This window comes from Coturnix japonica, chromosome W (assembly GCF_054131305.1).
Source record: "Coturnix japonica strain WE chromosome W, WE-NBRP24, whole genome shotgun sequence".
NCBI classification, from domain to species: Eukaryota; Metazoa; Chordata; class Aves; order Galliformes; family Phasianidae; genus Coturnix; species Coturnix japonica.
The window spans coordinates 33,521,237-33,593,325 of record NC_140701.1 but is presented as its reverse complement, the minus strand read 5'-3'; the positions used below and the strand labels follow the sequence as shown (position 1 = coordinate 33,593,325).

At 47.0% G+C, this 72,089-nt stretch overlaps 1 protein-coding gene and 1 long non-coding RNA gene across 2 annotated transcripts; one reads left to right on the top strand and one right to left on the bottom strand.

Moving 5' to 3' along the window:
* The first annotated feature begins 32,373 nt into the window (after positions 1-32,373).
* On the top strand, positions 32,374-38,276 carry LOC146754726 (uncharacterized). Its single transcript, XR_014938937.1, has 2 exons — positions 32,374-32,405; positions 37,965-38,276. It is a non-coding gene; the product is annotated as an uncharacterized LOC146754726 (long non-coding RNA).
* An 11,064-nt stretch (positions 38,277-49,340) lies between these two features.
* Positions 49,341-50,801, bottom strand: LOC146754725 (endogenous retrovirus group K member 8 Gag polyprotein-like). The gene has a single exon (XM_085527819.1). It carries the CDS (start codon positions 50,799-50,801, stop codon positions 49,341-49,343), a length of 1,461 nt encoding a protein of 486 aa, XP_085383945.1.
* Between the last annotated feature and the right edge of the window lie 21,288 nt (positions 50,802-72,089).

Sequence of the window (72,089 nt, the reverse complement as noted above, 5' to 3'; positions counted from 1 at the left end):
TTTTTGTACTGGGGAGCTCAGAACTTGACACAGTATTCCAGATGAGGTCTCGCCAGGGCAGAGTAGAGTGGGAGGATCACCTCCCTCGATGTATCTCTTGAAGAAATGAACTGCATTGAAGAATACAGGGATGCCGTCCAGACTTGCAGACGTGGGATCAGGGAAGCCAAGGTGCAGGCAGAACTGAACTTGGCAAGGGACGTGAAAAACAATAAGAAAACCTTCTACAGGTACATGGGCCAGAAGAGACAGGCCAAATCGAGCGTACCTACTTTAGTAAATTTAAAAGGAGAATTGGCTTCAACAGATGAAGAGAAAGCTGAGCTGCTGAATGAGTTCTTCACCTCGGTCTTCACTGGTGGCCAGGATTCTAGTCTTGTTCACATCCCTAAGCCCTGCACCCCCATACCTCTATGTGGGGACCAAGGAGGAAAATCCCTCCCCACTGTAAGGCAGAGCAAGTCCAAGAGTGCCTCCTTAGACTGAATGAGTACAAGTCTATGGGGCCAGACGGTGTGCATCCCAGGGTTCTGAAGGAGCTGGCTGAGGTGGTTGCCGAGCCGTTCTCCATCATATTTGAGAAGTCAGGTGAGGTCCAGGATGACTGGAGGAAGGGTCACGACACTCCCATATACAAGAAGGGGAGAAGAGAGGACCCGGGGAACTACAGGCCGGTGAGTCTCAACTCTGTGCCTGGGAAGATGATGGAACAGATCCTCCTGAACAACATGCTAGATCAGATAAAGAATGGGCATGTGATCTGAGACAGCCAGCACGGCTTCACCAGGTCATGCTTAAACAACCTTGTGGCCTTCTATGATGGAGTGAAGGCGTTGATGGACGAAGGGAAGGCGACCGATGTCATTTACCTGGACCTGAGTAAGGCCTTTGACACGGTCCCCCATCACATTCTCATCTCCAAATTGGAAGGAAGTGGATTTGATGGGTGGACAACTGGATGGATAAGCAATTGGTTGAAAGGCCGCAGACAGACGCTGGTGGACAATGGCTCTATGTCCAGGTGGAGGCCAGTAATGAGCTGTGTCCCCCAAGGGTCTGTCTTGGGAATAGTGCTCTTTAAGATCTTTATTAATGACATCAATGAGGGAATTGAGTGCACCCTCAGCAAGTTTGCTGACTACACCAAGCTGAGTGGTGCGGTCGATACGGTGGAAGGAAGGGATGCCATTCAGAGGGACCTCAACAGGCTGGAAAGATGGGCTCAGGTGAACCTAACGAGCACCTTTCAACCTCATTGCAGCCTTTCAATACCTGAAGGGAACTTACATCCAGGAGGGGAGTAAACTCTTCGAACAGGCTGACAATAGCAGGACACAGGGAAATGGTTTTAAGTTGAAAGCGGGAAGATTTAGGTTGGATGTCAGGGGGAAGTTCTTCACTAGGAGAGTGGTTAGGCCCTGGAACAGGCTGCCCAGGGAGGTTGTTGATGCCCCGTCCTTGGAGGTGTTCAAGACCAGGATGGAAAGGGCCCTGAGCAACCTGATCTAGTAAATGTGCATGTTTGGTGGCCCTGCTAGGCAGGGGGGTGGGAACTACATGATCCTTGAGGTCCCTTCCAACCCGGGTCATTCTGTGATTCTGTGATTCTGTGATCTGTGACCTGCTGGCCATGCTCTTTTTAATGCAACCCAGAATGCCATTGGCCTTTTTGGCTACAGGGGCACACTTCTGACTCAGTGCCAACCTGTTGTCCACCAGGACGCTCAGGTCCCTCTCTGCAGAGCTCCTCTCCAGCAGGTCTTCCCCCAGCCTGTACTGGTGCATGCAATTATTTCTTCCTAGGTGCAAGACTCTACACTTGCTTTTGTTAAACCTCAACCGTTGAATGGACACCCATTTCCATTTCTTGCCTTCCGCAGGAGCAACTGATATCGTTACTGGTGCCTCCTGTGACTGATTAGAGTTGACTTGGTGATTTTCCTTTTCAACTTGAACCTTAGCTTGGAAACTCTCTCTCTCCAGAATAGTATTATACAGAGCACAGTAAGCATAAGCCAAACCACAAATAAGGTTTACCTCCTTAGATCTCTGTAAGCCGCACCATCTCTGACTCAAATACTCACTTAATTTCTTAGGGCGCCTCATATGTTCAGGAGTTAAATGCCACATCACTGAGGGTTCTAAGATTTTTCCTAAACCTTTCTATATACCCTGCCAGTCAGCATTCTCTGGTTTTGAAGGAGACTTCTGCATAGAACGAATGGAGAGAAGTACATTCTCTGATATTGATAACATGAACGTGAGTATGAATATGAGAATGAACACTAACTCAGCTTTCCAAAAACGTGTGGCAATCTGGGAAGACAGCCTGGAAACCGGATTGAACATCGTGGAGTTTGTAAACGAAAAGACGGATGTTCTGAATGCCTTCCTTACATCTGTCTTTAAAAGTCAGACCAGTTATCCTCAGGGTACTCCTCTCTCTGACCTGGTAGTCTCGGCTGGGGAGCGCACAAACCCCCTGTGATTCTGGAAGAAACGGTCAGAGACCTATGGCTCCAACTGGACTGCCACAAGTCCGTGGGGCTGGATGAAATCTACCCGAGAGTGCTGAGGGAACTGGCAGAGGTGATAGCCAATCTGCTTTCAATTATCTAACAGCGCTCCTTATTGACTGGTGAGTTCCCAGAAGTCTGGAGGCTCACCAATGTGACTCCCATCTACAAGAAAGGTCGTAAGGAGGATACAGGGAACTACAGGCCTGTTAGCCTGACCTAGGTTCCAGGGAAGGTTATGGAGCAGATTGTCTTGAGGGAGATCACGTGGTATCTGCGGGACTAATGGGGGATCAGGCCTAGCCAGGATGGGTTCATGAGGGCAGGTCCTGCATGACCAACCTTTTCTCTTTCCATTATCAAGTGAACCATCTGCTGGATGAGGGAAAGGCTGTTGATGTAGTCTGCATAGACTTCAGCAAAGCCTTTGACACTGTCTCCCACAATATTCTCCTGCAGAAGCTGGCAGCCCATGGCTTGGATGGGTACACTCTTGGCTGGGTAAGGAGCTGGCTGGAGGGCCAGGCTCAGAAAGTGGTGGTGAATGGAGCTCAGTCCAGCTGGTGACCGGTCACAAGTGGTGTTTCCCAGGGGTCGGTGCTGGGGCCTGTCCTCTTCAACATCTTTATTGATGACCTGGATGAGGGCACTGAGTGCACCCTCAGTAAGTTCGCAGATGACAACAAATTGGCCTGGAGTGTGGATATGCCTGGGGGTAGCTCGGCCCTACAGAGGGATCTGGACAGACTGGAGAGCTGGGCTGAAGCCAATGGGATGAGGTTCATCAAGACCAAATGCTGCGTTCTGCATTTCAGCTAAAACAACCACAAGCAACGCTACAGGATTGGGTAGGAAGACTGCTGAAGAGGAAATGGACCTGGGGGTATTGATTGATGCTTGGCTGAACGTGAGAGGACAGTGCCCAGGTGGCCAGGAAGTCCAATGACATCCTGGCTTGCGTCAGAAACAGTGTTGCCAGCAGGAGCAGAGAGGTGATTGTTCCCCTGTACTCAGCTCTGGTGAGGCAGAACCTCAAGTACTGTGTTCAGTTTTGGACCCCTCACTGCAAGAAAGGCATGGAGGCCCTGGAACGTGTTCAGAGGAGGGCAACAACGCTGGTGAGGGGTCTGGAGTACAGGCCGTATGAGGAGAGGCTGAAGGAGCTGGGAACGTTCAGCCTGGAGAAGAGGAGGCTCAGGGGAGACCTCATTTCTCTTTATAACTTCCTGAAGGGAGGCTGTGGTGAGCTGGGGTTCAGATTCTTCTCTCATGTTATTAGTGATAGGACCAGAGGGAATGGCTTCAAGCTACCGCAGGGGAAATTCAGGCAGGAAATTAGGAAGTATTACTTCTCAGAAAGGCTGGTCAGGCTCTGGAATGGACTTCCCAGGGAGGTGGTGGAGTCCCTGTCCCTGGAGGTGTTCAAGGAGCGACTGGATGTTATGTTGAGGGACATGGTTTCGTGGGAGCTATTGGTAATAGGAGAACGGTTGGACTGGATGATCTTTTAGGCCTTTTCTAACCTTGGTGATTCTATGATTCTAGGATTGAGGTTAAACAATTATTCAGGTATATCAGTGAGAGATCTGCCCCAAGGTGAGAAGGCTCTGCTTGGCAGGGGATGTGGGACAATCTGGGAAGCTGCTTGCAATTGTGGGCACCCCAGGGCTTTGGAACTTTGTCTCTGAGCAACTGCAGGATCCTGAGAAACTGGTAGAATATTGGGGGCAGGTCTGCTGTGGCTCTGGTAATCCCAAAGAAGCACAAATGACTGCAGTGTGCCAGGGCCTGGCCCACACCTACTGAGCTGTGTTCAACACTCTTCACCATCTTCAAGGGGAAGAGAGCTGGATCTGCTGACAGTGCTGCAGCCTCTGCAACCCATGGCACAGACCCTGCAGCAGCTCCAAGGTTTTCTGCTACACGTTCTGCAGTTACTCCATGCTCTGGACAGATCCCGCTGTCACTCCACCCCTCATAATGAGCTCTACAGTCACTCTTGATAAAGGTCCTGTAGCTGTTCCAAGTACTGTGATAAGAAAATGAAACAAATGCCTCCCATGTGAGGTGCACTGTGCCAGGAGGTACAGCCCTGTGGTCACTCCAACCCCTCCAATGAGCCCAGTGGCTGCTAAAATTTCAATCCCAGGTTGTGCGGTGATTCCAGCTCTGGCAATGAGCTCTGCAGTTGCTGCAATTCCTGCAACAGCCTGACAGTCACTTCAGTTCCTACATTGAATCCTATGGTTGTTAAAACCCTGCAACTAGTCCTGGAATTGCAAACAGATAAACATAGGGATTAGTTCATATATGTTTGCAACTGCATGTGTTGTATATGTGTGAAAATATACTAAATATATATGTATAAATACATTTGTCATAATTATTATCCTTTTCTTTTTCTCTTTGTCTCAACCCATAAAGCTTAAACCACAGCACTGCCCTGAGACGCTTACTGATCTCCTTGGGACTATTCAGTCTGATCCGGTCACGCACTGAAGAGCACCAGAAGATCTCAAGGTATTCTCAGGGAGCAGCTCCGGAGGTATATTCCTTACACCAGCTTTGGAAGAGGCCTCCAGATCTTTGGACCTGCTCTGAAGGGGCCCTCTTGTTATGGCAGTGCCAGCAAGGAGACCAGCTCTGACACAGCCGTCTTTATTGAGGGCTACTGACTGCAGCAATGGATTCCTGCTGTAGAGGCAACAGGACTGTCGTGAGATACAGAAGACCTTCAGGACTGCACAAATGACAGGGCTTGAGAACACTGTGGCAGTGTAAAGAGATCAGAAATGGAAAGAGCTCGTTGTTCTGCTGTCTGCCGCTGTACCTCCAAAATCCAGTCAAAGAAGGATAAAAGAAAAGCTAAGTAAAAGTCTATTTTGAAACACTTTTAGGTATCTTACAAGATATTCAGGGAATCTGCTTACAAGTTTACATGAGCTCCTGGAGTGAGAAAATGGAAAGTAGGTAGGAAAGAAGTGAAATTAATATTTATTTATAAGTTAAATACCATTTTTTTTAAATTTTTTTTTTTTTATGCATGTTGCTATATCTCACATAATCAAACAACCAAAGATGCATAAAACATAAAGAACCATCACTGGGAATCCTGTGAGAAAGTTGTGCATTTTATGGAAGCTGGAATAGTGTGTATTGCAACACCTTCCTGAGAGCCTCCTTGATCTCCCTGTTCCTCATGCTGTAGATAATAGGGTTCAGTGTTGGAGGAACCACTGCGTACAGAAGTGCCACTGCCAGATCCAGGAGTGGGGAGGAAATGGAGAGGGGCTTCAGGTTGGAAAAAAAGGCAGTGCTGAGAAATAGGAAGACCACAGCCAGGTGAGGAAGGCACGTGGAGAAGGTTTTGTGCCATCCCTGCTCAGAGGGCATCCTCAGCACAGCAAGGAAGATCTGCACATATGAAACAACTATGAAAACAAAGCACTCAAGGGCAAAACTGGCACTAAAAATGATATACACAACTTCCCTGAGATTTGATTCTGAGCAGGAGAGCTTGAGGATCTGGGGGATTTCACAGAAAAACTGGTTGACATTATTCCCTTGGCAGAGAGGCAGTGAAAATATGTTGGTAGTGTGCAGCAGGGAATTGAGAACCCCAGTGCCCCAGGCAGCTGCTGCCATGGTGGCACAAGCTCTGCTGTCCATCAAGGTCCAGGGGCTTGCAGATGGCAACGTAGCGGTCATAGGACATGATGGTGAGAAGGGAATACTCTGCTGACATGAAGAAGAGAAGGAAAAAGAGCTGTGCAGCACATCCTGCGTAGGAGATGGCCCTGGTGTCCCAGAGGGAGTTGGCCATGGCTTTGGGGAGAGTGGTGGAGATGCAGCCCAGGTCGAGGAGGGCCAGGTTGGGGAGGAAGAAGTACATGGGGGTGTGCAGGCGGCGGTCGCATGCTACTGCTGTGCTGATGAGGCCATTGCCTAGGAGGGCAGCCAGGTAGATGCCCAGGAATAGCCAGAAGTGCAGGAGCTGCAGCTGCCTTGTGTCTCCCAGCGGCAACATGAGGAACTCGCTGATGGAGCTGCTGTTGGGCATCTGCTGTTGTTGGGCTTGGAGTCCTGCTCAGAGTGCAGAAGGTAATGACAAATCCATACCATTCTCAGAGACACTCCTCCTGCTATAATATGAAATGTTTTCATTCTCCTACAACAGTGTACATTTAGCACCATTACTTGCATTTAATTTCATGTTGTTCAGCATTCCTTAAGCAGAAGCAGCTCATGGTGATCTGACCTTCCTCTTCTTTTCTTATCTCTTCTCCGTGGATATTTTCATCTGTTTCATGTCTTATAACTTTACCCCAAGTGCTCTTAGAGCCCCCTACCCCAGCTTCTGTGGCATTCAGTTTCAGATAGAAAATGCTGCCTGTTCGTATGATAAGTGAATTATTCATGCTTACAGAAAATGATGATAATTACAATTGGTTCCATCCTTTGAGAAAGGGGAGAATGAAAGCACATCATGTGTGAGTGTTCACAAAACAAGCAATTGATTGACAAAAAATTCTCAGAACTCTTATTGCCCCTTTTAGATTTCTGACTCTAATTCTCTTTGCCTCAGAACAGGAAATGGAAACTCCCTGCCATGGCTCAGCTCTTGCCAAGGGCCTTCAATAACATACTGTTGTGCAGTGGAGCTGCGATTCCCCTGCCCCAGGCAGCAGCTGTGGCAGCACAAGCCCTGCTGGGGGGCTCCTTCCCCCCCCACATCTCCCTGGAGCGCCCTGGGCAGCTCACCGGGCAGGCTGAGTGCTGAGCCTGGCAGGCGGCAGAGTCCCATATCCGGCACACAGCCCCAGGGGCACAGCAGGGACCCTACTCTGCAGGACAGCCCTGGTGAAGAGTGAGCAAAGCCTCAAAATGGTGGTAAGGTAACACTTTGCTATAGAAAGGGAAAGGGGAACTTAACAGAAACCAAGACAAAGGGTAACTGTAGATAGTTTACATTTAAAAGGGCAGGGAAAGGGGGAATTACAGACACTTAGTCAAAAGAAAACCAGAGAAGAGGGCAATAAAGATAAGAAGAAACTGTCCAGAGACCTCTGACAAGAAGAAGGATTAGATACCCCCGGGCAAGACGATGCTTACGTGGGAGAATGGTACCAGCAGATAACACCAAGAAGAAAACAGAAGAAGAATTTCACCCCAAAACAACGGCAAGGGTCGCGGGGAATGGGGTCAGGGGGAATGAGGGAATGGGGTTGCGGGGAACGGAGCCATAGGGAATGTAATGAATATGTAATCAAACTGAGGAGGAGACTATTGATTATGTATTAGCTTAACCTATATCTGTAACACACTTTTCTCCTTACGGTGTGCAAGTTTGGTGGAGCTATCCCCCTTGCACCCGGCGCTGCGCAACGCTGGAATAAACATACCTGCTTTATAACCCATCTCTGGATTATAGAGTTTGATTCCGCAAGTCAATTTGGCACCCCAGATGGGACCCTCTCTGTTCGGCTGCAGGACCAGCTGAGAAGGGGGACGCCTTTGGCGCGCCCCGAGATTTCTCGGAAGGACTCCCCTCCCTCATCTGATCACTGCAGGAGCAGACAAGAACCATCTCTCGGCGGACCAGGTATGTGAAATGGGGGACCCGTAAGTCGTGAGGAGACGTCCTACGCAGGGCACAGTGGAGTCGGCGTGCTCCCCCCAGGGATGTGAGCTCACGGGTTAGGTTAGGTTGCCGGCTGGGTTAGGACTCCCTAGGGAGTGCCTACAAAGGGGCCAGTAAGTCGTACGCATGGTAAAAGGGCTGTTGCTCACATTCAGGTGATTGCTAATTGGGCAGAGCTTGTCTGCTCTCTAGTACAGGGTGATTTGGGTAATCCTGGGATAATTAGTATCGTACAGCGCTGTCTATATAGGTGACCTAAGTCAACAACTAGCACCGGTGTTCTTAACATCTTTGGTTAAGCTTAACAAATGATATTTGAAAATGTAATTTTGTTTGAATTTGTTTGTCGTGTGAGTGTGGTGTGAGTGAGACGCAGCACAGCTGCGGGGCGAGTGTGGAGTCCCGACCTGCGGTTCCGTCCTCCCGCGAGGGAAACGGCCGGGGACGGACGAAGCGAAAGTTGTCTCCAATACTTGTTTGTCTTTGTTTTAATACTTGTTTATTTTGTATTATTAATTACTGGTTGTTGTAAAGTATGTGGTCATAAGTCATAACAATGCTGTTGTGTCAGAAGTGGTTTTACTTATAAAAGAATACGGTGGTTTATATTAAGTTACGATGGGAAAATCACAGAGCAAAGAGGTCCCTGCGCGCTCACTCCTGGGGTGTATACTGGCACACTGGCGAGATATTGCTGGGAAATCAAGAGAAACCCTGAGTCGGAAAAACTTGATTAAATATTGTAATCAATGGTGGTTGGTGTATAAGCTGGAGGATAGGGACAATGAACATATAGAGGGATGTCTGTGTGGAATGAGTATCAAGCCATTTATGTGATACTGTGTTCTGCCTGCGAAGAGGTGTAAGGAAGGTGGGTCAGTCAGTGCTGGCTCTGTAGCGAGAGGTGTATAACTGAACAATATGGATTGCTATGGGAAAGTTATAAGGTAGTAAGAGTGTTTTTGGAAACTGAAGAACTGTGTTTTTTGATTTGTGGGTTTTGAAGGGAATGGGACAAACTGTTTGGCTGGTATAAGAAAGTGTAGTTGTTAATGTCATACGGAAGTATTGTTGAGGGTACGTGGAAGTGTAAATGAGGGTACAAATAGTGGAATAGTGTACAGAGGAAAAAGGGTTAAAGAGAAAGTGAGTTTATCTGTGCTGGCATGAGAACAACCCCCCCGCACCGTTCCCCTGCAATCAGAACTCTCAGAGTGGGAGAGGGAGCCAGGGTCAGAGACTGCTGCTGTAAACAGCAAAGGGGAAGGTGGAGAGGACAGGGCACTGGAAGTGAGAATAGCCTTCATGTGCAGAGATCTGGGAAATCTGAAATCTGGGCAGCACTGGATGGCTCTGGAGAGGAGGTGAAATGTAATGATTAGAGTTTGGAAAGTGAGAAAGTTTGGGAAGGACAAAAGTTGAGGAAGGCAAAGATAAAAACAGGGATGTCAGGTCTGAAGAGAGGTGTACAATAAGAAGAAAACAAACAAACAACAACAACAACAACAAATAACAAAACAAACACCTGATTGAGAATCAGAGATGTTCAGGGAATTGAGAATAATAACAGCTGTTTCTGTTGTGGTGCTAGAGTAGGGCCATAGGACCCAGGGATCCCCCACGAGGAAAGCGGGGGGAGGGAGGCTTGAAGAGCCCAGGGAGGGCTCTGCCCCGCTGGAATGAAAGCAGTGTGCAAATGCAGTGGGACACTGGTAGAGAAATCCGACCAAGCTGAGTGAGAAGGAATTGCCTCTGATTGCAGAACTGAACAATGAGAACTTGGGAAGTTAACCCTAGCAGATACACCGATGAAACTGCAGCTAAGGAAGCAGGATAAATTAGTTCATTTTCTGATGGATATGGGAGCTTCTTACTACCCATAGATGGTTTTGTAACATTAGTAGGTGCTACTGCCCAACAAGAAAAGGCTTACTTTTGGAATTAATTAAATATAAGCTAAGAAAACAAGTAGGAATACAGAAATTCTTGTACCTGTCAGGTTACCCTGGCAAGAAATTTAATAAAACTGGAGCTAAGGGTCAAACAATATTGGCTGATTAAGAATTGTAAGTCTGACTATTAACACAAACTGGGAAAAACAATGTTATACCCCCAGGAGCCACAGCAATCTCAACTAAGACACACTTAGGGGTGTGGGCATCAGGGCCAAAATTAAGCCCTAAATACAAGTTAAAAGCAAGAGCTCACCCACTCAGGGTAAAGTGGTGCCCTTTGAGGATATGTGACTGTAGAAGGACAAAAGAAATAATAGATAATTTTTTGAGTTTGAATTACTAATTGAATGGGAATCCAAGTACAAAACTCCAATTTTGCCAATTTGCTAAATTTTCGGATAACAAGTGCTTTAGTTTGGTAGAAGACATGAGGACAAGTAATGGAATTGTTGAATGGATACACTCAGTGATGGAAAATCCATGCACTTTATCAACCAAGTTAAGGAATGAATAGGTGGAGTTTACCTTCTGGATTTGAGGGATGTCTCTTCTGCCTGGTTTGGCTAAAGGAAGCCTAAGGTTATTTGCCTTTGAATAGGAAAACCCTAACAGAGGGAGAAGAGACTCAGTTAACCTGGACAGTGTTACCCAGGGTTGTGAGAACAGCTGAATGATTTTTGAGAACTAGTCAACTCATGAGCCTGAGACCTGGGATCCTCCATCCTAGGGTGGAACTTTACTGGAGCATGTGGATGCCACAGCAACAAAAGGACTGTGTACAATAGACTGAGAGTTTGCTGAGTTTCTTGGTTTACAGAAAGCACAAATAACTCAGAAATTACAGCTGGACTTTGGACCTTAAGGACTGCCAAGAAAGAAGCCATCTGCTAAGCCCCTGAGCTGCAAACTGTCAAGGAACTCCATACGTTCCCAGGAATGACAGGAGGGTGCTGACCATGGATACACAGCTACGGACTGATGGTAAACCTCAAACAGCTTGAAGTGAGTAAGGGATGGTGCCTGAGGGCAGTGGCTGCACTAGTGCTCAATATTCAAGAAGCCTATAAATCTACACTGGGCCAAAGGACACCAGTTTTAATATCTCATACAGTGTTTACTGTATTGGAGGCAAAAGGGGGACATTAGTTCATTGGCTCTCACCCCAAAGATTCCTGAAATACCAGGCCATCCTGGTAGAGCAAGGTGATGTAGAAATAATTGTGACTAATATTGTCAACCCAGTATCTTTCCTTAGCGGAACTCCCGGAGAACCACTATTACATGACTGCTTTGAAACAACTGAAGCTGCACATTCCAGCCGGTCAGTCGAACCTGAAGGACGAACCCTTAGAAGATGCAGAAGACGCCTGGTTTACCAGCAACTGCAGTTTTATGAGACAAGGAGACTGTAAGGCAGGACATGCAGTAACTGCTACTGACCAGGTAATCGAAGCACAGCCACCAGCTGTGGGGACTTCCCCTCAGAAGGCTGAAATAACTGCCTTGACGAGAGCTTTAATCATATGGACAGATGCTATATATGTGCCACACGCTCATAGTACCATCTGAAAAGAGCAAGGATTGCTCACACACAAGAAAAACAGCCTGATTTAAATCTACCAATGGTTATTATATGTTGTAAAAGACATCAGAAATGTAACACTGTACAGGAAACAGAAAATAAGCTGATAGATCAGATGGCAGAACAGGCAGTTGAAGAAGGCTTCAATTCCAGACGGTAAACTTAAAATCTCTGAAGCCAAGTCAAAACCTGTAAAATATTCTAAAGAGAACAGGAGTCCAATTAATAATTTAGAAAGGAAGAGAGCAAGCTGACAGATGTGTGCATGCCCAAATGGACACATTATTATGCCCTTTAGTATTTTATGGAAATTGGTTATAAGGGAAGATAAGAGAATATATTGAGCAAACCAACACTACAAAGTACAGTCCCAGTACCAGGAACAGGGCACAAGTGGGCCTCATGGGAGAGGGCCTTCCAGGGCAACAACAGCAAATTGAGTTCACAGAACTCCCAAGAAAAGGGGGGTATCGCTGTATGAAAATTTCTGTAACCTTAGAAACAATTGAGGATGCTGCTGCAGATGCCTGATGGACAATCCAAAAGGAGATATCCTGTTTATCCAAAGATGCATTGCAACATGGAGTAGGCAGGGATAACACCGATTGGGGAATAGTTTTCTCTGGATCATGGGATAAACTTACTAGTTGCCAAATTTAGGATGACTAAAACAGCTTTTCTTAGCCTGCATCACCTTGCTACTCTTGGTGTGTTTTACTTGTGTTGTTATAAGATGTCTTTTGTGTCTGTACCAAGGTACTGGAAGGGAATACGAGGTTTGGAAGAGACATGAGCTGAGACAAAAAGGTAGAGAGCGGAGCCTATTTTGAGACCCATTAAGAATCTAGCAGGTAAAAGCCTGCTAGATTAAAGAAAAGCGGGGAATTGAAGAGTGAGCAAAGCCTCAAAATGGTGGTAAGGTAACACTTTGCTATAGAAAGGGAAAGGGGAACTTCACAGAAACCAAGACAAAGGGTAACTGTACATTTAAAAGTGCAGGGAAAGGGGGAATTGCAGACACTTAGTCAAAATAAAGCCAGAGAAGAGAGCAATAAAGATAAGAAGAAACTGTCCGGAGACCTCTGACTAGAAGGATTAGATCCCCCCCCCCCCCCGGGCAAGATGATGCCGACATGGGAGAACAATAACAGCAGATAACACCAAGAAGAAAACAGAAGAAGAATTTCACCCCAAAACATCGGCAAGGGTCGCGGGGAATGGGGTCAGGGGGAATGAGGGAATGGGGTCGCGGGGAACGGGGCCATAGGGAATGTAATGAATATGTAATCAAACTGAGGAGGAGACTATTGATTATGTATTAGCTTAACCTATATCTGTAACACACTTTTCTCTTTACGGTGTGCAAGTTTGGAGGAGCTATCCCCCTTGCACCCGGCGCTGCGCAACGCTGGAATAAACATACCTGCTTTATAACCCATCTCTGGATTATAGAGTTTGATTCCGCAAGTCACTGGGCACCCGCCTGCAGCCCCGGCTGCACAGCCTGCAGCTGTGCTGGGACATGCAGCTCCCCCCCTAACTCTTATGCTGCAGCACAGAAGCCCTCAGCTGGAGCAGAAGTCTTTTTTCCACTGTAAAGAACATGCATTATCTGTAGCCAATCTGCTACGGAATGTCCCAGATTTAGTTAACTATCAATTAAAAGCAGCTGCATTGCCTACTGCATGAGACTTAGCGTGTCGTGGTCTGTGAGCAATGCTCCTTCAGAGAGCTCGCAGTGCGCTCACACAGTACATATCTTGTAAGCTCACTCCAATTTCTCTCCTCTCTTTCTGTCACCTGCAGGTTGTGCTGTGCACAAGAGCTGCTCCTCAGCACAGCTGTCTCTGTGCAGCTCTGCCCAGTTTTATGAGCTCCCTGAGTCCCAGAAGCCCGGACAAGCAAGCAGCAGATGATGTCATTTTTATCCTTCTAAGTCATCTCTCCTGACATGTCCCTGGGTCCTCATGGCCAACAGCTCATGAAAGACAACAGCATCATGTCTCTGCTTTGAAATCCGCTCAGTTAACCACCACATGTCCAGTGGTCAGTGACTGATTGGAGACATGTAGCGAGTACTACCAGAGTTCGTTTGATGAATCACAAAGGGCACCCAGACAAGGACGGGGTGGTTTGGACTTTCTCTGTGCAGGACAGTGATCCAGCTGAGGCAGTGCAGGAGTCTCATCCCTTGTCAGAAATCCTGGAGCTGAAATGGGATACAGCTCCCCACAGAACCACAGGAGCTGGGATTCCTCTGGTTCAGTTCAGAAGTGCACAAGGAGTTGCCTGCATGTGAGCTCCTGCTCTGAGTCCTTGGTCCTTCATCTGGGAGGCAGCTGCTCACACACAGACACTGGGTAATGCCCAAGGTGCCTGGGCTGCTCCTGATGTGTGCCAGTGTTTGTAAACCGTGTGGGAAATCCCTGAGATAGACACCTCCTTCCTGGGCATCAGCTGAGGGCCAGAGAAGGGATAGCACCGGCTGTCTGGTGAATTCACATGCAGCTACAAGAGCAGCACAGGGCCTTCGGGAAAGCCATGCCATAAGTGCGTCTGTGCTGCTAAGTCAACTCCAAGACCCATGATGGGTCTAATGTCTGTGTGCCACCTTCTGCACACTGATACCATAGATGAGCTGCAGACCTGCGCTCCTGTTAGGACCACAGGGACACAGTTAAATGGCTTCCACAACTTCACTGTAGCGCAAGGGGGATACAGAGTCTTTAGGATGGATGGGCGAGGATTCAAGGAAGGGTGACTGCCCTCTGTGAGAGTGCACTTAGCTCTGCCTGGGGATGGAAGAGCAGCCAGGTCAGAGCTAATGGAAATGGTAAAGAGAGGATTCCCACAGTGTCTGTTCCTGGCTTCTTGATCATGGAGAGCAAGTGGAAGGTGCCCTCTGCAGACAGATGCGAGTCTCATGTTGTCAAACCTGAGTCCCCTTTGGGAGTCTTTTGCACTGCAGTAACAAAAGCAGGGACAGCACAGCAGGGCATGTGCCATCCAGCAGATCTGTGGAGAGCACAGATGGCAGATTCTTAACCAAGCCATGGAGGAACAAAATAGGAGAGGTGCTCTGCTGGATCTCATACTGTCCGGCAATGAAGGTCTGGCGGGAACTGTGAAGGTCAAAGGGGCATCAGGCCAAGTACAAGACGCAAATTTATCTCTTTTATTTATTTATTTATTTTTATATATATATATATATATATATTTTTATTTGAGTCCGTAAGCTTAAAAGATGTTCATTAATGTCAATAAAATTGACAGAAAAAATTGAAGACAATGAGCGAAATCAATGAAAATGTGTTTACCCTTCTCAACATGAGAAATTCTCATGAGTCTTGTCCCATTTTAAGTTGTAAATATGAATCTGTGAGGTGATTTGATGTCTTTTTTTTTTTTTTTTTTCTTTTTTAATTCTTTTTCTGAAACTACGATGTTTTTCAGAACTGTGTTTGCTGGGCATGAATGCCATACAGTTCAGGGACACAGACACTGGTGCTAGTGCCAATGCCCTGTGACTAAATCCTGGCGTCACCGCTGCTCTTCCCTGCTGCCTATTTGATGTCCCTCATCCTCCAGGTGTCTCCTGCTCTCCTAAATAAATGGCCGTGGCTAAGGTCATGTTTTCAGCAGGCAATTTAGACACACGCTCATGCCACAGCCTGCCAGATTTCCCCATCCCTTGCTCTTTGTTCAGTCAGATACCTCCCAATTATCTGTCTGATTTCTGACTTTTAGAGGGATGACTCAAATTTGCTCCATCTCGCCAAAGTCTGATGGACTGTGTTGTCAGCTCCTTCACCGTGATTCTATCTATCCTTTTTTATTTTTTATTTTTTATTTTTCTCTTTCTTTTTCTTTTTGTATGTGGATTTCTTCCTCTTTTTCTTTCCTCTTCCTTTTCCTTTTCCTTTTCCTTTTCTTTTTCCTTTTCCTTTGCCTTCTCCTTCTCTTTCTCTTTCATTTTTTTTCTTTTTCTCTGTTTTTTTTCATGCTTTAAAAAAATCATGAATTCTGTAAGATGTTCATTAATGTCAGTAAAAGTGAAAAAAGAGTTGAAGATAAAGATAGAAATCAATAAGAATGTGTTAGCCTGTCTCAATGTGTGAAATACGAGTCCTGTTCAATTTTAAGTTGATACCTCCCAAATCCCTGGCTGATCTATCCCAGGGAGATTACTGAAATTTGCTCCATTCCCCAAAGTCTGTTGTCAAATCCTTCACCGTGATTCTATCTATCCCATCCTATCTGTTTCTAACTCATTTCCTGTGCAAATATTCCCTATGAAAGATAAACATCAATAGAAGCAGCTCGGATATAGCATGCAGTTGATCACTGTATTTTACTGTTCATTCAATTGCATCAACTTTCCTTCTGTTTGTTGGCCATAAATAAAGAGAATTCTTTCTTTTTCTGTGTGCAGCTGGTTCTCTGTGGAAAGCCAGTGGGAGTTGGTACAAAGGAGGTTTAACACTGAGTGGGTGACGGCAGAGGAGAAGAGTGATGTGAGGAAAAGTGATGCAAGTCCCATGGGGCCAATGTGAGTAGAAGAGGGGTGGGGAGGTTGAGGAGGAACTTTGACCACACAGAAACAGAATAGAACTCATTGGGACATCTTGGATTGACATCAGTTGCAAAGTGCTTCTTTAACTTCTTGTATAAACCCAACTATAAATAAATAGACAATAAATGCATTTTGGATTCTTGCTCTTTAAGCTCTCTCCATTTTGCTGAACAAGTTCTGAAAACCTGAAGAAGAGAACAGGAAGGCACAAGGCACTGGAGACTCTTTAGGTTATAATGGGCCCCAGGGCGCATTTGATGCTGAGTTCATCAGCCTCCAGTGCAGAGAGATGTTTGCACAAAGTACTTAACAAGACAAAGTCAGAAGTAACAGTAAAGTTTCTTGGAGCATTAATGGGCCCACTGAGGAACATTAACAGGCAAGCTTCCCAAGGGACTTGTTAGAGAAGATAATTGGAAGCCATGACTCCAGTCAGGCAAAGGTACTGGAATGGTTGACTTGCGGAATCAAACTCTATAATCCAAAGAGGGGTTATAAAGCAGGTATGTTTATTCCAGCATTGCGCAGCCCCGGGTGCAAGGGGGATAGCTCCACCAAACTTGCACACCGTAAGGAGAAAAGTGTGTTACATATATAGGTCAAGCTAATACATAATCAATAGTCTCCTCCTCAGTTTGATTACATATTCATTACATTCCCTATGGCCCCATTCCTCACAACCCCATTCCCTCATTCCCCCTGACCCCATTCCCTGCGACCCTTGCCGTTGTTTTGGGGTGAAATTCTTCTTCTGTTTTCTTCTTGGTGTTATCTGCTGCTATCGTTCTCCCATGTCAGCATCATCTTGCCCGGGGGTATCTAATCCTTCTTCTTGTCAGAGGTCTCCGGACAGTTTCTTCTTATCTTTATTGCCCTCTTCTCTGGTTTTCTTTTGACAAAGTGTCTGTAATTCCCCTTTTCCCTGCCCTTTTAAATGTAAACTATCTACAGTTACCCTTTGTCTTGGTTTCTGTGAAGTTCCCCTTTCTATAGCAAAGTGTTACCTTACCACCATTTTGAGGCTTTGCTCACTCTTCATGGTGGCTCTGATGCTGAGAAACCCCTCCTTTGTCTTATGAAGCAGAAAGCCCTGATTCCCCGAACCTTAGCAGGGAGGACCTCATTTTGACTAAGGATCCTTCCTGGAGCAGTGAGTCGGAAGTCTGTATGATGTTTAATGAAAGACATGGGGACAGAAGATCCCAGGCTCTGCATGTGGTGCAAGGATGCTGTCAAGTTCATGTCCCGTGTGTGCCCTGTGTCTCATCACAGGATGTAGGATGTGAGAAGGGCCCAGTCTGAACAAGCAGTCAATCCCAATGAAACTCTGAACTTCAGATCTCTCAGTTCCAGTGCCCTCCTGTGCACACCCTCCCATAATTTGATGTCCTTTATTTTCTGCATTGCCCAGAAGTGCACCCACTGCTCCAGGTGATGCTGCAGCAGTGCAGTGCACACAGGGACAATCCATTCCCTCACCCAGATGGCAATAAATTGCTTGATGCGCTCCAGGGGACTGTTGGCTTTCCTGGCTGCCTGGGCACACTGCTGAATCATGTTCAATTTGATTCTGACCAGGACCTCCAATTCTTTTCAGTCAGACATCTCTCATGTGTCCCATATCCAGCCAGTGTGTATGTCCAGGGTTGCCCCTAGCCAGGTGCACAAGCAGACACTTTTTCTTGTTATGCTTTATGCACTTGGTGCTTTGTACCAACTGGTACCCAGTTCTCTGACTTGTCCACATCTCACTGCAAGTTCTCTCCACCCTCAGTGGAGGCAACAGCACCTCCTCATCTGGTCACATCAGCAAACTTGCTCAGAACATCTTCTAGTCCTGAATGCAAGTCATCCACAAAAACATGAAAGAGAAGTGGCCCTATAATGGAGCCCTGGGGACCCCTGATAGTGACCATCTGTTACCTCGATCTGGTAACCTGGAAAGTCAAGTCCCTTTGTGAATGTGTATCGACGGCCCCGACCAAGTCACAGCTGTTTGTTACACCAATATGGTCAGCGGTAAAATGGCGTTTATTGGAATGTGAGGGTCCCTTATATAGGTATCCAGTTTCATCTTTATCTTTTTTACATATGCATGACCCAGCAGGGGAGGGCCTATCACGTTACATCCCGAGGGTCCGATTTCGCCTAATACAACATTTCCCTCTCCCCATGCTTAACAAAACCATGCCCCGTTACAGCGCAAGCGCCGATCCTAATCCTAACATATAAAAGTGTTAGTACTTATATAATTTAAACTTTGTCACATATTAACTATAAAGTGAGGCATACAGGTTAAAAAGCATGCAGAGATAAGTGGTGCAATGTCTAACAATGTTAGCGGTGTTCTAAACAGTATGCCCAAGGCATCTTTGGTTATATTATACAGTTCATCCTTCTGCTCAAAGCTTCTCGTATATCTGCTGGAACTCCATTCTCTCATTCAAAGTCCTTGCACCTGTGCCTCTTGAGCCAGCAGCAGGAAATCTATTGCAGCTCTATTCTGTAAAACAGCATGCCTGAAAGAAAAGTACTCAGATTTCGATTAGTTTTCTGTTTTTCCCAGACCGCCCTTTTGGGTGATCACTGCATCAGGTTTTATTTTTCTCGACGGGACCCATAAAATTTTTCTGGATTCTCTATCCTTTACTGTGCCATAACCTCTTCGTTCATAATGATTGATTGCATAATGTGCTGTGCCAATACTTCCGCCTGCTGGGCTACCGGGATCATACCTCTGTGACCTTCCCCCTCCCCAAGGACACGTATCTTGTCCTTCAGGAGAGGTTGGCCCTTTCCACAATTGCTTGCCCCTGGGAATTCCCAGGGATTCCTGTTGAGTGAGATATTCCCCAATGCTCGAGCCATTCTTGAGTAGATCACGAGATGAAGCGCGAGCCATTGTCTGTCTTGATGTGTCGCAGCACACCAAGGACCATGATGGCAGTGGCCCAGTGTCGCTGAGCTGCAGGGGACTTAAATGTTAACATAATCATCATCACTCAATCAAAACCTTGACTGATAATGCGCTAAACATAAGGTTACATGTAAGGTCATAATTTTTTGAGTAGACATATACACACTCATTCCAGCATTCATTTTAGACAATTCTATAAATGGAAATTTCTAAGCTAATGTATTATTACTTATCGATAACTATGAGGTGGCAAACCACCAAAAGGAGAGAGAAGGAACACAATAGTGGTGGATGCCATAGGCAGTGCCTGCAGGGCGTCCCCTGCTTCAAAGTGCACTTTGTCTTTCTCACCCATCACAGACTCTCTCCTGTGCAGGGTTTTTTCACACGTACTCCATATATGCATGGCCAGTGCATGATACAGAGCCCAGGTGGAACACCTGCTCATAAAACATAACAAACCACTATATTAGATCTCTCTACAATACAAACTACTCAGAAAAGTTATTTACAGCTATAGTTACTTATTTCTACTGTTACTTGCTTCACCCTTAGCTCCCCCCCCCCTTTATCTTTTAATTGGTAAGCTTTTTCTTGTTGACCTACTCCTACTATAGATACAAAAATCATCTATGGGTAATAATTCTTGATGCAGTATAGAGTGAGATGCACCTGTAACTGTCAGAAAACAAAGATCTTAACACCGCTGTGTGCACACTGCGTTCAGCCCACTGGGGGCAAAACTCATCCTGGGATCTTCAGGTCCTGCTCTAGTAAAGCTGCCACCGTTCCATCCAACTCCACCACCACAATTCCCCCTCCATACAATTTCCAAGCTCCATAAATAAATTTGTCCAAGTACCCTACCCTAGTTCCCTAAATGTGTATATTATTGGGAGAAAATGAAGACATTCTTGCTCCGACTAGCAAGAGATACTTCTAATGTTTTGCTTTTGACCCCATTCAGAAGTAACGATTTGTTTACTTTCACAAGCGGAGGAGGATGAGGGGGGGGGGCCAGGGAGGAGGGGCAGCGCGGGGGTTTGCATTCTCTTGCTGGCACTTAAAATTCTCTGGCTAGAGCAGATCACATTCAATATTTTAACTCACTGTTCTTTTGTAACCTTTTTGCTGTTTTTTGTTTTTCACAATTCCACTACTCGTACCCTCAATTACACTTCCATGTAACATTAATAATTCCACTTCCATATAGCATTCATGTTTACACATCCCTATAACATTAACAGTTCCATATACCATTTGCATTTATACTTTCATATACAAACACTTCTAGGTTTTTCAAAAGCAATAAACTTCTTGGAGAAGCACAAACGTCAAAAAATTACTTTCTCACTTCCCCAAGAGGTGCACACACAAAACTTTCCAAATTCCAAGATACGTTACAAGTTACTTAAACCACCAATCTTCAAGCCATAACCAAATTATGTAGTTTTAACACATCCAAGGACTGATATCAATCACAATCCACAACCACAACAAACAAAAACATAGATGAAAAAGACTTCTCAAAGTTGTTAACAGCAGTTTAACCGACTCCGACTGCCCGTGGCTCTCTCATCAGCTGGTCTTGTTTCAGCTTCAGAGACTCCACTCGTGCCCGGGGCCCCCTGACCGGACCCCCAATTAACGATAAAAAGGAATGCCTCCCTTATCTTTGACCAATCCGAGACTTGGTCGCTCTTGTTCTCCCCTCTCCCTCCCCCCAGGTAGAGCCGGACCAGCAGCCCACCCTCTTGGGGAAGGGTTATGATGACTAGGAACGCCTCCGCCTCCGCCCCCGCTGATGCGGATTGGCTTCCATCTTGGTTACGCCTATCCACCCCGCCCCCCGGGGCAGAGCCACACCCACAACCCATCCCATCTCGAGGAAAGGACCCATCCTCCCGCCCCTGCTCACTCCCCTTCCCCACCCCCAAGGATGGGCGAAGGAGTGCAGAAGACACCGGTTGCTTTGGATACCGATATGGGGCCTCATAGGAAGGCTTCTGCGGGTCAAGAGATAAGGATGTGGAATGTGTGGAATGCCGCTGGACAGGGCCGTCTGCTTGTTGTTCAGCCGGAGTGATGGGTGCGGTCGGGATGGCTCGCGCCACCTTGTCTTTGTCTTTCAAATCCTCACATCTGCAAGAGAAAAAGCCTCCCGACCCAATTCCCAAAGCAGCCCCAAGCCGAGCATCAGTCTTCCCTTCTTTCCAAGCCGCTTTCAGCGCCCCAAGCACCAACCCCCACGTTTTGATCTCAGCATCTTTCTGCTCATTCATTGCACGCTCACAGAGCGAAAAAGTTAAAGAGTCCCACTTATTGTGATCCAAAATCTCCCGAGGAGAGGAAAGCTCCCTCTCCTTTTCAAGACAACTAATGACGGCCGCAATGTCCTTCTTAGAAGGCGTATCTTTCCTACCATAGTAGGTTTTACAAAGTTGCAATACTACTCTAATAACGGAATCCATTTACCCAGAGACCTAAAGTCTTCCTGGTCTTCTACGAACTATCGGCCGTAGGATAGGCGCAGCGCTGCATTCCCCTTTGCACCCCACCGAGAGTGCTTCCACGGGCTCGAACCGTGGATACCGCGTCCGTCAGCGCGGTTTTAGCCGTCGCACACTCACCTCCAGGACTTTCCTCACACGGGGCACCATTTGTTACCTCGATCTGGTAACCTGGAAAGTCAAGTCCCTTTGTGAATGTGTATCGACGGCCCCGACCAAGTCACAGCTGTTTGTTACACCAATATGATCAGTGGTAAAATGGCGTTTATTGGAATGTGAGGGTCCCTTATATAGGTATCCAGTTTCATCTTTATCTTTTTTACATATGCATGACCCAGCAGGGGAGGGCCTATCACGTTACATCCCGAGGGTCCGATTTCGCCTAATACAACAACCATCTACCAGCCTGATGGAACCCAATTACTACAATCCTTTGGGCCTGACCTATTGACCAGCTGTTCACCTACCACGTTATGTTTGTGTTTAGCCATATGCAGTACATTCTGTACAGAAGAGTACTGTGAGAAATAGTCTCAGAAGCTCTTCTGAAATCTTCAAGGATAACATCAACTGGCTTCCCTTGTTCGGCTAAATGCATAACTAAGTCATAAAAGGATCTATAGTTAAACAGGACCGTCTCCTTTTGAACTTGTGTTGGCTGCGACCAATGACAGACATTCGGCAGGGCTGAAGAGGTTGCTTCCAAAGGCAGGGCTCCCGTGTGCGCTGTGGGAGCTCAAAATGGACTCCAAGGGGCCCAACAAGGATGGCCTGGCCAGCAGGCTGCAGCACGGCCGGGTAAGGCTTGGACTTGACAGGCCTCTCCTCCTGACCCTGAGGGTACGTACAGCAGAGCTTCTGCCTGGAGGGATCACATCCATATGGCAAGGCAGGCTTCGGCTGGTTAGTGAGCAAGGCCGGGAAAGCTCGCTGTTGTGGTTTTGTAATTTGGTTGGTATTGCTATTCCACATCAGAATGTCATGTGGGATAATGGGAGTTAAGGGGACAACGTTTTTCTTTCTTTTCTTTTTCTGTGGACTACCTTAAATGGGCATGGGGGGAGGGAAGTGGCACTGGAGGGAAGGTCAGGAAGGGGTTGGGGTCTAAGCCGGTTCCCTGCAGGAGACAGCGTGGTTGGAACTTCCCACCTCCCACAGCCTATCGGTGAGATTTCGCCTTTTTTTTCTCCTTGTTGAAACTCTCTCTTTGCTGTTTAGTGTCACAGGGTTCATTAAAATGCCGCTTGTTCTCAGATCGTTGTTTTTTTTTCATTTTTTCCCTCCCTAGGGGGAAATTCCTATTCGCAATCTCCCTCACCATCCACTCTCTTGGAGCGCACGTGGCCGGGCCGTGCCTCTGTGCAGTACCACGCTGTTAGAGCAGGGATGTACTTTGTCCCTTCTCTCCCCGGGTTTATTTCCACTGTCACGGAGTGAGCTCTAGAGAGAACTCTGTGACAAAACGCATCAATCACGTCACAGCTTCAACTATGGCACTTATGACTCTTGGATTGCAAGCAGCACGTACTGTGCGGCCATCACCTGCCTCCTGATGAGGCCTTGGATGAGCCAGATAACAGTTAGTGTAAAGCATAAGATCACAGAGCCAATTTCCAGACACATGAGCACAGTGCCATGAACACCACCAAACCACAACCAATTCCAGAAGTCAGAGATACCCAGCTTGCTGCCCCACAAGTCGCGACTGATGTACCCTTTCTTTTCTAAGAGCCTCTGCAAAGCATCCTTCACTCACTGCAGGGTGGTAGTAGTGTTCTTTTCCCCGTCGGAGGTTCTATTCCTTTTGAGCGTGTTAAGAACCTCAGTCATTACTGCAATCCCGGTGACCTTGGTTAGTGGCCAATGGAGGGTGGAGCAGCACCCTCTGAAGTTCCTCCTCTTCCTCATCCTCCTCATCCACCAGCACTCAAAATGCCCCTGGCATGTTGCACGGCACAGCCACTGAGTAGGTGCAAATGAGGGCTCGCCAAGGGTCCTGGCATGTCAGGTGTTGTTTACCGACACATTGAAGGTAAAAACTGAGATATTAAGTCTTGCGCTGTAGTTCCCTGGCTTCAAGAAATACCCAAGGAGGGAAACCCCAAATGAGCAGAGTGAGAAAGGGTCCCCTACAGTGATAAGGCCAGGCATATCACGCCATTCTCCCGGTGGGAAGTCAGAGTGGCCAACTCTTTCCAGAAAGGAGATGCCACATGGTTGAGCAGAAGTGAAAGAATCAAGGATAGGCAATGTAGAGGTCTTACCCTGGAGTTCATGGAAGATTGTATTTCAGGATTTAAGAAATCTAGTCTTGAACTGAAACATCTTTGTCTGGAGTATATGACTCCCTGGCCGTCCAATCTGGTCTGATTCTGCAAACACAATGACAATGCAAAGCGTCAGCGAGTCACTGCTATCCTAGCTAAGCCTATAACAATAACAGTAAATGAAAAGCAGATGTATCCTTCTATTCAGGCTAGAATATGGGGAAGCCTTGAACAGATCACAGATCTCCTTGACGTAATGCTGGACAGTTTCATCAAAATTTGTGCCACAGGGGACTTAGGATCCATTAAGGCTGAAGTTACAGCAACCACCACAGCCCTTCTTGAACTGTTCTCGTCCGACTTCTTTGACTCCTCCCCTCCCACCCCTGTTGATGGTTCCTGATCTAAAGTCGCTTTGGCATCGGTATTTGGTATTTCACCAGCCACAGGCTCCATCTGATTCCCCTTGTCCAGTGCCGCGTCTGAGGGAGTGGCAAGGTTGTCAGACTCAGACTTGGGACAAACCTTATTAGACAAGCAGTCATACACTGCTTTCCATAGCTGCTGTGATTCCTCCGCCCAGGAAAAAAGACATTGCAATGACCCAAAGGCTGGAAGCAGATTTGCTGCTTCTTTACTACCAGTGCAAGAATAGTTCTGGAATAGTTATCCTCCCGCCTTCTCTAAATTACCTTTTCTAATGCATTCCCCAGGGGTTGAGCCAAACCGCTTCTTCATCATCCAGTGTATTAGCGGCTTCAGTTCCTTTTCATGGACTGGATAGTCCACATTCTGCCCTGTCCCTGTTAGCATACTCACCACTCGCTTCAATGAAGCCATAATGAGCAGCCTTCTCTCACCACGAGTGTGCACTCAGTTGTATCAAATTGGGGTCACCAAATGTTGCCACGATGCTAAAGACCTGCGTTGATTGAATGGCAAACCAGCTAGGCTAGCCCCCTACATTCTGGACATCCACAGCTCAGAGCACACAGAACAGACACACGCACCGAGTACCCCTGACCCAAATGTCCCACACATGTGTCCGTCCCCTGGTGCACTCAGGCAGAATGTAAATGAGTTTCAGGAAAATAATGAATATGAAGATGAGTTCCAGGAAATTTGTTGGATATGTATCTGTTTGGCTTTCAAATATATAACACTTCTGCTTGCAGGTATGCAAGATAAGAATGATCCCCTTACACCAGGTGCCTGATAAACATATTCCTACTTTATAACCTAACTCTGGGTTATAGAGTTTGATTCCGCAACTCAAAGCCATGCCTCTGGAATCAGTCTGTCCACTGATGAATAAATAATATGTCATCCAAATGCATTCAGCAGAGATGAGCCTGCTGTCTATCAAGAGCTTTCAGCCATGGAGCCCCAGGGAAATCTCCAGGGGAAGCAGTGAGGAAGAGAAACTCAAATCCTCGAGTGTGCTGATCTGGGCTGGGCTCCTGGGATACAGGGAGCTCATACATGTGGGCAAAGCTGCAGAGAGACAGCTGTGCCCAGGAGCAGCTCTTGTGCACAGCACAGCCTGCATCTCCCAAATTTTTAGTATCAGCTTAATGTTTTGGTGCTTTGTTTTCAAAGTGGTGTCCTATGTGCAGATCTTCATTGCCGTGCTGAGGATGCCCTCTGAGCAGGGACGGCACAAAGCCTTCTCCACGTGCCTTCCTCACCTGGCCGTGGTCTCCCTCTTTCTCATCACTGCCTTTTTTGCCTACCTGAAGCTCCCTTCACTTTCCTCCCCACTCCTGGATCTGACAGTTGCACTTCTGTACTTAGTGGTTCCTCCAGCACTGAACCCTATTATCTAAAGCTTGAGGAACAGGGAGATCAAGCACGCTCTCAGCAGGGTGTTGCAATATGCACTATTCCAGGTTCCATAAAGTGCACATCTTCCTCACAAGATTCCCTGTGATGGTTCTTTATCTTTTATTCGTGTTTGTATTTTTGATTTTGTGTAATACTGTATTTTGCAAATACACCAGATTGGTGTATGCCCGCAGTTATTGGCCCCGACCAAGCGGTTGTTCAGACACGCAAGGGTTAGCGCACAGGCTTGAAGAACCATATGCCACCAGTGGTGCCCCTTGTGAGGCAAGACTGTTGTGTTTTATCCCCCTGTGTGGGTGCTATACTGGGGTAGACGGTGCACTGTATCACACTCGCACAACTAACAAAAGACAAAAGGCAAGGTGACTAGCTTCAACCAACAGCACCTTTATCTGCCAGCAACATTCCACTGCATGAGCTTGAATCCCCGCCCCATATCCTTGGCAGTCATTATACCCATTATTGTGTAACTCTACCTCTCCTGTTGGAGGGGGAAAGGGGGAAGAGAAAGGGGTGGAGCTCGTAAGGCCAGAAAGGGGTGGTTCTTCTGCCTCTGTAAGAGACCATGCTTTTTACATTACTGTCTCAAAGTTTGCTGAAATGGACAAGTTCAGGCAAGTCCTGGCCAAGGTTCCAGGGTTCCCTTTGTCTGAGACACACAGGAACCAAGGTTCGAGAAATCCCTTTGTTCAAGAGATGGACAAGTCCGGGAGCTATGAAAGGGAGATAAGATGCAGGTTAATGGCCCTAAAGTGGTCTTTTTGTGTGGGCCTATCTCAAGGAAGATGGCCATCTCCGAGGAATTCACATGACTCTGACCCAAGCCTTCCAGAAATGTCACGAAAGCTGGGAAGAAGAAGGATAAAAAGGGCACGTACAAACCCCGAATGGAGGTTTTCTGACACCAGATGCCTCACTACGGAAACAAGGAGGTTTTCTGTCATCAAATGCCTCTCTACATGAACGCCTGCATGCTGAAGAAGATGCCTGCATGCTGAAGAACCTTTTAGGTTTTCTAGGTATCTGACCTCAGATTCCTCCACCGTTGTCCTACTGCTGCCTACTGTCTCTTCTGAGATTGCTGCTCGAGACTCTGCTTCGTGAGACCTCGCTGCCCGAGACTCTGCTTCTTGAGACCTCGCTACGTTGACCACTTTCTCTGCGTTTCACCGATCTGCTGTTTGCGGCCTGCTACACTGCTGCTGCTCTCCCCTATGCTTGTTTTGCCCCAGACCAACGTTAACAACGTGCTACGGGACACTGCTGCATCCAGGAGGTGACTATTACCCGCTTTAACGTAATTCTTGCTCTTTTCTACCTTTTTCTATCGCCTACTTTCCCTTCCCATCACCCTAATTTTGATATTCGTCGCTCTCCCTTCCCCATCCCCTCAATTGTCTATCATTTCTAATAAACTGGTCGGATCAACATTTGAATGCTCTTCTTCTTAATCTCACGCCAGGCATAACATATCAAAAGAACCTATGCCTCACTCCTAAATTGGAGCGAGACAGCCCCCCCCCAGTGAATGTGGTGAATGGTCGTAAGGCTGCGATGGGGACCAGAGGATGCTGGTGTGGCCCGATCACAGATTGGTTAAAAATAAGAGAAGAGGTGGAAGAAAAAGGCTTTTCGGTGGCCGTAGAGGCGTTCTGTGTAATAACCTTAATAATATAATAACTTTAATAATATTGCTTCTGGATAAGCAGAAGTCCGCAACCTTAACCAACGAGGGGCTTGCAGATGCTATCACTAATGTGATGGCTGCAGCTTCTGTACCACTGCGAGCCATAGAGCCTTCCAAAGGCCCTTGTTATCAGTGTGGCCAGTATGGTCAAATTAAGGCTCAGTGTAAAGCTACAAGTGGGGGAGAGAGAGAAAAAATTGCATGTCAGCAGAGAGAGAAAAAATTGCTTGTCAGCTGTGTGGTAAGGGAGGACATACCGCTTGGCCATGCAGAAACCACAGAGTCCAGCCACAGGGAAACGGGGGGGATGGGGGGGGGGCACAGGCCCGACGCCCCTCCCACATTCCACAGAAAGGGCCATCAACAACACCTATACTCAACCCACTGGTTATGCCAGCTTCACCCTTGAAGTTCATAACACACATACCATGGTGTTAACACTAGACGGTCAAGATCGCCCCTTAGTCAGGGCTTTCATGTCCTACCTTGACTTGCCGCCTGACTTCTCAGGTTGTTACTCCGTTCTGATTACAGCGCTTATTGATTCGGGAGCGGATGGGATGTTACATAAGGACTGGCCTGAAGCTTGGCCAGTGGGCCCCTCTCAGGTGATTAGAGGGGTGGGAGTGACCACCTCTAAAAGGTCCCTGGCTGAGGTGGAAACTGTCATAGTTAACAGAGACGGCTCGCTGGAAAAACTGGCTTTGCTTGTTCCGCTTATTACCAAAATACCAGGGAGTCAACTAGGACAGGATTTCATAAACAGCGTGGGTGCACATATTACAAATTTATAATATAGACCACTGTCTACCAATTGTCTACCACACATGCAATCCCATTGCGGTGGAAACAGGACGCATGCCCCGTTTGGGTAGATCAGTGTCCAGTTCCTCATGATAAACTTGATGCACTCCAACAGTTAGTCTCACAAGAGCTTCCATTTGGACATATAGTTCCCTCCCTCAGTCAATGGCACACTCTGATCTTTGTCATCAAGAAACGCTCTGGTGCCTTTCGCTTGCTGTGCCCAATTAGTACCTTTCAGAGCAGTACAGCAATGAGGGCCAGTGTTATCAGCTATATCCAAAGAATGGCCACTGGTGGTCATAGATCTTAAAGACTGCTTTTTCTCCATTCCCCTCGCAGAAGAAGATTGGGAGACGTTTGCCTTCATGGTATCGACACTCAATTATTAAAGTCCCGCTAAGAGATTTCAGTGGTGTGTCCTCCCGCAAGGAATGACGTATCCACCATGATCTGTTAGTTAGCAGTAGGCGGAGTGTTAGAATCAATCAGGTGAGATTTCCCTCAATATATGATCCTGCATTACATGGATAACCTTTTGCTTGCAGCCCCTACCGAGTTAGGGTTACAGACACTTGAAACACAGGTAATCACCACGCTTACTGCTGCTGGGTTCACTGTTTCGGAGCACAAAGTACAGAGAGGCCCAGGAGTTGAATACCTGGGGTATAAGTTTGGTCCTGAATGGTGCAACCTGATGGCCTTGATATTCAGCCACATATAGAGTAACTATGGGACATACAGAAATTGTTGGGAGCCCTCCAGTGGGTTCAGGGCGCCTTGGGAATATCTCCACAATTAATGAAGCCCTTTTATGATCAGCTGAGAGGGTCTAACCCAAGGGAGTCCCGAGAACTGACCCCCTAGATGGCTGCAGCTTGGCAAGAGATCTTACAGAGCTGTATGGAAAAGTTGCTTAAGCGGTGGGATCCTGCCCAGGCCCTTGAAATAGCTGTTTGTAGGTGCGAGGCAGGTGCCGCTGCTATGCTGGACCATTCCCTCGATGCTAAACCACAACTGCTTTGGTGGCTGTTTTCGCTACAGCCTACACGTGCCTACACATCTTGGACTGAGATACTAGCAGTGCTGCTCAGGAGATCCTGACTGCTTTCATTACAGGTCCTGGGGAAAGAGCCTGATACTTGCCGAGTGTGTTTTGTGATGTACAGCCGCTCCCTGAGAGCCTCCTCACAGGGTTACAGGACTTCGGAGGGACGATCACGTCCTCGGACACCCTGCCTATCTTTGATGTAGCTAAACCTCTGGATGTTTCTCTGTGGTTTCGAGTTCAAACCTCTCCGCTTGAGGGGCCTACACTGTTCACAGATGCCTCTTCAAGAACAGGCCAGGGGGCAGTGGTTTGGCAAGCATCTAATAATAACTGGCAGACCGCTATTTTCGTAGACCCAGTGGTTAGTGTGCAGATGCTTGAAGTAATGGCCGTAGCAGTTTCAGTTCACTTTTGGCTGGAGATACCCTGTAATATTGTCACTGATTCCACATTTGCTGCCAATCAGCTGACCAGGATGGGCCGAGAGGGCTTCCCAAGTACAAAAGCTGCTGGTGTTTTGGAAGAAGGCCTGGCTACCTGCATAGCCCCTATTGCAATCTTCCATGTGCATAGCCACTCTGAGGTGCCAGGTTTCTTCACCACAGGCAATGAGGTAGCAGATAGAGCTGCTAGTACACACATTTTTACAGTTCAGGATGCCTGTGATCTTCACTCCACCCTTCAAATAGGTGCCCATACGCTATCTAGGACTTGCTCCATTCCGCTGTCTGTTGCACACGATGTTGCCCAAACATGCCCTCTTTGCAATTCAGCGCTGGTGATAGGGGTGGGAGTGAACCCTCGTAGTCCTGCCCCATTGCAGGTCTGGCAGAAGGATTTCACTTGAGAAGACTGCACGGGGCCCCGCAAATTGTTGGCGTTAACAGTGGACACGTCTTCAACTGTCATTGTAGCCAGTCAGCATGATAAAGCAAACTCATCGGCAGCACAGAGTCACTGGACTGTTGCTATTGCTGTAGTTGGCCAACTTTGTCAGATCAAGAACGATAATGGGTCCTGTTTCATGTCTCGCTCAACAAAGAAATGGTTAGCAACATGGGAGATCCATCAGATCACGAGTATCCCTGGTATCCCATGGGCTTCCCTGCTGCAACGTTGTTTGACAAACTGTTTTGATAGTATAAGACAGTGTAATTGTTACTGGCACGTGGAAATGTACTTGAGGCTATGTGGAAGTGTATCTGAGGGTACAAATAGTGGAAGAGTTTACAGAGGAAAAAAGGGTTAAAGAGAAAGTGAGTTTATCTGCACTGACATGAGAGCAAGCCCCCACACCGTTCCTCTGTGAGCAGAGCAGAGCAGAGCAGAGACACAGTCCCCATGTATCAGATAGTGTTATTCTGCTTACCAAATGAATGAGCTCACAACAGAAGAGGCAGATCTTCCTCTCTGCACCATCTGTGGCATACTCTGGAGTTCAAGGCATTGCAAAGCTATGGCACATCTACGTTCTTGCACTGATGACACCTTAGTATGTTCTGGGCTCTCATTTCAATGGCATCTAAAGAAGTCTAGGGTCATGCCAGCTGACAGGAAGCTGGAAAATGTTGTCTCATTGTAAGGAAGAGCAAGAAAGATGACAGGGGCAATTATGGACCTCTCAGTCTCACTCCAGTTCTTGGTAAAATTATGGAGAAAGTGATGGTGGGAGTGACTGAAAAACACCTGACGAACAATTGGGTCATTGGTCACAGCCAACACAACTTCCTGAGGGGAAGGTCCTGTTTAACTGTAGGTCTTTTCATGACAAGGTTACCAAATTGGTTGACCAAGGGTAGATAGTTGAGGTTACCAGTAGAGCTTTTGAGACTATTTCTCACAGTACCCTTCTGCACAGAATATACTGCATACGGCACCAGGTCCATAAAATATAACAAGAACAAGTGCCTGATTGTGCACCTGGGTAGGGGCAACACTGGACATGCACACTGACTAGGTATGGGACACTGGAGAGCGGTATGACTGAAAAGGACTGGGGGTCCTGCACAACATCTAACTGAACGTGAGTCAGCAGTGTGCCTAGGCAGCAAGGAAGGCAAACGGTCCCCTGGAGTGCATCAAGCAAGTTATTGCAATCTGGGTGAGGTAAAGGATCATCCCTGTCTGCTCTGCACTGCTACAGCCTCACCTGGATCACTGGGTGCACTTCTGGGCACCACAGAGGACATTAAACTATGGGAGAGTGTGCACAGGAAGGCACTGGAACTCAGAGATCTGAAGTTCAGAGTTTCACTGTAACTGACTGCTTGTTCAGACTGAGCCCTTCTCACACCCCATATCCTGCGCTGAGACACAGTGAAGAGTGAGCAAAGCCTCAAAATGGTGGTAAGGTAACACTTTGCTATAGAAAGGGAAAGGGGAACTTAACAGAAACCAAGACAAAGGGTAACTGTAGATAGTTTACATTTAAAAGGGCAGGGAAAGGGGGAATTACAGACACTTAGTCAAAAGAAAACCAGAGAAGAGGGCAATAAAGATAAGAAGAAACTGTCCAGAGACCTCTGACAAGAAGAAGGATTAGATACCCCCGGGCAAGACGATGCTTACCTGGGAGAATGGTACCAGCAGATAACACCAAGAAGAAAACAGAAGAAGAATTTCACCCCAAAACAACGGCAAGGGTCGCGGGGAATGGGGTCAGGGGGAATGAGGGAATGGGGTTGCGGGGAACGGAGCCATAGGGAATGTAATGAATATGTAATCAAACTGAGGAGGAGACTATTGATTATGTATTAGCTTAACCTATATCTGTAACACACTTTTCTCCTTACGGTGTGCAAGTTTGGTGGAGCTATCCCCCTTGCACCCGGCGCTGCGCAACGCTGGAATAAACATACCTGCTTTATAACCCATCTCTGGATTATAGAGTTTGATTCCGCAAGTCCATTTGGCACCCCAGATGGGACTACCTCTGTTTGGCTGCGGGACCAGCTGAGAAGGGGGACGCCTTTCGCGCACCCCGAGATTTCTCGGAAGGACTCCCCTCCCTCATCTGATCACTGCGGGAGCAGACAAGAACCATCTGTCGGCGGAAAGGTATGTGAAACTGGGAAACGGGGGTCCCGTAAGTCGTGAGGAAACATCCTACGCAGGGCACAGAGGAATCGGCGTGCTCCCCCCCTAGGGACGTGAGCTCACGGGTTAGGTTAGGTTGCCGGCTGGGTTAGGAGGACTCCCTAGGGAGTGCCTACAAAGGGGCCAGTAAGTCGTATGCATGGTAAAAGGGCTATTGCTCTCATTCAAGTGATTGCTAATTGGGCAGAGCTTGTCTGCTCTCTGGTACAGGGTGATTTGGGTAATCCTGGGATAATTGGTATGGTACAGCGCTGTTTATATAGGTGACCTAAGTCAACAACTAGCACCGGTGTTCTTAACATCTTTGGTTAAGCTTAACAAATGATATATTGTAATTCTGTTTTTTTTAAATTCTGTAATTCTGAATTGTCGTGTGAGTGTGGTGTGAGTGAGATGCTGCGTAGCTGCGGGGCGAGTGCGGAGTCCCGACCCGCGGTTCCGTCCTCCCGCGAGGGAAACGGCCGGGGACGGACGAAGCGAAAGCTGTCACCAATACTTGTTTGTCTTTGTTTTAATACGTGTTTATTTTGTATTATTAGTTACCGGTTGTTGTAAAGTACGTGGTCATAAGTCATAACAATACTGTTGTGTCAGAAGTGGTTTTACTTATAAAAGAATACGGTTGTTTATATTAAGTTACGATGGGGAAATCACAGAGCAAAGAGGTCCCTGAGCGCACACCCCTGGGTTGTATACTGGCACACTGGTGAGATATTGCTGGGAAATCAAGAGGAACCCTGAGTCGGAAAAACTTGATTAAATATTGTAATCAGTGGTGGTTGGTGTATAAGCTGGAGGAAGGGGAGAAATGGCCTCTAAATGGAACAGTAAAATATAATACAATCTTGCAGCTTATGTTGTTTCTGAGGAGAGAAAATAAGTGGGAGGAGGTAGCATATGCAGATATGTTCTTCACCCTCCGCAACCACCCGGAATGGCAGAAAGAGTGTGGAATGGGACCGCCACAAGATCCTTTTGTACTAACTATAGAAAAAGTACGGCGGGAGGCAAAAGAAAGTAAAATAAAACGCTGCTGCTCGTCCTCTAGTATCGGACAGCAGTGCACAAAGACAGGCAAGGTTAGGGAGCCTGACGAATTGTTGGAATATCTCCAGGTTCAGCGGACAATGAGGGTGAGAAATGAGGAAATCCCACTAGATCCAGAAATGCCTTCCCTTGAGGATTCTAATCCTCCTTCACCCCCTTCACCCTTGGCCCTCCCTTCACCCCCTGAGCCTCCTGCCTCCCCAGTAGCCTCATGTACCCGAAGCCAGCAGCCGTTAACAATAGCTCCGTTGAGGGAAGTGGTACGTCCAGAGGGGGGTACAATGTTAGTTAAAGTTCCGTTCTCTTCATTTGACTTAGAGTCTTGGAAGGAGGTTTGTAAAAACTACCGAGATGACCCATCAAAGGTAGCAAGACAAATGCAGTTTTTAGTTAGACAATTTGAACCAGACTGGAATGATATTCAGTTGCTGTTAGATCAACTGACTGAAACAGAAAAACAACTGGTTCTAAGAACAGCACAAACCCTGCTTGAGGATAGTTTGCGAGGAACAGATGAAGATATTAAAGACTATTTCCCATTACAAAACCCTCGCTGGGACCCAAATACAGATCATAGCAGGGAGCTTTTGGAGAGATACCGAGAATGGGTAATAAAGGGAGTAGAAAGAGCTATCCCCAGAACAGTGAACTGGTCTAAATTATTTGAAGTGAAACAGGGTCCCCAGGAAACTCCCTCGGAATTCCTTGAAAGGCTGAGGAATGTAATGAGAAAACATACCTCCCTGGATCCAAATTCAGAGGAAGGTATTCATCAGTTGGTGTCACTATTCACAGGGCAGTCTGCAGGGGATATAAGAAAGAAGCTACAAAAATTACCAGCACCGGCCAATAGAAATTTGGAAAGTTTGCTAGAAGTAGCTTGGAGAGTGTTTAGCAATCGGGAGGAGGAAGATAGGAAAAAGGACAGACAGATACTGATTGCAGCTTTGCAAGGGACAGGGAGGGGTGAAATGTGCAGAACAAGAAAGCCCCTGGAAAAGGACCAATGTGCCATCTGCCGGAAAAAAGGACACTGGAAAAATGAATGCCCACTGAGAAAACAGAAAAGGGGGGCATGGACTAAGTTCCAAGCCCCCGTAAAGGAGGATTGACTGGAACCGGGCAAGTCTACCCTGGCGGATTCACTGGTTAAGATAAAGCTAGGGAAGAAACAGAAGAGTGTAGAATTTTTAATAGATACTGGTGCGGCTTGTTCAGTACTAAATGAAGAATTAACTCCATTAAGTAAAGAATTTATGACTGTAAAAGGGGCCACTGGTCAACCCGAAAAGGCTTACTTCCTTAAACTTCTGAAATATAAATTGGGGAAGCAGGTAGGGATACATCGATTTTTATACCTACCTGACTCACCACATCACCTCTTAGGACGGGATCTCTTAGAATTATTAGGGGCAGAAATAAAATTTGAGGCAGGAAAGATGCGGTTTAAAGTAAGGGATGATTCTTTAATTGAGGTACTGAGCCTAGCATTGATCACAACAAACTCAACTCCCGAAAACACAGGGATGCCAGAAGAAATCAGTAATCAGGTCTATCCAGGGGTATGGGCAACGGAAATCCCAGGGCGTGCAAAAAACGCCCCTCCTGTGGTAATTAATATAAAGCAAGGAGCTCAACCCCCACGAATTAAACAATACCCCCTAAGGATAGAAGATAGAGAGGGAGCACAACCATTAATTGATAAATTCATGAGACATGGGTTATTAGTGGAATGTGAATCTAAATACAATACCCCGATACTCCCAATTAGGAAACCAGACAGGAACTACCGTATAGTACAGGATCTGAGAGCAATCAATAAAATAGTAGAAGATTTATATCCCCTGGTAGCAAACCCATATACACTGCTTACAAAACTATCTAGTGAATTGGCTTGGTTTACCGTACTGGATCTAAAGGATGCATTCTTCTGCTTACCCCTAAGTCCAGAGAGTCAGCTATTATTTGCATTTGAGTGGGAGAACCCTAAATCCGGCAGAAAAACACAACTGACATGGACAGTGCTTCCCCAAGGGTTCAAGAATAGCCCAACTATTTTTGGGAATCAGCTAGCCAAGGATTTGGAACAATGGGAACGCCCCTCTGAGAAAGGAGTTCTGTTACAGTATGTAGATGATCTATTAATAGCTACTGAAACGGAAGAAGAGTGCATAACATGGACTATCAGTCTACTGAATTTTCTGGGGCTTAATGGGTATCGAGTCTCCCCACAGAAGGCCCAGGTGGCGAAACGACAAGTAGTCTATTTGGGCTACGAAATCACAGCAGGACTAAGGATGCTGGGAACAGCGAGGAAGGAAGCCATTTGTCAGACCCCCGAGCCCCGGACTGCAAAGGAGCTGCGCACATTCCTGGGAATGACAGGCTGGAGTCGACTCTGGATCCATAACTATGGACTTCTGGTAAAACCACTCTTTGCACTTTTAAAAACTAACCCCAATACTCTCACTTGGGATGGGGAAAGCAGAAGAGCCTTTAAACAGTTAAAGCGTGAGCTCATGCAGGCTCCTGCCTTAGAGTTGCCAGACACAACAAAACCATTCTGGCTATTCTCATATGAAAAACAAGGAATAGCCTTGGGAGTCCTGGCTCAGAACTTGGGACCTTATTGAAGAGCAGCAGTAGCATACTTTTCTAAACAACTGGATGAAGTAAGCAGGGGGTGGCCGAGCTGCTTGAGAGCAATAGCTGCACTGGTATTAAATGTTCAGGAAGCACGTAAATTTACTTTAGGGCAGAAAATCACAGTCTTGACATCTCACACTGTTTCAACTGTGTTAGAAGTGAAGGGTGGGCACTGGCTCTCACCGCAGAGACTCCTTAAGTATCAAGCTACCCTGATGGAACAAGATGATGTGGAAATAATAGTAACTAATATTGTTAACCCAGCATCCTTCCTTAGTGGAACCTCGGGAGAACCAGTACTGCATGATTGCCTGGAAACCATTGATGCGGTGTGTTCCAGCCGACCAGACCTGAAAGAAGAACCACTAGAAGATGCTGAGGACTCTTGGTATACTGACGGTAGCAGCTTTGTGCTGCAGGGGGTACGCAAAGCAGGCTATGCTGTGACAACTACAAACAAGGTAATAGAATCAAAAGCCTTGACCCCAAATACCTCTGCACAAAAGGCAGAAATCATAGCTCTAACTCGAGCATTAGAGCTGGCAGAGGGAAAGAGAATCAACATATGGACAGATTCAAAGTATGCTTTTAGTGTTGTACATGCCCATGGAGCAATATGGAAGGAGAGAGGACTATTATCAACACAAGGAAAGGGCATTAAGCATGCCGAGGAAATTTTAAAGCTCCTGGAAGCAGTTCATCGACCAAGAAAGGTGGCTATTATGCATTGCAGAGCACACCAGAAAGGAAAGATGCCGGAAGAAGTAGGAAATGCTTTTGCAGATCGAGAGGCAAAATGAGCAGCAAGGGAAGACCCGGTGGAAATGCATTCTTTAATTCCAGACGGTAAAATCCAAATTGATAGTGAACCCAGATACTCAAAGGAAGATAAAATTCTCATAGAAGATCTAGGAGGGCAAGTGGGAGAGGGAGGATAGGCCACTACCCCACAAGGTAAAATCATTATTCCCACGGCTATACTGTGGGCAGTGATAATGGCTGAACACAGAAAAACTCATTGGGGAGTGGAGGCACTGCATAAATATTTAGCCCAAAGAATAATTGCCCGGAACTTGTATTCCACAATTAGGCAGGTGACACAACAATGCGAGATATGTTTACAGAATAACCCCAAGTCAGGTCATAAAGTCACCCTAGGGCAGATAGGGAAAGGGAATTACCCGGGACAACAGTGGCAAATTGATTTCTCAGAACTCCCAAGAAAAGGGGGGTTCAGATATTTATTGGTATTAACAGACACCTTTTCGGGATGGCCAGAGGCGTACCCCTGTAGGACTAACAGGGCTCGAGAGGTAACAAAGGCTCTGTTACATGAGATTATTCCGAGGTTTGGGGTCCCTGCAGCAATTTCATCAGATCGTGGCCCACACTTTAATGCTAAAGTGGTCCAACAAGTAAGTTCACTATTGGGAATTGATTGGCAGCTACATACACCATACAGGCCGCAGTCCAGCGGTCAGGTGGAAAAAATGAATCACCTAATCAAATTACAGATAGTGAAATTGGGCCAAGAGGCTGGGATACCCTGGCCTCAGGCATTACCACTGGCACTCTTACGAGTTCGTACCAAACCCCGAACCAAGGAAGGACTGAGCCCATTCGAAATCCTTTATGGGAGGCCTTACCCTGTACAGAAGGGAATCTCTATGCAAACTGGGGAAGAAGTATTGAATGAATACATGGTAAATCTGACAAAGCAACTAAAGAAAATTGAAAAAACAGTACTTGGGGCCAGGGCACGGGGCCTAGATAGCCCAGTGCATAATATACTACCAGGCGACTATGTTTATGTTAAATCCCTCTCAGATTCACCTCTGGAACCAAAGTGGAGTGGGCCCTACCAAGTGCTCCTGACCACCCACACGGCAGCAAAGGTGAAAGGACTGACGCCTTGGATACACCACACCCGCCTGAAGAAAGCTCCCAGACAACAGTGGACGGTGAAAGAGGAAGGACCACTGAAGATCAAAATCCAAAAACATGTATAACAGCTTGGTAATTTTTAGCATGACCGTGACAACAGTCGTAGCCTGGCATGGGAACAGCTACCTGAAAATGACTGAGAAAATTGGCCAGGCTTTCAATAAATCTTGCTGGATATGCACGGCCCTCCCTAGAGGAGAGGGAAGAGTGCCTATGTATGGGGTGGCAACACTAAACTGGACAATTCCAAGCTGGGTGGAATATGGGAAATGTAAGTTTGGTCTAGAAGACAAACAAGACAAACCACAGAAAGGTCCTAGGTTTGAGTTGCTAATCTTAGATTCTACTAGGTCAATCTTTGTAGATAGAAAATTTGATAAGGGGGTGGGGGTGGGATGGCGAAACTTAACGGGCATAGGGTGTAGTTGGGAATATGGGAATTCAGGAATAGTAACAGGGATTGTTAGAATTGGGAAATGGGCACAAGGCACGGGATGCGACCCTAGAACAGATGAGGCATCATACTGGGTCTCAGATAAGAATATTCTCGGAATTGCAAGGATGGCTACATCATTTGCTTACCAAGAAAAGATGCCCAAGCCATGTAAATTACCAAATGGGTATTGGTGGCTGTGTGGGGATGGGCATGCACGAAAAGCATTACCTATAAATTGGACAGGGACATGTACTGTAGGATATTTGGTACCTCAAACTACAGTACACGAAGACACCCCACGAGGACTTTTAAGAACTCCCTGGATTCGAACTAGGCACACATACAACCCCTTAGTGCACAGCACAGGCTTTCATAGCTTCTTAAGAATTATCATTCCATCTCTAGGGGTGACACAACTAGAACAGGCAATTGTGAATATCTCAGCTACTTTAGAAATAGTAGAAAATGCCACAACAGATGCATTACGAGCAATCCAAGAAGAGGTATCCTCCTTATCCAAGGTGGTGATTCAAAACAGGATGGCACTGGATATATTAACAGCCAAAGAAGGGGGGGTATGCACAATAATAAATCAGAGCTGCTGTGTGTACCTAAACAAAGACCTAAGAATTGAAACCGACTTGAGGAAAATTTGGGAACAAACAAAGGTGTTGCACAAGGCAAGTCAGGATAACATAGGTTGGGAAAAAGGATTGTGGGATACACTCACTAGCTGGTTACCAAATTTAGGATGGGTAAAGCATCTCTTTTTGGTCGGAATCATTATAGCCATCTTGGTGCTGTTAATAAGTTTTACCTGTATAGTAGTAAAGTGCTCTATGTGCTTGTACCAAGGAACCGGAAGGGAATACGAGGATTGGAAGAGACATGAGCTGAGACAAAAGGTAGAGAGCGGAGCCTATTTTGAGACCCATTAAGAATCTAGCAGGTAAAAGCCTGCTAGATTAAAGAAAAGGGGGGAATTGAAGAGTGAGCAAAGCCTCAAAATGGTGGAAAGGTAACACTTTGCTATAGAAAGGGAAAGGGGAACTTAACAGAAACCAAGACAAAGGGTAACTGTAGATAGTTTACATTTAAAAGGGCAGGGAAAGGGGGAATTACAGACACTTAGTCAAAAGAAAACCAGAGAAGAGGGCAATAAAGATAAGAAGAAACTGTCCGGAGACCTCTGACAAGAAGAAGGATTAGATACCCCCGGGCCTCTGGATGTTTCTCTGTGGTTTCGAGTTCAAACCTCTCCGCTTGAGGGGCCTACACTGTTCACAGATGCCTCTTCAAGAACAGGCCAGGGGGCAGTGGTTTGGCAAGCATCTAATAATAACTGGCAGACCGCTATTTTCGTAGACCCAGTGGTTAGTGTGCAGATGCTTGAAGTAATGGCCGTAGCAGTTTCAGTTCACTTTTGGCTGGAGATACCCTGTAATATTGTCACTGATTCCGCATTTGCTGCCAATCAGCTGACCAGGATGGGCCGAGAGGGCTTCCCAAGTACAAAAGCTGCTGGTGTTTTGGAAGAAGGCCTGTCTACCCGCATAGCCCCTATTGCAATCTTCCATGTGCATAGCCACTCTGAGGTGCCAGGTTTCTTCACCACAGGCAATGAGGTAGCAGATAGAGCTGCTAGTACACACATTTTTACAGTTCAGGATGCCTGTGATCTTCACTCCACCCCTCAAATAGGTGCCCATACGCTATCTAGGACTTGCTCCATTCCGCTGTCTGTTGCACACGATGTTGCCCAAACATGCCCTCTTTGCAATTCAGTGCTGGTGATAGGGGTGGGAGTGAACCCTCGTAGTCCTGCCCCATTGCAGGTCTGGCAGAAGGATTTCACTTGAGAAGACTGCACGGGGCCCCGCAAATTGTTGGCTGTAACAGTGGACACGTCTTCAACTGTCATTGTAGCCAGTCAGCATGATAAAGCAAACTCATCGGCAGCACAGAGTCACTGGACTGTTGCTATTGCTGTAGTTGGCCAACTTTGTCAGATCAAGAACGATAATGGGTCCTGTTTCATGTCTCGCTCAACAAAGAAATGGTTAGCAACATGGGAGATCCATCATATCACGAGTATCCCTGGTATCCCATGGGCTTCCCTGCTGCAACGTTGTTTGACAAACTGTTTTGATAGTATAAGACAGTGTAATTGTTACTGGCACGTGGAAATGTACTTGAGGCTATGTGGAAGTGTATCTGAGGGTACAAATAGTGGAAGAGTTTACAGAGGAAAAAAGGGTTAAAGAGAAAGTGAGTTTATCTGCACTGACATGAGAGCAAGCCCCCACACCGTTCCTCTGTGAGCAGAGCAGAGCAGAGCAGAGACACAGTCCCCATGTATCAGATAGTGTTATTCTGCTTACCAAATGAATGAGCTCACAACAGAAGAGGCAGATCTTCCTCTCTGCACCATCTGTGGCATACTCTGGAGTTCAAGGCATTGCAAAGCTATGGCACATCTACATTCTTGCACTGATGACACCTTAGTATGTTCTGGGCTCTCATTTCAATGGCATCTAAAGAAGTCTAGGGTCATGCCAGCTGACAGGAAGCTGGAAAATGTTGTCTCATTGTAAGGAAGAGCAAGAAAGATGACAGGGGCAATTATGGACCTCTCAGTCTCACTCCAGTTCTTGGTAAAATTATGGAGAAAGTGATGGTGGGAGTGACTGAAAAACACCTGACGAACAATTGGGTCATTGGTCACAGCCAACACAACTTCCTGAGGGGAAGGTCCTGTTTAACTGTAGGTCTTTTCATGACAAGGTTACCAAATTGGTTGACCAAGGGTAGATAGTTGAGGTTACCAGTAGAGCTTTTGAGACTATTTCTCACAGTACCCTTCTGCACAGAATATACTGCATACGGCACCAGGTCCATAAAATATAACAAGAACAAGTGCCTGATTGTGCACCTGGGTAGGGGCAACACTGGACATGCACACTGACTAGGTATGGGACACTGGAGAGCGGTATGACTGAAAAGGACTGGGGGTCCTGCACAACATCTAACTGAACGTGAGTCAGCAGTGTGCCTAGGCAGCAAGGAAGGCAAACGGTCCCCTGGAGTGCATCAAGCAAGTTATTGCAATCTGGGTGAGGTAAAGGATCATCCCTGTCTGCTCTGCACTGCTACAGCCTCACCTGGATCACTGGGTGCACTTCTGGGCACCACAGAGGACATTAAACTATGGGAGAGTGTGCACAGGAGGGCACTGGAACTCAGAGATCTGAAGTTCAGAGTTTCACTGTAACTGACTGCTTGTTCAGACTGAGCCCTTCTCACACCCCATATCCTGCGCTGAGACACAGTGAAGAGTGAGCAAAGCCTCAAAATGGTGGTAAGGTAACACTTTGCTATAGAAAGGGAAAGGGGAACTTAACAGAAACCAAGACAAAGGGTAACTGTAGATAGTTTACATTTAAAAGGGCAGGGAAAGGGGGAATTACAGACACTTAGTCAAAAGAAAACCAGAGAAGAGGGCAATAAAGATAAGAAGAAACTGTCCAGAGACCTCTGACAAGAAGAAGGATTAGATACCCCCGGGCAAGACGATGCTTACCTGGGAGAATGGTACCAGCAGATAACACCAAGAAGAAAACAGAAGAAGAATTTCACCCCAAAACAACGGCAAGGGTCGCGGGGAATGGGGTCAGGGGGAATGAGGGAATGGGGTTGCGGGGAACGGAGCCATAGGGAATGTAATGAATATGTAATCAAACTGAGGAGGAGACTATTGATTATGTATTAGCTTAACCTATATCTGTAACACACTTTTCTCCTTACGGTGTGCAAGTTTGGTGGAGCTGTCCCCCTTGCACCCGGCGCTGTGCAACGCTGGAATAAACATACCTGCTTTATAACCCATCTCTGGATTATAGAGTTTGATTCCGCAAGTCACAGGGCACATGTGGGATATGAACTTGACAGTATCTTTGCACCCCATGCAGAGCCTGGGATCTTCTCTCCCCTTGTATTTCATTCAACATCATACAGACCTCCATTCCACTGCCCCAGGACGTGCCCTGAGCCAACATGAGAGACAGGATCTCCCTACCACTGGTCTTGCAATCAGGGCTTGACCTGTCTGCTTCGTAAGGCAAAGGAGAGGTTTCTTTGCATGCCAGTGCCTTTGCCTGCCTGTAGTCATGGCTTCCAATTATCTGCTCTAAAAAGTCCCTTGCGAAGCTTACTTGGTAATGGCCCTCAGTGGGTCCATTAGTACTCCAAGAAACTTCACTGTTACTTCTGACTTTGTCTTGTTGAGCACATTGGGCAAACTTCTCTCTGCACTGGAGTTTGATGGACTCAGCATCAAATGCGCCCTGGGACCCATTCTAACCTAAAGAGCATCTTGTGCCTTGTGCCTTCCTGTTATCTATTTTAGGTTATCAGAACTTGTTCAGCAAAATGGAGAGATATCTGGAGAGAGCTTAAAGACAAAGAATTCAGCAGACATTTACTGTTTATTTGTTTATAGTTCTGTTTAAAGAAGGTATTAAAGAATCACTGTAAAACTACTTGTGAACATCTGAGCTGAACCAGAGGAATCCCAGCTGCCATGGGTCTGTGGGAAGCTGCATCCAATTTCAGCCCCAGGATTTCTATCTGGGAATGAGTTACCTGCACTGTCTCCTCTGGATAACTGCCCTGCACAGGGCAAGTCCAACCCTCCTTATCCTTGTCTCGGTGCCCTTTTTGTTTCATCAAAAACCCTCTGGTAGGACTCATCACAGGTTAAAAATTGACTGGTGAATAATGGAGCAGATTTTAACGAACAGTTATGATACTGTTGCCTCTCAGGATCTGATGGCCATGAGGACACAGGGACAACTCTGGGGAGATGAGTGGGAAGGATTAAAATGACATTATCTGCTGCTCAGCTGGGCCATGCTCCTGGGACACAAGGAGCTCATAAAAGTGGATGGTGCTGTAAAGACACAGCTGTGCCCAGGAGCAGCTCTTGTGCACAGCACAGCCTGCAGGTGACAGAAAAAGAAGAGAGAAATTGGAGAGAGCTTATAGGATGTGTGCAGAGTGAGCGGGCTGTGAGCTCACTGCAGGAACATTGCTCACAGACCATGACATGGTAAGTCCCTTGCAGTAGGTATTTCAGCTGCTATTCATAGAGGGTTAACTTAATCTGGGACATCCTGTAGCAGATCAAGCTTCAGGCACTGCATGTTTCTTTACAGTGTTAAATCCTTCTGCTACAGCTGAGGGCTTCCATGCTGCAGCATCTGAGCACAGCCCTGAGGGCTGCGTGTCCCAGCACGGCTGCAGGCTGTGCAGCCGGGGCTGCAGGTGGGTGCCCAGGGCTGTCCTGCAGAGCAGGGTCCCTGCTGTGCCCCAGGGGCTGTGTGCCAGGTATGGGACTCTGCCGCCTGCCAGGCTCAGCACTCAGCCTGCCCAGGGAGCTGCCCAGGGCGCTGCGGGGAGACGTGAGGGGGGAAGGAGCCCCCCGGCAGGGCTTGTGCTGCCACAGCTGATGCTTGGGGCAGGGGGATCACAGCTCCACTGCACAACTGAAAGTTTCTGTGCGTACTTTGCAAGAGGAGAGACAAGGTAGCAATTTTCTATTTCTTGTTTGGACGGAAGGCGAAAGGATTGGAAGCAGAAATCTAAGAGTCTGTCAGATTTGAACACAGCTCTGAGACTCCCAATTCTTCTTCAGTCAATTGCTTGTTATGTGAACTGTCACACGTGATATATTTTCAGCCTCTCCTTTTATGAAAAGGAACCTTTCCAAGGGTGGAAGTAGTTGAAATTATCAATTTTGTTGACAAGAATAATGCACATTGCAGATAGGCATGTTTCCTGAACAGAAAGTGAATGGCACAAACGTTGTGACAGAGGGCTTTAAGAGCAGTGAGGGTAAAGATATGAGGCACAAAACAGGTGAAAAAGTCCAGGGAGATGGAATAAGACTAGAAGATGAAAGGAAGATTAAAGCTCCATATGCTTCTTCTATTTATAGAATGCTGAACTTCATGACATTCAATTCTATTTGTGGTGCTAAATAAACATTGTAATAAGAGAATGAAAAAATTTCATAATACAGTAGAAGGAGTGTCTCTGAGAATGGTCTGGACTTGTCATTATCTTCTGCACTCTGAACAGGACTCCAAGCCCAACAACAGCAGATGCCCAACAGCAGCTCCATCAGTGAGTTCCTCCTGCTGCCATTGGCAGACACACGGCAGCTGCATCTCCTGCACTTCTGGCTCTTCCTGGGCATCTACCTGGCTGCCCTCCTGGGCAACGGCCTCATCAGCACAGCCGTAGCCTGCGACTGCAACCTGCACACCCCCATGTACTTCTTCCTCCTCAACCCGGCCCTCCTCGACCTGGGCCGCATCTCCACCACTCTCCCCAAAGCCATGGCCAACGCCCTCTGGGACATCAAGGCCATCTCCCACACAGGATGTGCTGCATAGCTCTTTTTCATTTTCTTCTTCACGTCAGCAGAGTATTCCCTTCTCACCATCATGTCCTATGACCGCTACGTTGCCATCTTCAAGCCCCTGCTCTACCGGGCGTTGATGGACAGCAGAGCTTGTGTCACCATGGCAGCAGCTGCCCGGGGCACTGGACTTCTCAATTCCCTGCTGCACACTGCCAGTACGTTTTCACTGCCTCTCTGCCAAGGCAACATTGTGAACCAGTTTTTCTGTGAAATCCCCCAGATCCTCAAGCTCTCCTGCTCTGGCTCCTACCTCAGGGAAAGTTGTGCTTATCATTTTTAGTGCCTGTTTAATCTTTGGATGCTTTGTTTTCATAGTGGTATCGTATCCTATGTGCAGATCTTCATGGCTGTGCTGAGGATGCCCTCTGAGCAGGGAAGGCACAAAGCCTTCTCCACGTGCCTCCCTCACCTGGCCGTGGTCTCCTTATTTGTCAGCACTGCCTTTTTTGCCTACCTGAAGCCCTTCTCTGTTTCCTTCCCACTCCTGGATCTGACAGTGGCTCTTCTGTACGCAGTGGTTCATCCAACACTGTTACCTCGATCTGGTAACCTGGAAAGTCAAGTCCCTTTGTGAATGTGTATCGATGGCCCCGACCAAGTCACAGCTGCTTGTTACACCAATATGGTCAGCGGTAAAATGGCGTTTATTGGAATGTGAGGGTCTCTTATAAAGGTATCCAGTTTCATCCTTATCTTTTTCACATATGCATGACCCAGCAGGGGAAGGCCTATCACGTTACATCCCGAGGGTCGAATTTCGCCTAATACAACATCTCCCCTTCCTCATGCCCAACAAAATCAAGACTCGTAACAACGCGACCGCTAACACTATCCCTAACATATAAAAGTGTTAGTTTTCATATATAAATTTTGTGGTGAGTTATTTAAAAAGTGACGTAAACATGCAGAGGTATGTGGTGCAGTGTATAGTAATGTTAGTGGTTCTTTAGTTAGTATTTTCAAGGCATCTTGGGCTTACACAGCTCATTATCATGCGCTGTAAACAACCCTGAATACATTGAAACAAACAAGGTAAACAAATCCTTAAAACTAAAAAGACTAAAATGATAGGAACACTGTGGTGGCATTAGCTTAACGGGCCAGCATGCCAGCCTCTCAATTTCTCTAAAAGCATAGACTACAACTACTCCTAGAGCTAAAATAAATGCAAAAATTCTGGCTGTAGGACCCCACAAACGAACCTCATCCCCTTATAACAAAAACAATCACACAAAGGCACACAGTCAGTGATGTAACAGATATCTTTCTCGTGGGTACTGCCAGCTGTTCTTCATTCGTCCCTTTTCTTTTTCCAGTGGGGTCGCTTCGTGGATGCAGCTGGTGGGCTCCCATCAACCGTACCTAGAAGGAAAGTACTCAGCTTTTCGATTAGTTTTCTGTTTCTCCCAGAACACCCTTATGGGTGATCACTGTATCAGGTTTTATTTTTCTCGATGGAACCCATAATATTTTTCCCGATTCTCTGTCCTTTACTGCAGCATAAACTCTGCCCCAAACTAAAACAGACCACCCTGATTCCCAGGTACCATCATCCTGTTTTATCTTTACTGGTGGCCCCTCGTCAATGATTCTTGGTTGCCAGTGTTTCTGTATTGGGGTGTGCTTACTCTCTCCTCGTTCAAAATGATTGATTGCATAAAGTGCTCAGGCCAATACTTCTGCCTGTTGGGCTATTGGGATCCTACCTCTGTGACCCTCCTCCTCCCCAAGGACACGTATCTTATCCTTCAGGAGGCGGTTGGCCCTCTCCACAATTGCTTGTCCCTGGGAATTCCCAGGGATGCCTGTAGAGTGAGATATTCCCCACCGTTCAAGCCAATCTTGTGTAGATCGCGAGATGAAACACGAGCCATTGTCTGTCTTGATGTGTCGCGGCACCCCCAGGACCGCGATGGCAGTGGCCCAATGTTGCTGAGCAGCAGGAGAGTTAGCACGCGTATGTTGGGTGGCAATGATGATCGTCGATGATGTGTCCACGGTGACCGCCAACCATTGCTTTGGAGCCATACGTTGTTCTAAAGGGAAGTCAGTCTGCCAGATATCTAGAGGAGAGAGCCCCCGGGGGTTAACTCCCGCCCCCAACGCAGGTGCTGAATTACAGTGTGGGCATGTTTGAACCACTTCTCGAGCGGTGGATAGAGGAATGGAACATGCTCGTGGCAAAGCTCGTGCTCCAATGTGCAGAGAGGAGTGTAAGTCACGTGCCTTTTGAAGGGTAAGCACCTGTCCACCCGCTACCCGGTCAGCCACCGCGTTTCCAGCTGTAAAGAACCCTGGTACCTCCGAATGACTGCGGACATGAAGAATGGCCACAGATGCAGATCGGGAGACCAGAGCCTCCTCCAGCAAGAAAGCGATCTCAGTGTTAGGCACACCCTCATTGCCCATGCGAAGCAGTAACTTAGCCACAAATGCTGAATCAGTGACCACATTACACGGAGTTTCTGGCCACAGACGTAAAGCCACTGCTACGGCCCTGGCTTCAAGCACCTGAACACTGACCGTTTTATCTGTTATCAGCTTGTGTTCCCACCTATTGGATGAATTCTGCCAAACCACCGCTCCCTGACCCGTGGCAGAAGAGGCATCTGTGAATACAGTTGGTCCCTCCATCGGGGTGTCAAGTACCCTGAGCTTTAATGAAATCTGAAGGGGCTTTGCAAGTTCAAAGATCGGCAATGAATCCGAGTAGAAGATTTTTCCACTAAAGCCTTGCAAAGCAAGTAAAATGGCATCAGGCAGAGGGCTGACATTTCTGAAGGCACTTGGCATGTATATGATATCTGGTTCTTTTCCTAACGCTCTCACAGCAGCAAGCCTAATCTGAAGCAAGGAGGATAACTGTTCAAGCCAGGAGGTAAATGCTCTCACTGGCTGTACAGAGAACAGCCACCAGAGCGGACGCGGCCGGGAACCCAGAGTATGTCCAAGTATCCCCACCGCCCCATCTTGGCACTTGGTGACAGCCCCCTCCAAGGGTCGATCAGGGCTCCATCGAGCAAGGACATTGGAGGAACAAGCCTGTAGGATTTCCTGCCAGGCCAAATCCATTTCCTGTGTCCATGCTCTCTCTTCCCTGGGATCCGAACCCTTCAACTGATCATAAAATGGCTTCATGAGTCGTGGAGGTATGCCAAGGGCATTGCGCACCCACTGAATAGCCCCCACCAGCTTCTGGACGTCCCACAAGGTCCTAACGTGGGGTTTAATATCCAGGCCCTGGGGAGCTACCATTATGGGCCCAAAACGATATCCCAGAAATTCAATCCCTGGCCCCTTCTGTATCTTTTCCAGGGAGATGGTAAAACCCGCTGTAGTGAGAGCATCAACCACTCGCCTTTCCAAATCGTGTAACTGAACCTCACTGGGAGCAGCAAGCAACAAGTCATCCATATAATGAGTAATTCGACAATCAGGCAGTGATGTTCGTACCGGCTCAATTATTCTTCCCACCACGAGTTGGCAGATTGTGGGAGAGCATGCCATACCTTGAGGAAGTACCTTCCAATGGAACCTCTCCGAAGGCCCTTGGTTATTGAGAGTGGGTACAGTAAAAGCAAAGGCCTCCCGATCTTTCACTGCTAAGGGGATAGAGAAGAAACAATCTTTAAGATCAATAACCACCAAAGGCCATCCCTCCGGTATGGCTGATAGCAGAGGACCACCTTGTTGCACCGGACCAAAGAGGATGAGTTGTGCATTAACCACGCGAAGGTCGTGTAACAACCGAAATGACCCTGAAGATTTTCGGATAACAAAAACAGGAGTGTTCCAAGAACTAAGAGAGGGCTCCAAATGGCCTAAAAAAAGCTCTCTCGAAACCAACTTCTTGAGCGCTGTTAACTTTTCATGAGTAAGGGGCCACTGATCTACCCAAGCAGGACGAGCATCCTGCTTCCAGCGCAAGGGAATGGCGTGTTTCATTGCTAATTGGTAGACAGTGGCCCTTACTATAAATTTGTCATGCGAACCCCTAAGGCATCAAGGAAGTCTCGGCCCAAAATTGTGCCTGGAACAGACCCAATCAGAGGTCCCATCAGTACAGGTTTGTCTATGGAACCGTCCCTATTAATCAGAGTGATTTCCACCCGTTCCGCTGACTTGCCAGTTGACACTGTACCCCCAACCCCAGAGATGGATTTTGCCAAATCAAGCACTGGCCAGGATGGAGGCCAGTCCTTTTCTGCTATTACCGTAACATCCGCTCCTGAGTCAAGCAAGGCTGTGATAAGGACGGAGCGAGGAATCTTTTTATAAGGCAATTGTCCCATATAAGCCATAATTATCTTGACTATAGGCCGTTGACTGAGATCCATAGTTAAGGCCACTGCGGGTGAGAGATGTGGACTCTCCCCTGCGCCGAACTCAATGGCATGTGGGGTCCAAGTACTTGACTGGGGGAGGGACCCTGGGCCTGAGGTGCCCTCCCATTCTCGTTTCCCTGCGGCATAAGAGTGTATTTTCGGCATTGACGAGCTGTACGACCCAGCCTATTACAGGCTTGACACTTGCTGTTAGTCTTCAGCTGCCCACCTGAAGCTTTACACTGTACCTTGAAATGGCCAGGCTGACCACATTTAAAGCAGTTGCCCTTGGACTGACCATTTTGCATGGCCATGACAGAAAGCAATGCGCTTGCTAGCCCCTCATTAGACAGCGGTGTTGTTTGTTGTTTGTCCAGCACATACTTAATAATTTCACCCGGAGTCTCAAGATCGTCAGGGGCAGCTCGAATGATGTCCCTAACATTTTTGTGAGCCTTCTGCTTCAGGCAATCCTTTAAAACAGAAGCTTGCGCGTCCTTAGGTAGATCCGATCCTTCTACTGCTCGTATCAATCGATTAGCAAAATCAGAGAATGACTCTGTGGGACCCTGAGCAATCTCTGACCACGGGGCTGCAGGCTCTGCCTTTCTTATAAAGTTTCTAAAGGCAGTAGCAGCCGCCCCTGTAGTGGAAAGCAATTCCCCTGGGCGCAGGAGCCTAAGCTGTCTCTCCAGGGACCCAGCCATTTCCGCAGTTACTCCCGAAAGCCTCATTATATCAGTTCTCGGTTCCCCCTCCCTCCCATTAGCTGGGTGTTGTGCATCACGTCCAGCCTCAGCTACAATAGCTTTAAGTTGTATCATCCACTCCTCCCTCCACAAAGTAAACTGAACTGGCTCGAGAACGACTCTCATTAGACTCTCAATGTCATACGGGAGTAGGGGACCTGGGGCAATGAGTGCCTCAAAGGCACTTAGTGTCATCGGAGATCTCAGCCCCTTTTTCTCAATCGCTTCTGCAAACCGAGTAACTGCTTTTGCTTCCAAAGGTACCCAAACCGATTCCTCCTGTCTGACGACAATCGGGAACACTGCATGATCTCGCTCCTTGAGCCCCAACTCACGCATTGATTCCTGGATGTCAGCCCAATTAGTGGGCTTGCGTGTTAACTCTTGGTCCCCCCACAACTCCTCCCTCCGTGGAGGCGAACCCGATCCAGTGGGGCCGGGCAAAGCCTTCCGTTCCTCCCCCTTTTTGGAACACGATCCCTCCTCTGAGGGGGGCGGGTATGAGGGCGAGCCCACGCCTCCACGGCGCGCCACCTCCATAAATCCTCCCCCCTCCGGACAAGAACCGCCCCCTTCGGGTGAGTGAAAGCTCTGCAAAGAGGGGTAAAGGCGGGGATATGATGGTGGCGCCTCCTCCGATGAGTCAGCTTCCGCCTTCTCTTCCGGAGTTGTTGTTTCGAGCGCGGCCATGGCCATCTTGGAAACAGCCGGCGTGGCCGACGCCATCTTGGATCCGGAGTCACTGCAAGAAAGCAGATCCCCCGCACCCCCCGAGACCCCGGATGTCCCGGAATCCAGACCAAAGACCCCTTTCGCGATGGCCTGGACTTGCTTCTCCTCCCTAGCCGCTTTAAGCGCACCTAGGACCAAACCCCAGGTTTTTAATTCTTTCGCTTTATGCTCGCGGGTGGCTCTCTGGAGCAGGGCCTCAGTGAAAGAGTCCCACCGCCCCGAATGGAGCAAAACGCCAGGGGTGGGTAAAAGCCGCGCCGACTCCAAGCAAGAGACAACAGCGGCAATATCCTTCTTAGAAGGAGCATTCTTACCACAATAGGTTTTACAAAGTTGCAATACTACTCTAAGGACGGAATCCATTTACCCAGAGACCTGAAGTCTTCCTGGTCTTCTACGAACTATCGGCCGTAGGATAGGCGCAGCGCTGCATTCCCCTTTGCACCCCACCGAGAGTGCTTCCACGGGCTCGAACCGTGGATACCACGTCCGTCAGCGCGGTTTTAGCCGTCACACACTCACCTCCAGGACTTTCCTCACACAGGGCACCAATTGTTACCTCAATCTGGTAACCTGGAAAGTCAAGTCCCTTTGTGAATGTGTATCGACGGCCCTGACCAAGTCACAGCTGTTTGTTACACCAATATGGTCAGCGGTAAAATGGCGTTTATTGGAATGTGAGGGTCTCTTATATAGGTATCCAGTTTCATCCTTATCTTTTTTACATATGCATGACCCAGCAGGGGAAGGCCTATCACGTTACATCCCGAGGGTCGAATTTCGCCTAATACAACAACTAACCCTATTATCTACAGCATGAGGAACAGAGAGATCAAGCACGCTCTTAGGAAGGTGTTGCAATATGTACGATTCCAACTTCGATGAAGTGCACATCTTCCTCACCCAACACTCAGTGATGGTTCTTTATGTTTTATTCTTTTTGTTTTTTTGTTTTTTTTGTAATACTGTAATCTGCAAATAAGTTGCAATTTATTTCACTACTTCTTTCCTACCTAATTTCCATTTTCTCACTCCAGGTGCTCAGGTAAACATGGATCCTTATTCCTTGAATATATTAAGAGATAAATAAAAAGTTTTAAAAACAGACTTTTCCTTAGCACTTCTCTTTTCTTATCATGTCTGGGTCATGGGGAGGTACAGCCACAGACAGCAGTCTAACAAGCTCTTTTCATTCCTGCTCTCGTTACCCTGCCACAGTGCTCTCAAGTCCTCTCAGTTTTGCAAGCCTGAAGGTCTTGTGTGTCTCACAGCAGTCCTGTTGTCTCTACAGCAGCACTCCGGGACTGCAGTCAGTAGCCAGCAATATGAACGGCTGTGTCAGAGCTGGTCTCCTTGCTGGCACTGCCATAACAAGAGGGCTGCTTCAGAGAAGGACCAGAGAACAGGAGGCGTCTTCCAAAGCTGGTGTAAGGAATATAGTAAGTATAGTAAGGAATATAAGGAGGAGCTGCTCCCTGAGAATAATTTGAGATCTTTTGTTGCTCTTCACTGCATGACTGGGAGAGATTGACTATTCACAAGGGGATCTGTAAGGGACTCAGGGCAGTGCTGTGGTTTAAATTTTATGAGTTGAGATCAAGAGAAAAAAAAAAGGAATATATGACAAATGTGTTTATACATATATAACATCATGAGTATATTTTCACACCTATACAACATATGCAGGTGCAAACATTTATGAACTATGCTTATCTGTTTGCAAGTCCAGGACTAGTTGCAGGGGTTTTAACAGCCATAGGGTTCACTGTTGGAGCTGAAGTGACTGTCTGGCTGTTGCAGGATTTGAAGCGACCTCAGAGTTCATTGTCAGAACTGGAACACCACAGGACATGTGACTAAGTTGGAGCAGCCACTGTGCTCATTGGAGGTGTTGGAGTGACCACAGGGCTGTACCTCCTGGCACAGTGCACCTCCCTTGGGAGGAATTTGTTTCATTTTCTTATCTCAATACTTGGAATAGCTACAGGACCTGTAGCAGAAGTGACCGCAGAGCTCCTTATGAGGGGTGGAGTGACAGTGGGATCTTTCCAGAGCGTGGAGCAACTGCAGGATGTGTAGCAAAACTTGGAGCTATTGCAGGGTCTGTTCCAGGAGTTGCAGAGGCTGCAGCACTGTCAGCAGATCCAGCTCTCTTCCCCTTGAAGATGCTGAAGAGTGTTGAACACAGCTCAGTAGGTTTGGGCAGGCCCTGGCACACTGCAGTCATTTGTGCCTGATTAGGATTACCAGTGCCACAGCAGACCTGCCCCCAATATTCTACCAATTTCTCAGGATCCTGTAGTTGCTCAGAGATGAAATTCCAAAGCCCTGGGGGTGCCCACTGCTCCAGGTAGCTGTCCAGAAGGCCATGCAGAGCCTTCTCACCTTGGGGCAGATCTCTCACTGATATACCTGAATAATTGTTTAACCTCAGTCCTAGAATCATAGAATCACCAAGGTTGGAAAAGGCCTGAAAGATCATCCAGTCCAACCGTTCACCTATTATCAATAGCTCCCACTAAACCATGTCCCTCAACACAACATCCAGTCGCTCCTAGAACACCTTCACGGCCAGGGACTCCACCACCTCCCTGGGAAGTCCATTCCACTGCCTGACCACCCTTTCTGAGAAGTAATACTTCCTAATTTCCTGCCTGAATTTCCCCTGCGGTAGCTTGAAGCCTTTCCCTCGGGTCCTATCACTAATAACACGAGAGAAGAGGCCGATCTCCAGCTCACCACAACCTTGCTTCAGGAAGTTATAGAGAGCAATGAGATCTCCCCTGAGCCTCCTCTTCTCCAGGCTGAACATTCCCAGCTCCTTCAGCCTCTCCTCATACGGCCTGTGCTCCAGACTCCTCACCAGCTTTGTTGCCCTCCTCTGAACACATTCCAGGGCCTCCATGTCTTTCCTGCAGTGAGGAGCCCTAAACTGGACACAGTACCTGAAGTGCGGCCTCACCAGAGCTGAGTACAGGGGAACAATCACCACTATGCTCCTGCTGGCAACACTGTTTCTGACACAAGCCAGGATGTCATTGGACTTCCTGGCCACCCGGGCACAGTCGGCTCACGTTCAGCCAAGCATCAATCAATACCCCCAGGTCCATTTCCTCTACGCAGTCTTCCAGTCACTCCGGCCCAATCCTGTAGTGTCACTCGGGGTTGTTGTAGCTGAAATGCAGAACGCAGCATTTGGTCTTGAGGAACCTTATCCCATTGGCTTCAGCCCAGCTCTCCAGCCTGTCCAGATCCCTCTGCAGGGCCGAGCTACCCCCAAGCAGATCCACACTCCCAGCCAATTTGGTGTAATCTGCGAACTTACTGAGGGTGCACTCGTTGCCCTCATCCAAGTCATCAAGAAATATGTTGAAGAGGACAGGCCCCAGCACCGACCCCTGGGAAACACCACTCGTGACCAGTTGACAGCTGGATTGAGCTCCATTCACCACCATTTCCTGAGCCTGGCCCTCCAGCCAGCTCCTTACCCAGCCAAGAGTGTACCCATCCAAGCCACGGGCTGCCAGCTTCTGCAGGAGAATACTGTGGGAAACAGCATCAAAGGCTTTGCTGAAGTCTATGCAGACTACATCAACAGCCTTTCCCTCATCCAGCAGATGGGTCACTAGATCATAGAAGGAGATCAGGTTGGTCAAACAAGACCTGCCCTCATGAACCCATGCTTGCTGGGCCTGATCCCCGAGTTGTCCTGTGCATGCCCCGTGATCTCCCTCAAGACAATCTGCTCCATAACCTTCCCTGGAACCTAGGTCAGGCTAACAGGCCTGTAGTTCCGTGTATCCTCCTTACGACCTTTCTTGTAGATGGGAGTCACATTGGTGAGCCTCCAGACTTCTGGGAACTCACCAGTCAACAAGGAGCACTGTTAGATAATTGAAAGCAGATTGGCTATCACCTCTGCCAGTTCCCTCAGCACTCTCGGGTGGATCTCATCCGGCCCCACGGACTTGTGGCAGTCCAGTTGGAGTAGTAAGTCTTGACTGTTTCTTCCAGAATCACAGGGGGGTTAGTTTGCTCCCAAGCCGAGACTACCGGGTCAGAGAGAGGAGTACCCTGAGGATAACTGGTCTGACGTTTAAAGACAGATGTAAAGAAGGCATTCAGAACATCCGTCTTTTCCTTTACAAACTCCACGATGTTCAATCTGGTTTCCAGGCTGTCTTCCCAGATTGCCACACGTTTTTGGAAAGCTGAGTTAGTGTTCATTCTCATATTCATACTCACGTTCATGTTATCAATATCAGAGAATGTACTTCTCTCCATTCGTTCTATGCAGAAGTCTCCTTCAAAACCAGAGAATGCTGACTGGCAGGGTATATAGAAAGGTTTAGGAAAAATCTTAGAACCCTCAGTGCTGTGGCATTTAACTCCTGAACACATGAGGCACCCTAAGAAATTGAGTATTTGAGTCAGAGATGGTGTGGCTTACAGAGATCTAAGGAGGTAAACCTTATTTGTGGTTTGGCTTATGCGTACTGTGCTCTGTATAATACTATTCTGGAGAGAGAGAGTTTCCAAGCTGAGGTTCAAGCCAAAAAAGAAAATCACCAAGTCAACTCTAATCAGTCACATGAGGCACCAGTAACCAGCTGTTAACCAAAAGGTTGGTGGTCCACCAAAATCTGTCACGGTTTAAACGAAAAATCCACCTGCGTTCGTGACAGGGGGCCGTGGGCCCCGCAGGGGCCTTAGGCCGAAAGGAAAAAGTAAATTAGGAAAAGAAAGCAGCGGCAACGATCTAAGGAGGCACACTTATTTACTAAATACTATATCGAAATACAGGATAACACAATATAATACAATATAATTGAAAATTGAGCTAACGAATCAAGCAAAATAGGAGAGAGAATGAGTCCCGTAACCGAGAGGCCTACTGTGAATCTAGGCGAAACGGTGAAGGCTCCCACACACTCCCCTGAACGCCAGAACTCGAAAAACATCAGTCTAGCCTGCGACAGACTTAATATAGTGTCCAGGTCCCGTGACCTATCTCTCTGCTCGTGTTGTTCTCTGGGAGATGTAGTCTTCTTCTGTAAGTTGCAGATTCAGTAAAATTATTCATTCTTTATATGATGTTATGATGTGGAATACTGATAGCAAAATAATAAAACTATTAAACCATGACATTCCACCCCTTATTCTACATCATTACATTATGCTTATACACACATACACACTCATACGTATAGTTGTGAGTAATCAGCAACCTTATTTTCTCAACAATTTATATTTATTCCATACAAATCCCTAAGTTGAGAATAAAACTCTATAACCTAAACCACTATTATTTATTAATTTTGAGAAACTTGGCAAAACTGCCAGAAAAAGGAAAACATGACAGCGGTGGAGGAGAAAGGCAGTGCTAGTAGGGCGTCCCCCACATCAAGGTGCACTCATCCTTTCCCAGCTGCCACAGTAGATTTCCTTTTGACTTATACTTCTTTCCATGTGTGCTCTACACATGCATAGCCAGTGCACGATATAGAGCCCAGATGGAAAACTTGCTTACAGAATGCCTAATTAAGGTATATAGAAAAAATGTGTTTCCTTAACATTAATCCACTCTATCTTAAGTCCTGTACCTAATTGGACATTCGTCAAATATTTCTGTGACTCTACCTATATATCTACAAGAAATCACTGGCTGCACTCCCCCAACATCAAATTCTCTTGTGGTACACATTGGACATTCCCATTTTTGTCCATCACCTACCACGTGCACCCAGGTCCCTGGGCAAAGACAGTACCCCGGAGAGGTTTGCCCTTTCCAGACGCTGGAAGGACCCAAACTGTTTTTCCCAACACACTCTTTATGTGTACTACAGGAACCTTATCTCCCTCCACAGTACGTAGGGAGCTGGATTGGTTAGGACCATTACGATTACTAGATCCTCGAGAGTTGACCAACCAGGTGGCTTCTGCTAAATGGTTCTCCCAATTTACATACGTTCCGCCACCCATTGCTTTCAACATAGTTTTCAACAACCCATTGAATCATTCAATCTTACCAGAAGCTGGTGCATGATAGGGAATATGGTAAATCCACTCAATGCCATGATTTTTGGCCCAAGTGGTTACAAGAGAATTTTTGAAATGGGTCCCATTATCTGATTCAATTCTTTCCGGAGTGCCATGCCGCCACAGGATTTGCTTTTCCAACCCTAATATGGTGTTTTGGGCGGTAGTATGGGGTACTGTGTATGTTTCGAGCCACCCAGTGGTTGCCTCCACCATGGTGAGTACATAACGCTTACCATTGTGAGATTGTGGCAAGGTGCCACAATCAACCTGCTGTGCCTCTCCATATTTATACTTTTGCCATCGCCCTTCCCCCCAAAAAGGTTTCATCCTCTTGGCTTGTTTAATTATGGCGCATGTTTCACAGTCATGAATAACCTGAGCAATAGCGTCCATAGTTAAGTCCACCCCTCGGTCTCTGGCCCACTTGTATGTTGCATCCCTTCCTTGATGACCTGAAGTCTCGTGGGCCCACTGAGCTAGGAATAATTCACCTTTGTTCTGCCAGTCCAAGTCTATTTGAACCACCTCAATTTTGGCAGCTCGATCAACCTGATGGTTATTTTTATGTTCTTCAGTAGCCTTACTTTTAGGTACATGAGCATCTACATGGCTCACCTTTACAACAGTGTTCCTTATTTGGGCAGCAATAACTTTCCATAGTTCAGCAGCCCAAACAGGTTTACCCTTTCGTTGCCAGTTATCATCTTCCCACTGCTGCAACCACCCCCATAAGTCATTTGCCACCATCCATGAATCAGTATAAAGATGAAGCATTGGCCACCTCTCCTGTTCAGCCACATCTAAAGCCAGCTGAACAGCCTTTACCTCTGCGAATTGACTTGATTCTCCTTTACCCTCAGTGGCCTCTGCAACTTGTCGTGTGGGGCTCCATACAGTAGCTTTCCATCTGTGATGCTTCCCTACAATACGACATGATCCGTCTGTGAATAGGGCAAATTTCTTTTCGTTTTCTGGTAGCTCCTTGTATGGTGGTGCCTCTTAAGCACGTGATACCTCTTCTGTAGGTGGTGTTTCAATTTTTTTACTCTCAGGCCAGTCCATGATCACTTCTAGAATTCCAGGACGGCTGAGTTTTCCCGTTCTAGCTCGTTGAGTAATTAATGAAATCCACTTACTCCAAGTGGCATCAGTAGCATGATGGGTAGAGGGAACCTGTCCTTTAAACATCCAGTTTATTACTGGCAAGCGAGGTGCTAGAAGAAGCTGAACCTTTGTCCCAACTACTTCAGAAGCAGCCCGAACCCCCTCATACACGGCTAAGATCTCCTTCTCAGTTGGAGTGTAGCGCTCCTCAGACCCTTTATATGCTCGACTCCAAAATCCTAGGGGTCGGCCTCGGGTCTCTTCTGAGGCTCTTTGGCACAATCTCCAGGTGGGACCTTTCTCTCCAGCAGCAGTGTAGATGATGTTCTTCACATCCTGTCCCGTCCGTACTGGCCCCAAGGCCACGGCACAGGCTATTTCTTGTTTTATCTGCTCAAAAACCTGCTGCTGCTCAGGACCCCATGAGACATTATTCTTCTTCCATGTTACCTGATAGAGGGGGCTCACTATGTGTCTGTAGTTTGGGACATGCATTCTCCAAAATCCCACTACTCCCAGAAAAGATTGGGTCTCTGTCTTGTCAGTGGGCGGAGACATAGCAGTGATTTTGTCAATCACATCTGCTGGGATGTGGCGACATCCATCTTGCCATTTTATACCTAAGAACTGAATTTCCTGGGCAGGCCCCTTCACCTTGCTGCGCTTAATGGCAAAACCAGCTTGCAAGAGAATTTGGATTATCTGTTTCCCTTTCTTGAAAACCTCTGCTGCTGTATGGCCCCACACCACAATATCATCAATATACTGCAAGTGCTCAGGAGCATTACCCTGTTCCAAGATGGCTTGGATCAACCCATGGCAAATGGTTGGGATGTGCTTCCACCCTTGAGGTAAACGGTTCCAGGTATACTGAATACCTCTCCAGGTAAAAGCAAACTGTGGCCTACATTTTGCAGCCAATGGGATGGAAAAGAAGGCATTAGCAATGTCAATGGTGGCATACCACCTAGCTTCTTTTGACTCCAACTCATACTGGAGTTCTAGCATGTCTGGTACAGCAGCACTCAATGGAGGTGTGACTTCATTCAGGCCACGGCAATCCACCGTCAGCCTCCATTCCCATCTGGCTTTATGCACTGGCCATATGGGGCTGTTAAAAGGCGAGTGAGTTTTGCTAATCACTCCCCGATTCTCTAATTGGCAAATTAGCTTGTGAATGGGGAGCAATGAGTCCCTATTGGTGCGGTACTGCCATCTGTGAATTACTTTGGTAGCAATTGGTACCTCTTGGTCTTTTACCCGGAGCAACCCCACATCAGAAGGATCATCTGACAGACCAGGTAAAGCTGACAGCTGTTTAACACCGTTTGTGTTAACAGCAGCTATCCCAAAGGCCCATCGATACCCCTTGGAATCCTTAAAATATCCCATCCTAAGGTAATCGATTCCCAGTATACATGGAGCCTCTGGACCAGTCACAGTAAGGTGTCTGCCTGTTTTTACCAGTGAGGCTTATTTCGGCCTCCAACGTAGTCAATTCTTGGGAACCCCCAGTCACTCCATGGATATATATTGGTTGTGTCCCTTGGTGACTTGAGGGCATTATGGTGCATTGTGCACCAGTGTCCACCAAGGCTTTATATTTCTGTGGTTGAGATGTGCCAGGCCACTTAATCCACACAGTCCAGTATACTCTATTGTCCCTTTCCCCCCCCTGGCTGGGGGCAGGACCCCTCTATTGTTTACCTCGTTGGCTTGCAGCAACTGGAACTCTCCCCTTCTTGGAAGAGTTCACCTTGGTGGTTGTTTTGCATTGTAATTCTTTCACTCGTGCCTGAAGTGCAGAAGTAGATGAATTACACCACTTCTTCATGTCCTCCCCATGACTACAGAGGAAAAACAACAAGGCAAGACGTGTAGTCTTATCGTTGTCATTTGCTTGAATACGAGGACGTCTCTTTTTTATGGTTGAGATTTTCGATGATACGTGTCGAGAGGAACTCATGTTATTTAGCTTTCTCAATAGGCGATCGTGGAAATCCTGGTTTCCATCATCTGGTACAACCATGGATTCATCTACATCAGGCACGTTAGCCAATTTGTCAATAATATCACTTTGTGTTCCCTCCATTTTGTTTAATCTTTCCACTATTTTGACAATGGCTGAAGTATACAGATTAACTTCTGTAGCGCTTATAAATAATTCAAGTTCCTGAAGTCTGCTAATTAGTTCATTGACAAGGGGTTTCCTTTCCCCTTTGCCATATACTAATGCAAGTGCACTGGCATGCTTTTCTGGAGCTGCCTTTGTAATGTCACGCCACATTTGTCGTGGAACGCGGACTGTTTCAGGATCATGTAATTGGTTTGGGTCATTACGATTGAAGTGGCAGCTGTATAGCATTTCCACCAGAGCACTTTCTCTCAAAAATTGGATATCTTTCTCTATATCAGTCCATTTCTTTTTCTCAGGCTCCAAGTCCCATTTAAATGGGAATCTATCTCTTACCGCTATCAACATCCGCTTCCAGAGGGTGTAGGACTGATTTTGGCAGGTGCCAATACCTCTGTCCACACGTGAGTCCCTGGAAATGCTACCCAGTTGGCGAGCTTCACTGCCATCGAGCCATGCACTGCTGGCACCATTGTCCCAGCATCGAAGTAACCAAGTGACCATATGTTCTTTTGGCTGACGTGTGAAATCCTTTCTTAGATCCCGAATTTCACTCAGTTTAAAAGATCGTTCAATAATGGTCGTAATACTTTGCTCGCCTTTTACTCTATCAAGAGTCCCAGGTGTTGATGGTGGCAACTGTGTTGATGAGGCTGCACCATCTAGAAGTTTGGACTCGAGTAATTCTCGTAAAGAAAATCTAGCTTTTGGCTCCTCTTCTTCTTCTGACTCTGACTCTTGTATTATTTCCTCCAGGTAACCCTCCTTTTTTTTCCTCTCTGCTAACTTCCTCTGCTCCTCTAACTTCTTCTGCTCCTCTAACATCCTCTGTGCCTCCAATTTACTCTGCTTTTCTGACTCCCCCTACTCTCCTGAGTCTCCCTGCTCTCCTAACTCCCTCCGCTCCTCTAACTCCTTCTGCATTTTCTCTATCTGAGTTGAAACTCGTTTTGTCTTTCGCCCTCTTACAGGGGCAACCAACATTGTATCTGTTGCCCCCGATGGTTGGTCCAATTGGACTACATGTGCCCCCTGTGGTTGGTCAGATTGGACTTCATGTGCCCCCAGTGGCTGGTCAAATTGGACTACATGTGCCCCTGGTAGTTGGTTAAATACATTCAGTTCACCCCGGAGGGCACATAGCTGGTTTCAAAGAGTGTTCCGCTCGAACTGGACAGCACCGAACTCAGTCTGGAGGCTGTTGTACTTCCACTGGAGGGTGTTGCGCTCGGATAGGAGGGTTTTACACTCGAACTGGACGGTGTTATTCTTATACTGGAGGGCATTATGCTCAGTCTGGAGAGTGTTGTTCCGGAGGGCATTGTGCTCTGACTGGAGAGTGTCATACTTGGACTGGAAGGTGTCAGTCTTGGATTGGAAGGCGTTGTGCTTGGGCTGGAGGGTGTCGCGCTCAGACTGGAGGGTGTCATACTTGGACTGGAGAGTGTTGTACCCGGACCGGAGGGCGTTATGCTCGGACCGGAGGGCATTGTGCTCAGTCTTGAGAGTGTTGTGCTCGGTCCGGAGGGCACTGTGCTCAGTCTGAAAAGTGTTGTGCTCAAACTGGAGAGTGTTGTGCTCGGTCCGGAGGGTGCTGTGCTCGGAATGAAGAGTGTTGTGCTCGGACTGGAGGGTGTCGCACTTGGGTTGGAAGGCATCGTGCTTGGGCTGGAGAGTGCCGCGCTCAGACTGGAGGGCGTCGTACTTGGACTGGAGAGTGTTGTACCCGGACCGGAGGGCGTTGTGCTCTGACTGGAGAATGTTACACTCAGACCAAAGGGCACTGTGCTCTGACCAGAGGGCGTTGTGCTCAGACTGGAGAGTGTTGTGCTCGGACTGGAGGGTGTCAAGTTTGGATTGCATACTCTCATTCTCGGCCCTGAGACTCTCTCTCTCAGCCTCAAAATCTTCCCTCTCAGGAATGGTATTGAATAAGGCCCGATAAGCATTAGCTAGTCCCCAAGTCATTTGTGCCTCCTTAGATCTGCCTGAGCCACAACATTCCTGTCTCAAATATGCGGTCAAACTCTCAGGATTCTTTAAGTGTTCAGGAGTAAAGCTCCATGACACTAAAGATGTCTGTCTTCTAAAAGTCTCTCCAAAGTCTCTCCACACTCCCTGCCAATCAGTATTCTCTGGTTCTAGGGAAGACTTCCTTCTGATGTAACAAATGTAATAAATCCAAGAACCAATAAGTTAAAAAGTCAACAGTAAGTTCAGGGAGATTGACACAATTGACAGTGTGGTCCACAGGGACAACTGGTAATTCGAAGACTGCTTAAAGGATGCAAAGAGAAAACGAGGAGCATGCCCAAAACCCACCATTTCTGTACTATTAGTTGCACTAGTTGCTCTCTCTGGAGCTGCATGCAGATACCAAGTAAGCGTTGCTAACCTTGCTTTCAATCCATTATACATTTCTATAGCTCCATAGGAAAAAGTGGCTAGCTTAAACATGGTCCAATATGTTTGGAGCATCACAAAAGAGGAACTAATGACATGCAGTCCCTTGTAAAAAAAATTACTAGAGAAAACATTTTTTTTTCTTTTTTTTCTTCAATAGAGAGAAAAAAAAGTAAAAAAGCAAAGCTCAGCAGTGTTTACAAAATCTCCCGGAATATTGGCAGTCCGCCTGGACTTTCAAGGTCAAGCTTGCAGGTGCAGAATCTCAAACCTAAGATAGGTCCTTAACAGAAAAAAAAAACTCGTACCTCTGTTAAAAGCTAAAAGAGCAACAGAAGAAAACACAGAAAAACAGCAACTGAATTTGCCCGCATTCTCCACAAAAATCTGTCACAGTTTAAACGAAAATCCACCTGCGTCCGTGACAGGGGGCCGTGGGCCCCGCAGGGGCCCTCAGCCAAAAGGAAAAAAAGTTAATTAGGAAAAGTAATCAGCGGCAACGATCTAAGGAGGCACACTTATTTACTAAATACTATATCGAAATTCAGGATAACACAATACAATACAATATAATTTAAAACTGAGCTAACGAATCAAGCAAAATAGGAGAGAGAATGAGTCCCGTAACCGAGAGGCCTACTGTGAATCTAGGCGAAACGGTGAAGGCTCCCACACACTCCCCTGAATGCCAGAACTCGAAAGACGTCAGTCTAGCCTGCGACAGAGATAATATAGTGTCCAGGTCCCGTGACCCATCTCTAACCGTGTTGTTCTCTGGGAGATGTAGTCTTCTTCTGTAAGTTGCAGATTCAGTAAAATTATTCATGCTTTATATGATGTTATGATGTGGAATACTGTTAGTAAAATTACAAAATTATTAAACCATGACACTATCCCAGGGAGATTACTGGAATTTGCTCGTTCCTCAAAAGTCTGTTGTCAAATCCTTCACCGTGATTCTATCTATCCCATCCTATCTGTGTCTAACTCATTTCCTGTGCAAATATTCCCTATGAAAGATAATCCTCAATAGACGCATTTTGGACATGGCATGCAGTTAATCACTGTGTTTTACTGTTCATTCAATTGCATCACCTTTCCTACTGTTTGTTGGCCATAAATAAAGAGAATTCTTTCTTTTTCTGTGTGCAGCTGGTTCTCTGTGGAAAGCCAGTGGGAATTGGTACAAAGGAGGTTTAACACTGAGCGGGTGACGGCAGAGGAGAAGAGTGATGTGAGGAAAAGTGATGCAAGTCCCATGGGGCCTATGTGAGTAGAAGTGGGGTGGGGAGGTTGAGGAGGAACTTTGTCCACACAGAAACAGAATAGAACTCAATGGGGACATCCTGGATTGACATCAATTGCAAAGTGCTTCTTTAACTTCTTGTATAAAACAAACTCTAAATAAATAGACAATAACTGCATTTTGGATTCTTGCTCTTCAGGCTCTCTCCATTTTCCTGAACAAGTCCTGAAAACCTGAAGAAGAGAACAGGAAGGCACAAGGCACTGAAGGCTCTTTAGTTTAGAATGGGCCCCAGGGCGCATTTGCTGCTGTGTCCATCAACCTCCAGTGCAGAGAGAAGTTTGCACAAAGAACTCAGCAAGACAAAGTCAGAAGTAACAGTGAAGTTTCTTGGAGTATTAGTGGGCCTACTGAGGAACATTAACAAGCAAGCTTCCCAAGGGACTTGTTAGAGAAGATAATTGGAAGCCGTGACTACAGGCAGGTAAAAGCACTGACATGGTGGCTCTGATGCTAAGAAAATCCTCCTTTGTCTTATGAAGCAGAATGGCGAAACCCTGAATCCCCAGACCGTTGGTTAGGAGAACCTCATGCTGACTAAGGATCCTTACTGGAACAGTGGGATGGAAGTCTGTATGATGTTAAATGAAAGACAGAAGGACAGAAGATCCCAGACTCTGCATGGGGTTCAAGGATGCTGTGAAGTTCATGTCTCATGTGTGCCCATGTATGCCCTGTGTCTCATCATAGGATGTGGAATGTGAGAAGGACCCAGTCTGAACAAGCAGTCTATCCCAGTGAAACTCTGAACTTCTGATCTCTCAGTTCCCTTGCCCTCCTGTGCACACTCAGCCATAGTTTAATGTCTGTTATGTTCTGCATTGCCCAGAAATACACCCAGTGCTCCAAGTGCAGCTGTAGCAGTGCAGAGCAGAGGGGGATGATCCTTTCCCTCACCCAGATGGCAATAAATTGCTTGATGAACTTTAGGGGATTGTTGGCCTTCCTGGCTGCCTGGGCACACTGCTGACTCATATTCAATTTGATGCTGACCAGGACCCCAATCCTTTTCAGTAAGAACTTTTTCCAATGTCACGTATCCAGTCAGTGTGTATGTCCAGGGTTGCCCTTACCCAGGTGCACAATCAGGCACTTGTTCTTGTTATACGTTAATCACTTGGTGCTTAGTACCAACTGGTACCCACTTCTCTGCCTTGTCCACATCTCTCTGCAAGTCCTCTCCACCCTCAGTGGAGGCAGCAGCACCTCCTCATCTGGTCTCATCAACAAACTTGCTCAGAACATCTTCTACTCCTGCATGCAAGTCATCCACAAAAACATGAAAGAGAAGTGGCCCTAAAATGGAGCCCTGGGGAACCCTGACAATGACCATCTACCTGCCCAATGAAACACAATGACTATAGTCTGTTTGGCCTGACATATTGGCCAACAGCTCACCCACCACATTCTGTTTCTGTCTAGCCGTATGCAGGACATTCTGCCCAGAAGGGTGCTGTGAGAAGTAGTGTCAAAAACTCTACTGAAATCCTCAGGGATAATATCAGCTGGCTTCCCTTGGTCAGCTAAATGGATAACCGAGTCATAAAAAGATCAGAAATTAAACAGGATCTTCCCCTCAGGAACTTGCGTTGGCTGCAACCAATGACAGAATTGTCCTTCAGCTTTTTTTCCATAACTCCCACCATCATTTTCTCCAGAATTTTACCAGGCGCTGAAGTGAGACTGACAGGTCCATAATTGCCCCTGTCATCTTTCTTGCTCTTCCTTACAATGAGACAACATTTGCCAGCTTCCTGTCAACTGGCATGACCCTAGACTTTAGATGCCATAGAAATGAGAGCCCAGAGCACACTAAGTTGTCATCAGCAAAAGACCGTAGATGTGCCATAACTTTGCAATGCCTTGAACTCCAGAATATGCCACAGATGGAAGATGCAGAGAGGAAGATCTGCCTCTTCTGTTGTGAGCTCATCCATTTGGTAAGCAGAATAGAACTACCTGATACATGGGGACTGTGTCTGTGCTCTGCTCTGCTCTGCTGTGCTCTGCTCACAGAGGAACGGAGCGGGGCCTTGCTCTCATGTCAGTGCAGATAAACTCACTTTCTCTTTAACCCTTTTTCCTCTGTAAACAATTCCACTATTTGTACCCTCAGATACACTTCCACATACCCTCAAGTACACTTCCATATGCCATCAACTATTACACTGTCTTATACCATCAAAACAGTTTGTGAAACAATATTTTTTGTTTCCATACACACCCATAATGCCTTCTGTAAAACAATGTGTATTGTTCAGTTATAAATACATCGCCACTGTACAAGCACTGATTGTCCCACCTCCCTCACACGCTTCCTCGCAAGCAGAACATAGTATTACATAAATGGGTTGACACTCATTGAAATGGACAATAAAAAAGGTTTTTTAAAGTATGTTAAGAGTAAAAGGAAGACTAGGGTGACTTTGGGACCCCTACTAAGTGAGAGGGGTATTCTTATAATGAGGCATGCTGAGAAGGTGGAGATACTGAAGGCCTTCTTTGCTTCTGTCTACAGTGAGAAAGCTCTCCCTCCGGAATCTCAGACCCTGAAGCTTAGTGAGAGGGTCTGGGGAATGGAAGATTTCCCTTTAGTTAAAGAAGAGCTGGTCCGTGAGCACCTAGGCCACGATGAGTTTCATAAAGCCATTGGATATGATGAGGTGCATCCAAGGTTGCTGAGGGAGCTGGCAGAGGTGATTGCTGAACTGCTCTCTATCATATTTGAGATGTCATGGAGAAAAGGGGAGTTGCCTGAAGACTGGAGGTTAGCCATTGTCCCCCTTGTCTGCAAAAAGGGCAAGAAGGAAGATCCGGGTAATTACAGGCCAGGGAGCCTCACCTCTGTCCCTGGAAAGGCGATGAAACACCTTGTGCTGGATGCCATCTCCAGACAGTTGGAAGAAGAGGAGGTTATCAGGAGTAGTCAGCATGGTTTCACCAAGGGGAGGTCATGGTCAGCCAACCTGGTAACCTTCAATGACATTTTCACTGGCTGGGTGGATGGGGCGAGAGCAGTGGATGTTGTCTACCTTGATTTCAGCATGGCATTTGATACTGTCCCCCGTGACATCCTTATAACACCTCAGATATTACAGACCTGGATCAAGTCCCCTCTCAGTCTTCTTTTCTCATGGCTAAACAGACCCAATTCACTCAGCCTTTCTTCATAGGGGAGATGCTCCAGGCCCTTCACCATCTTTGTGGCCATACGCTCGACTTTTTCAAAGAGATCCCTGTCTTTTCTGTACTGGCAAGACCAGAACTGGACACACTACTCCAGATGAAGCCTCACCAGGGCAGAGTAGAGGGGGAGGATCACCTCCCTCAACCTGCTGGACACGCTCTTTTTAATGCACCCCAGCATGCCATTGGACTTTTTGGCTACAGGGGCACACTGCTGCCACATGGCCAACCTGTCGTCCACCAAGAAGCCCAGGTCCCTCTCTGCAGAGCTCCTCTCCAGCAGCTCATTCCCCAGCCTGTACTGGTGCATGCAATTATTTTTTCCTAGGTGCAAGACTCTACACTTGCTTTTGTTAAACCTCAGCCGTTGAATGGACACCCGTTTCCATTTCTTGCCTTCCACAGGGGCAACTGATATTGTGTCATGGTTTAATAATTTTGTAATTTTGCTATCAGTATTCCACATCATAACATCATATAAAGAATGAATAATTTTACTGAATCTGCAACTTACAGAAGAAGACTACATCTCTCAGAGAACAACATGAGCCGAGAGATAGGTCACGGGACCTGGACACTATATTAAGTCTGTCGCAGGCTGGACTGAGGTCTTTCGAGTTCTGGCGTTCAGGGGAGTGTGTGGGAGCCTTCACCATTTCGCCTAGATTCACAGTAGGCCTCTCGGTTATGGGACTCATTCTCTCTCCTATTTTGCTTGATTCGTTAGCTCAATTTTCAATTATATTGTATTATATTGTGTTATCCTGTATTTCGATATAGTAATTTAGGAAATAAGTGTTCCTCCTTAGATTGTTGCCGCTGTTTTCTTTTCCTAATTAACTTTTTTTCCTTTCGGCCTAGGGCCTCTGCAGGGCCCAAGGCCCCTGTCACAGACGCAAGTGGATTTTCGTTTAAACCGTGACAGATAGATCAGCCAGGGAGTTGGGAGGAATCAACTTAAAATTGAACAGGACTCGTGAGTTTTTCACACACTGAGACGGGTTAGCATGTTCTTATTGATTTCTATCTTTGTCTTCAACTATTTTTTTCAATTTTACTGACACTGATGAACAACTTTCAGAATTCATGCTTTTTTTTAAATCATGAAAAAAAAAGAAAGAGAAAAAAAAGAGAAAAATGAAAAAAAGGAAAAGGAAAAGGAAAAGGAAAAGGAAAAGGAAAAGGAAAAAGAAAAGGAAAAGGAAAAGGAAAAGGAAAAGGAAAAGGAAAAGGAAAAGGAAAAGGAAAAGGAAAAGGAAAAGGAAAAGGAAAAGGAAAAGGAAATGGAGAAGAAAACGACATAGAAAAAGAAAAAGAAAATAAAAAAGACAGGTAGGGCTAGATAGAATCACAGTGAAGGAGATGACAACACAGTCCATCAGACTTTGGTGAGATGGAGCAAATTTGAGTAATCCCCCTAAAAGTCAGTTATCAGACAGATAATTGGGAGGTATCTGATTGAAAAAAGAGCATTGGCACTAGCACCAGTGTCTGTGTCCCTGAACTGTAAGGCATTCATGTCCAGCAAACACAGTTCTGAAAAACATCGTAGTTTCAGAAAAAGAATTAATAAAGAAAAAAAAAAAAAGACATCAAATCACCTCACAGATTCATATTTACAACTTAAAATGGTACAAGACTCATGAGAATTTCTCATGTTGAGAAGGGTTAACACATTTTCATTGATTTTGATCTTTGTTTTCAATTCTTTGTCTCAATTTTATTGAAATATATGAACATCATTTAAGCTTACAGCCTAAAATAAATAAATAAATAAATAAATAAAAAGACATCCATTTACGTCTTGTACTTGGCCTGATGCCCCTTTGACCTTCAAAGTTCCCACCAGACCTTCATTGCCGGACAGTATGAGATCCAGCAGAGAACTTCTCCTCTTTGGTTCCTCCATGGCTTGGTCAAGAATCTGCCATCTGTGCTCTCCACGGATTTGCTGGATGGCACATGTCCTGCTGTGCTGTCCCTGCAGCAGATACTGGAGTGCAAAAGGCTCCCAAAGGGGACAATGGCCTGATAACATGAGACTCCCATCTGTTTTCAGAGGGCACCTTCCATTTGCTCTCCATGATCAAGAAGCCAGGAACAGACACTGATGGTCTCCTCTGTTGGCCATTTCCATTACCTCTGACCTGGTTGCTCTTCCATTCCGAAGCAGAGCTCAGTGCACTCTCACAGAGGGCATGCACCCTTCTTTGACTCCTCGCCCATCCATCCTAAAGACTCTGTATCCCCCTTGTGCTACAGTGAAGTTGTGGAAGCCATTTAACTGTGTCCCTGTGGTCAAATCAGGAGCTCAGGTTTGCAGCTCATCTATGGTATCAGTGTGCAGAAGGTGGCACACAGACATTAGACCCATCGTGGGTCTTGGATTTGACTTAGCAGCACAGATGCACTTATGGCATGGCTTTCCTGAAGGCCCTGTGCTGTTCTTGCAGCTGCGAGTGAATTCACCAGACAGCCAGTGCTAACCCTTCTCTGGCCTCCAGCTGATGCCCAGGAAGGAGGTGTCTATCTCAGGGATTTCCCACATGGTTTACAAGCACTGGCACACATCAGGAGCAGCCCAGGCACCTTGGGCATTACCCAGTGTCTGTGTGTGAGCAGCTGCCTCCCAGATGAAGGACCAAGGACTCAGAGCAGGAGCTCACATGCAGGCAACTCCTTGTGCACTTCTGAACTGAACCAGAGGAATCCCAGCTCCTGTGGTTCTGTGGGGAGCTGTATCCCATTTCAGCTCCAGGATTTCTGTCAAGGGATGAGACTCCTGCACTGCCTCAGCTGGATCACTGTCCTGCACAGAGAAAGTCCAAACCACCCCGTCCTTGTCTGGGTGCCCTTTGTGATTCATCAAATGAACTCTGGTAGAACTCGCTATACGTCTCCAATCAGTCACTGACCACTGGACATGTGGTGGTTAACTGAGCAGATTTCAAAGCACAGTCATGATGCTGCTTTTTTTCAGAAGCTGTTGGCCATGAGGACCCAGGGACATGTCAGGGGAGATGAGTGGGAAGGATAAAAATGATATTATCTGCTGCTCCGGTCTCCTTGGACACAAGGAGCTCATAAGGTGGGCAGAGCTGCACAGAGACAGATGTGCCCAGGAGCAGCTCCTGTGCACAGCACAGCCTTCAGGTGACAGAAGGAGAGGAGAGAAATTGGAGAGAGCTTACAGGATATGTACGGTATGAGTGGGCTGTGAGCTCAGTGCAGGAGCATTGCTCACAGACCACGACATGGTAAGTCTCAATGCAAACCGTGAGCTGCTTTTCATAGAGGGTTAACTTAATTTGGGATATCCCATAGCAGATATGCATGCAGGCACTGCATGTTTCTTTACTGTGTTAAAAGCCTTCTGTTCTAGCTGAGGGCTTCTGTGCTGCAGGGTCTGAGCACAGCCCTGAGGGCTGCGTGTCCCAGCATAGCTGCAGGCTGTGCAGCCGGGGCTGCAGGCGGTTGCCCAGGGCTGTCCTGCAGAGCAGAGTACCTGCTGTGCCCCAGGGGCTGTGTGCCGGGTATGGGACTCTGCCGCCTGCCAGGCTCAGCACTCAGCCTGCCCAGGGAGCTGCCCAGGGTGCTGCGGGGAGACGTGAGGGGGGAAGGAGCCCCCGGCAGGGCTTGTGCTGCCACAGCTGCTGCCTGGGGCAGGGGGATCACAGCTCCACTGCACAACTGAAAGTTTCTGTGCGTACTTTGAAAGAGGAGAGCCAAGGTAGCAATTTTCTATTTCTTGTTTGGACGGAAGGTGAAAGGATTGGAAGCAGAAATCTAAGAGTCTGTCAAATTCAAACACAGCTCTGAGACTCCCAATTCTTCTTCAGTCAATTGCTTGTTATGTGAACTGTCACACGAGAAGTGTATTCAGCCTCTCCTTTTACGAAATGGAACCTTTCCAAGGGTGGAACTAGTTGAAATTATCTATTTTGTTGGCAAGAAAAATGCACTTATATTGCAAATAGGCAGGTTTCCTGAATAGAAAGTGAAGGGCACAAAGGTTGGGACTGAGGATTTTGACAGGAGTGAGGGTAAAGATTTGAGACACGAAACAGATGAAGAAGTTTAGGGAAATGGGATAAGATTAGAAGATGAAAGGAAGGTTAAAGCTCCATATGCTTCTTCTGCTTATAGAATGGTGAACTTAATGAAGTTAAATTCAATTAGTGTTGCTAAATGAATATTGTCATAGGAGAATGAAAACTTTTCATAGTATAGTAGGAGGAGTGTCTATGAGAATCGTCTGGACTTGTCATTATCTTCTGCACTCTGAACAGGACTCCAAGCCCAGGAACAGCAGATGCCCAAAAGCAGCTCCATCAGCGAGTTCCTCATGCTGCCGTTGGCAGACACGCGGCAGCTGCAGCTCCTGCACTTCTGTCTCTTCCTGTGCATCTACCTGGCTGCCCTCCTGGGCAACGACCTCATCAGCACAGCCGTAGCCTGCAACCACCGCCTGCACACCCCCATGTACTTCTTCCTCCTCAACCTGGCCCTCCTCAACCTGGGCTGCATCTCCACCACTCTCCCATAAGCCATTGCCAACGCACTCTGGGACAGCAGGGCCATCTCCTACACAGGATGTGCTGCAGAGCTCTTTTTCCTTCTCTTCTTCATGTCAGCAGAGTACTCCCTTCTCACCATCATGTCCTATGACCGCTACGTTGCCATCTGCAAGCCCCTGGACCTTGATGGACAGCAGAGCTTGTGCCACCATGGCAGCAGCTGCCTGGGGCACTGGGGTTCTCAATTCCCTGCTGCACACTACCAACATATTTTCACTGCCTCTCTGCCAAGGCAATGTAGTGAACCAGTTTTTCTGTGAAATCCCCCAGATCCTCAAGCTCTCCTTCTCAGTATCAAATCTCAGGGAAGTTGTGTTTATCATGTTTAGTTTAAGTTTAGGCTTTGTATGCTTTGTTTACATAGTGGTGTCCTATGTGCAGGTCTTCGTGGCTGTGCTGAGGATGCCCTCTGAGCAGGGATGGCACAAAGCCTTCTCTACGTGCCTTCTTCACCTGGCTGTTGTCTCCCTCTTTCTCAGTACTGCCTTTTTTGCCGACCTGAAGCCCCCCTCCGTCTCCTAGCCCTCCAT

What these genes read in the sequence shown, in the direction of transcription:
- LOC146754725 (XM_085527819.1), bottom strand. Translation starts at nt 50,801, where the DNA reads ATGGCGTCGGCCACGCCGGCTGTTTCCAAGATGGCCATGGCCGCGCTC.